Raw genomic sequence first — 71185 nt, 5'->3', positions numbered from 1 at the left:
TTGCAGTCTCATCAGCAGTGTATGAGTGTTCCTTTCTCCCTGCATCCACACCAGCATTTGTTTTGAGGAAGATTTTTTGATAAAAGCCATTTTCACTGGAGTTAAGTAATATCTCATTTTGGTTTTGATTTGCATTTCCCTGATGTTTAGAGATGTTGAGCATCTTTTCATATGTTTGTTGGCCATCAGTCTATCTTCTTTTGAAATGTTTCTGTTCATGTCCTTTGCCCACTTTTTAATGTGGTTGTTTGATTTTTGTCTTGCTGATTTTCCTAAGTTCTATATAGATTCTAGTTATCAGCCCTTTATCAGATGTTTAGCATGCAAATATGTTCTCCCATTCTGTAGGTTGCCTGTTCACTCTAATGATAGTTTCCTTGGCTGTACAGAAGCTTTTAAATTTGATCAGGTCCCATTTACTTATTTTTCTTGTTGCTGTGATTACATTTGGGGTCTTCTTCATAAATTCTTTGCCTAGGCAAAGAATAAAGAGTTTTTCCAAACTTTTCTTCTAGAATTGTAACGGTTTCATGCCTTAAGTTTAAGTCTGTTATCCATCATGAGTTGATTTTTGTGAGAGGTGAGAGGTACGGATCCTGTTTCAGTCTTCTACATGTGGCTATCCAATTTTCCCGGCACCATTTATCGAAGAGGGATTCTTTTTCCCAGTGTATATTTTTGTCTGCTTTGTCAAAGATCAGATGGCAATATGAGGATGGTTTTATATCTGGGTTCTCAGTCCTGTTCCATTGATCTATTTTTGTTCTTGTGCCAGTACTATGCTGTTTCAGTTACTATAGCCTTGTAGTTTAGATGAAGTCTGGCAAATTGATGCCTCTCAAATTGTTCTTTTTACTTAAGTTTGCTTTGGCTATGTGGGGTCTTCTCTGGTTCCATACGAAGCATAGAATTATTTTTTTCTAGATCTTCGAAAAATGATGTTGATATTTTAATAGGGATTGCAATGAATCTGTAGATCACTTTGGGTAGTACAGACATTTTAACAATGTTGATTCTGCCAACCCATGAGTATGGTATGGTTTTCCATCTGTTTTCGTCCTCTGCTATTTCCTTCCTCAGTGTTTCATTGTTCTCCCTGTAGAGGTCTTTTACCTCCTTAGTTAAATATATCCTAAGTATTTTATTTTCTTTGTTGCTGGAGTGAAAGGTATTGAGTCTTTGATTTGGTTCTCAATTTGACTATTGTTGGTGTATATGAATGCTACTGATTTGTGTACATTCATTTTGTAACCTGAGACTTTGCTGAATTTATCAATGCCAGTAGTCTCTTGGCAGAATCTTTGGGGCTTTCTAGATATAAGATCATCCCAACAGTACAACAAGTCAGCATCTGGCTCTCAGTGACCCAGACTGGTTCAATGTGCCCAACCATGAACCAATCACTGTGGGCAATGCAATAAGTTTTACTGATTAGTCTAGACCTGGATCTGGGCATAGGGATCAATCCCAGCAAAACCTAGGATCAGAGTGAGGGACTGTGGACCCCCAAAGAAACTTTGGAGCTCTGGTTTTCCAGAATAATCATTGATATGCAATGGGTAGCAAAAATAATAGATGCTCACTACAGAATGGGTCAAAGAACCTGGGGTAGGGGGCGAAGGGGGGTTTCCCTGTAGGAGGAAGAGAATGGTGTGCCTGTGCATAAGTCTGCAGGTGGTGGGTGGAAATAGGACATGAGGTCATCTGCTGGTGGGGGAGGGTTGGAGATGGTGGGGGAGAGATTAAATAGAGGATGCAGAAGGAAAGGAATGAAGGTTTGAGGTGTTCCAGAGAAGGATGGTGATGACATGATCCAGGGTACACAGAAGGACAGAGGGCAGCCTTGAGGGCCCACTGGAGGTCCTGACTCTCGGAGCTGTGCCATGCTCTGTTCTCCAGGCTGGTTGCTGCACTGAGCCAGGGCTGGGGTGTTGTCAGGTGTGTATTACAGGAGAAGGGATAGGAGGGGATCTGGGAGCTACTGGGAGAGCCACTGGGATGGGCCACTGAAGGCACTATGCAGAGCAGAGAGGGAAGAGAGACCAAAAGGAGCTGATGGCCGGGGAAAGGGTGAGGCCTTGGAACTAGAGGTCTCTGAGAAGTCCAAGAGCACCTGTGTGGGGCCATGAGACAACTGGAAAGGGCATGTCAGGCTGTAGTTGGAGAAGATCTCAGAGGGGAGGCAGTTCTAGGAGAAGATGAGTGGAAACCACTGGTGTCAGCAGAGGCCAGGGGTTCTGAAACTGCATCCTTGATGGATGGCAGCATCTCCTGGATTATTACAGGCTTCTGGTGTGGACAAAGGCAGTGACATTACTCCTAAAGACCTGTTGAAGAGTAGAGTGGAGTTTAATCCTGCGAGTTTGCACAGTGGGAATGAGGAACCATAATGGATGGGAGAGAACTGGGCTTGCTGCTGAGGCCACCGCTCAGGGCCTTATGGGTCATACAAGGATTGGAGCTTCATCCTAAAAGTAAAGGGAAGCCACTGAAACAATGTAAGCCAGGATGTGGCATGATCAGAGCTGCATTGCTAAATAGTCATTCTGCCATGCTGTGAAAATACAGGGGAGGAAGCTTCTACATTGTCCAGGTGATGCTTAATCAAGGTGTGGGCCAGGGCAAGGGGCCGAGTGTCCAGCACACAGCTGGAGCTGAAGCCAGAAGGTAGAATGAGCAGGTAGGGACCCCCACCCCCTGCGCAGAAAGCGTTTGCTCACTGTACCCAGCAGATACTTGTACAGCTTCCATTTAAACATTTCCACAAAGTCTGAACTCTGGGTTTTCCTTTTCCTTTGCACGTTTATTATTTTAATTATGAAATATTTCAAGCACACAAGAAAGGACTGAGAGTGAGAGAAGACTGAGAGCTGGCCTGTCAAGAAGAGAAGGGAGAGAGTGGGAAGAGGAGCCCGCAGAATGAGGGTGGTTCAAGAAAGAGTGGCCCATCAGCAAAGTCAGCTGCCTTTTGCCAGATTCCTGATTATTTGCCTTCCTCCCTCCTGCAGAGGCATAGTTATAAAAGCTATGGCATATCCAATTAGGAAGAAAATCAGCCAGAATCATGGCAATTTTGAATTTTGATGTCCCCACCAACTGGGACATCCCAAAAGCTGTGAGAGCCAGGGCAAGGGCTCAAACACTTTTTTCTGATTTCTGAGTCATCACGGCTGACCCCCACCCCCTGAGCAGGAAGCATTTGTTCACTGTACCCAGCAGACACTTGTACAGCTTCCATTTAATATGGGCCTTACTGTCAAGTCATAAATACCACCTGATCTAGGCTAATGAAAAGTTTCTCGGTAATTGTTTTTAGGCCTAAACCCAAAGTAACAATGGTCACAATAACCATCAACACTTTCCGACTGCTTACTAAGTGCCAAGGTCTGTGCTAAGCATTCTGTATGTGAAATCTCGTGTGTTCCTCAGAATAACCCAACGAGGCGGATGCTACTATTATTACTCATTTCTGGAAGCAAGAAAAAACTCAGAGAGGGACACATGAGCAATTCGCGCAACTGGGTGATCATATGGATTCGGTTTGACTCCAGTGCCCAGTGACGTAATCGGTGGATTCCTTTTTTATACAGAGGGGGGTTGCAGTCCTTGAAGAGGTAGGAGGGTCATTTCTGAGAGCTGTTTCAACGCTCTGCCCTACACAGTTGTTTGAGTATGACTCACGTGACAACCTGTCACTGAAGGTTTCCAGGGGACACATGTGGCCTGCCCAGGTCCTCCTGTGCTGTGTGGGACTCACTGCTCCCTGCCCACATCCATGCTCACAGCCTCCCTGGGCTCACAGATGAGAAAACAACAGATGAGAGGGTGGAGATGTCCCCACCAACTGGGACATCCCAAAAGCCGTGAGAGCCAGGGCAAGGGTTCAAACACTTTTTTCTGATTTCTAGGTCATCATGGCTGACCCCCACCCCCTGCACAGAAAGCGTTTGTTCACTGTACCCAGCAGACACTTGTACAGCTTCCATTTAAACACTTCCACAAAGTCAGAACTCTTGAGTTTTCCTTTTCCTTTGCATGTTTATTATTTTCATTGTGAAATATTTCAAGCACACAGAAAAGTACATTTGGTAATATAACAAATCTCCATGTGCACTGGAGGTGAACAAAGATTAGCATTTTTTCTGTATTTGCTTCAACTCTTCTTTTCAAATAAAGTAAAATATTACAGATGTATTGATGATCTCTGTGAATCCCTCTCCAATTCCCTCTCTCCCTCTTTCCCCAGAGGAGTCACTATTTTGAAGTAGTGGCATGTCCTATTCATTGTTTTGCAGTTTTACCACACATGTATGCATCTGTAGACAATATATAATATTGTTTTGCATGTTTTAAAACTATAGCTAAATAATATCATACTATAATATCCTTCTAACTCTAATTTATTTATTTGTTCAGTTTGTGTTGTAGATGTTTACCTGCCTGGTTCCGTGTAGACCTGGCCCATCCATGGTAACTGCTGTACATATTCCAGTGTGGGAGGACTCCGTGATTTATCCTACCACCCCCTGCTGTGGACATTTCCCAGTTTTTAAGTCTTACAAACTTTGCTGTAATCAGCAACCAGGCACATGTGCCAAATTGTTCCCTGAATGTATGATTACGGTTTCTATCATGCCAGTCAGATATGAGCGCACATTTACCCACAGCCAACCGTGGTGTCATCAGACTTCACTGTCCTGCTAATGGAATAGGTGGGGACTCGCTGCTGTTCCCAGCAGCACCGTCTCTTGTTTCCTCACTGGCTCTGTGAGGCACTTCTGTATGACGATGAAACACCATCTTACTTCTCCCCACTGATCCTCACTCTGTTCTCTTCACGCTGAAGCCTCCGCCTGTGGCCATCTAAGATTCCCCCAGAGCTTTTCCTCAAGTGTTTCCGTCAAATCAGATACCCAATAGTTAGCAACTGGGGTTTTTTTTACCCCAATTTAAATTTTATATGCAGAGGGGCTGTGTGTGGTTTTGAGAGGAGTATGTTCATATTGGAGGCAAACGACTTGCAAAACTGTCTATGAAAATAGCTCACAGAGCCTCAAAAATCATATTGGATTTGAATTATTTGAGCTGCTATAACAAACGATCATATACCAGGTGGCTTATAAACAACAGAAATGTATTTCTCATAGTTCTGGAGTCTGGACATGTGAGATCAGCTCTAGCATGGCTGGGTTCTCGTGAGGGCCTCTTCCAGGTTGCAGACTGCCAACTTTTCGCTGTGTCCTCACATAGCAGAATGGGCGAGGGAGCTCTCTGCAGTATCTTTTATAAGGGTGCTAATCCCATTCATGAGGGCTCTGCCCTCATGATCTAATCCCCTCCCAAAGGCCCCATCTCCTAACACATCACATTGGGGATTAGGTTTCGCACATGAATTTTGAGGGAAAAAGCATTCAGTCTATAGCAAAAATCTAGTTGGTAATAGTTGACAGCCTTTTCTTGTGTTCAGAAATTATTTGTCAGACCCCAATTCCATCTTTGTAACATGCACTGGCTCTATTTTTTTATTTAAGATCTTTGATTTGATTATCCAGTCATTTTAGTCCTCCAGAAACCTTGGAGCAATGACTAAAGAGCTTTTTCATCACTGAAATCACCATCAGCCTCATACATAAGTAGCATGAACTGAGTCACAGTCACCATTGGGTAGCACTTGTGTCATGCAAAATATTTAATGATCCACATCACAAGGGCACTGATCAATCAGAACAAATAGCAGCTGTCACCAGCCTGGGGCAGCCATACCACACAAACCTGCTAAACTTGGGACCGAGAACTCCCTAGTCATCACTACACTGCCAATCTTCTGGATTATGTGGGCCACCAGTATCAGAGCTGAAGGAGTAGGTAGAGGGTGAAGGCAGGAGACCACCTCAACACAGTATCTGACCAGAACCCCACGAGCAGGCTAACAAGGAGGAGGAAAGGATGCCGCTCTAAATCCGTGGTCTTTGCTCCTTTGGTTACACCAGTCTACCTCCCGTTCATTGCTTGCTACTCTGAAAATTGAGGATCTCCGAGATGTAGGACAAATTCTTTTGGGTGTGGGGATGCAGGTAGTGCAGGTGGAAGTGGTGGAGGTAGCAGAGGTGGAGGTGGCCTCTTGATAGAAGTGTGGCTTCTATCAAGCCGGGCGCGGTGGCTCGCGCCTGTAATCCTAACACTCTGGGAGGCCGAGGCGGGAGGATGGCTCAAGGTCAGGAGTTCAAGACCAGTCTGAGCAAGAGCGAGACCCTGTCTCTACTAAAAATAGAAAGAAATTAGCTGGACAACTAAAAATATATAGAAAAAATTAGCCGGGTATGGTGGTGCGTGCCTGTAGTCCCAGCTACTAGGGAGGCTGAGGCAGAAGGATTGCTTGAGCCCAGGAGTTTGAGGTTGCTGTGAGCTAGGCTGATGCCACGACACTCTAGCCCCGGCAACAGAGCGAGATTCTGTCTCAAAAAAAAGAAAAAAAAAAGGAAGTGTGGACATAACATGTGCTTTATTAAGAAGGATCCAATCCAAGGAAAAAATGGAAAATGTATTCACTTATATGGAAATCTATAAGGTAAAGTGGTAGTCTACCTGAAAAGCCATTGAGTTCAGTTAAAAGAAGAAACAGAAATGACTTCATCATGAGAACGAATGGGACACCACTCAGACAGAAAGAGATTTAGAAGATGCTGAAAGTCTGCTTTGCCAAAAGCAACTCTGTGTTGTGTTCTTGGCTTGTCTTGATGGTCAAGGAGTCAATGAATTCATAATGCCACCTCCCAGTTCTGCTCCCCACTCTGGGTGGGCTCAGTTCTTGGGGGGCTGGGGGCCGCTTGGCAGCTCCCCTCCTGGCCAGTTCACACCGGGACAGCCTTTCTCAATCCTCTGCTTGGCAGACAGGGAGTTCCCATGACCATGGGCTTCATGGCTTCCTCCCTCCCTAACCTGTCCAGGGTTGCACAAGAAACAGCAGGTTAGAGCAACCCAGGAGTTCTCAATGTGCAAGTTTGGATTTACACAGTTTTACAGGCCCCTCCTCCTCCCTCCAGGTCAGCTTCCCGGTGTGCCCCCAGGACCACATTAGCCACACTTCCAGTTCTGCTCCGGGCACTTCCATCAGTAGGATGGGGCAGAGGCCAGAGGTCTGAGCTGGAGAGGCTCCTGCAAGCCCTTCCTCAGTGACAGCCAGGCCCCACAGTTGGAGCCAGGGAGCTCCCCCCAGGTTGTGTCCCCAAGGCAGGTAAGTCTGTGAGGCAGAGCTGTGGGTGTTCCACTGACCCTGTTGTGTTCATATTGTTAAGTCTACATATTTGTAAATACAATTTGAACTTGATCATACTGGTTTACATTCTGTTGCCTAATTTACTCTGTATCATCTTAGTCAGCAATAAAAACGCCTCCTGTACCGTACCCAGTCGGTGCTCCTCAGCAGAGCCCTCTGCCGCCTGCCTCGTTGCTGCCCAGAGGACAGCCCAGCTGCCCGCACCTTTTCTCCGTCTCCCAACACCACCTGCCATCTCTGCCTCCCCAAGGGTGAGGGCTGGCTGTGGCGTGGCCTCCATCATGCCCACCACGTGGGAGCTGCCACAGCCAGACACCCAGTGTGCCCCATGGCTGCCCAGGCGACAGCGGGAGTGCAGGGAGGTTAGTGCCTCATGGGGTAAACGTCCACCAAGGTGGCTGAGAGACAGGGAGGAGTGGATAGATAAATTCCTTGCCCTTTCAACCATACACACATACTGTTTCAAGGGAAGAGGCACCATGACTTTTTTCCTGGAAACAACCCATGTGTCTGAAGAAAGAAGCGTTGCTTCTAAGACTGTGGCCAGCTCAGTAACACTCCCCTCTGGACTTCCTTCCCCTCCTTCCCCTCACTGCCTCGAAGAACTGCCCCCTCACTCTGCCCCCCTCTGAGATGGATAAAAATGTGGCCGTAAGACGTGCTTTATTAAGAAGGAACCACCCACCCTCCCTCTCCTAAAGTGTTAGCAAGTGAATTTGCCTCTGGCTGTTTTCTGGGGGGCCTGGAAAGACAGCTGCCTGAAATCATTTCACTCGCTTCCAGTGGAACAACGTCAAGGGGAGAAACTGAGCTGGAAGATCCCTGCCTAGGTCTGGACAGGAGGTGTGAAGGCTGAATTTGGGGAGAGGCATGCAGTGGAGAGAGGCGGCGGTGGGTGAGAGAGCTCCCGCCAGCAGGCACTGGCAGGGGAGGACACCGCCTGGGCAAGGAGCAGGCAGGAGGGGACACACTGGGGGTGGGGGAGACGTTGGAAGCAAGTGTGGACTTCAGGTAAGACCGACCTGGATTCTAGTCCAGGCTTTGCCACTGACTAGCTGTGCGACCTCGTGGGCAGATTACTTGCCATCTCTGGGCCTCATTTCTTCACCTCCAAGGTGGGTCCACGAGGATCCCTAACCCATTAAGAGAATGGAACGAAGTGAAATATTCCCATAGAGCAAGGCTTGATGAATGCACGTGTCACGTGGTCTTTGTTGCCTCGGCCCAGCCGCGGAGCCTCATCCACCGTGCACAGTGGCTGGGACTGAACCCTGACCTCCGAGGTACCTCCCAGGCGGCCCATCCAGGAGCACACAAAGGGCTCCCAGCCCTTGCTGGGGGATTGCTGGCTGATGGAGCAAAAGATGTAGGATGCCCCCGGGTCTGTGGAGAAAGCACCCAGAGCCCTGCCTGCCCACCCAGGGGCCCACGGTGTGGGGAGAGGAGGGACCAGCACCTGGCTTAGCCCGTGCAGCGTTTCCCACTGCGACTGGTGCAGTCCCTACAACAGAATCTCTTGGGAGCATGTTAGAAACGCAGATTCCTGGCCTCCCCCACCGGGGAAGCACACTGTGGGATGGGCCGGGGTGTCCACATCTGAACGTGCCCGAGGAGGGTCTGCTGCCCACTCGTGCCTGAGAACGACCGTCAGGATCCTGGGTACACAGGCCTGTGGGCAGCTGAGCGAAAGAATCTTGGTTCAGGAGGGTTCTCCTTTCACCAGAGAACTCTCCTAGCGGCACGTTTATCTCTCTACCTCCGCTGCCTCCCCAGCCACCCCCACAGGCGCCCTCTCTCCCCACCTGCCTCAGGGAACTGCTTTGTGGCTCTGCCTTTCTCCCTCCCTGACTGCCCCCCGCCTCTTTCTTCTCTCATTTTTCATCTCTCTTATGTCTCCCCTCTCTCTCTCATCTCCCTCATATCTCTCCCTGTCTCGCTCTCGGACTGTCTGTCCCTTCGGCTCCCCCTTTGTTCACCTGTTTCTCTGTCTTTCTTTGTGTCTCCCTGACTGTTCTGTCCTCCTCTGTCCTTCCCTACGTCTGTCTCTTTCTCTTTCCATCTCTCTCTGTCTGTGTCTCCTTCTCTCTGGCTGTCTTCCCTCTATAGGTGTCTCTCCTCTGCCTGGCTGTGGTTCTTTCTTCCTCTTTCTGTCACTGTGTCTCTGTGTCTCTTTCTGTTTATTTCTCTGTCTCTTAACATGTCTCTGTCTCTGTCCCTATGTCTCTGCATCTCTGTGTTTCTCTCTGTCTCTGTCTCTCTCTGTCCCCTGTCTTCTCCCTCCCTGGAGGCCTCTGGGCTGGTGGCAGTGAGCAGATGTCTGTCAGGCCTTGGCCAGAGGCCCCATGTCATCACGGAGGCTACTCCCTTAGTGTCGGCTTTTCAGCGACCACCTGGGAGTGCAAATTGTCCTGCCACAAACCTGTGGCTGTCATCACTGTGATCCAGGGCCTGGTCCAGCCCTGGGCCCAGCCTGCCTCGAGTGACCCTGAGACAGGTCAAGCCTGTGCAATATCCACTCCAGGTGCCAGAAGCCCAGCCTCAGGGAAACTGTGGCAGGAGGGGGGAGCCTTTTACCCAGTCAGCTTTTCCCAGGTTCAGGAGCAGCATGAGAATGTAGGGGTCCCCCATGAACACCAGGCCAGCCCGACATTTCTTCCTGGGAGGACATGGTCACAGCAGCTGAAATGCCCAGGACCCACCCCACATCCCCTCCATGCCAGGAGGAAGGGGAGAAGCCATGCTGGTTAGAGTGCCGTAAAGCCCCTGTCTGACCTCTCCCGGACCTGCAGGCTAGGCCCCAAAGTGGCTTTGTGCAGCTGACCTGAGGGCCAGCCCTGCCCCTGCAGTCTGCAGGGCATGTTGGCATCTGGTGAGAAGCCAGGCCCTGCCCTGTTGCCATCCTGTGCCCCCACCATTCCCCTCCCCTCTTCTCTGGATCAGACTCCAAAGCAACCTGAGAAAAAGCTCTGCACCTGCATGGGGGCTGGGGCAGCAGATGTCAAGGGACCCCCTACTGACTGTATGCCATGCAGCGGGCATGGTGCTGGATTCAGAACAGCCGTTTCAGGCAGGAATCAATATACCCATTTTTCCGATGAGGAAACTAGGGCCCAGGGAAGCGAAAGGACTTTTTCAACATCCCACAATACCAGTATGGCACTTGAAGTTCAAATGGCCTAGTTACACACATGCATACACACAAACAGAATTGCCTTAAAGGAAGGAGCACCTATCATGTGCCAGGAAATGGGCCGTTCTAGGCAAACACAAGCAAATGGCCGTAGAGAGCTCCCACATGCAAGCACCTGATGTACACGCCACCACCCTTTAGTACCTGAGGTCCCAGAGTGAAGTGCAGGGACGGAGGTTGTCTCTGTCCTTGCTCCCCGCATCCAACATGGCAGAGACACCCCTGAGAAATAGGTAAGCAGCGTGGTTGCACGTCTGTGTTGTGTCCCAGGTTCAGGGACAGGCCTGGCGCTGCTTGTGAACTGTCACTACTGTGTGCCTGGCTGTGTGCGGAGGGCACACTGTGCATTGTCTCACTCTGCCTTCGACCCTGGGCAGCGGGTGTGGTTGCTGCTGGCTTACAGAGGAGGAGGCTGAGGCTCTGACTTGCCTTGGCAATGCTGGGACTTCAACTCCCTAGTTCCTAGACGGTCTTTTTAGGATGAAAATACAAATACCCAGCACAGGCCCTGCAAGACACCTGGGAAGCAAAGGGGAAGACACAGCCTCAGGGAAGGCAAGAGAGACTCTGCTGGGCTGAACCAGCCAAGCAGGAGTTCAGACGCCAAGGAGGCCACAGCAGCCCCGATGTGCAGGCTCCAGAGGGAAGGCCGGAGTCTGTGGTTTCCATACCCCCCGCAGGCCGCCCGCCACTGCTGCAACCCAGAGGCAGCTCAGCCTGGAAGCTCTTCCCCAGCCCTGCCCTGCCCTGTCCTCACCCCCGACCCCCTGGTTGGAGGGGGGACAGGATGGCAGGATGCAGTGGGAGAAGGCCCGGCTCATGTTTCGGCCCTCTCTTCCTGGCAAGGATTACATGGTGAGCAAGGAGGACAGCTGAGCTGGCCAGTGGGGGGCCTGGCCATGCCAAGGGGAAAGCTGGGGAGGAAGGACGGCTGAGGTAACTCAGGCCCCAGCAGCCCCTCTCCCCATCCCCACATCCCCCCTTCCTGGCCACTCTGGGGCCCTGTATGCCAGTGGCTGATCCACGGGACCCAGCACCAGGACATGGGTGCCTGTGCTCCCTTTCCCCAAACTCTTGCTCTCCAGTGTAGGAAAAGGCAATGCCAGACAGGTTTCTCGGCAGACAGATAGACTGACTTCAGAGAATAGAAGACCTGCAGTCTGTGGAAAGCAGCAGGGCTCAAATGAGTGACCACTGTGCAATTCTAGAAGCTCTGATTAGCACTGATGCCCTTGCCCAGCCTCCACCACAGCCCCCACTCAACGAGCTCTGCAACAGTTAGAAAGCATCTGTCTAGTAAACTGCAGGTGAGGTAAACCTCACCTTAACCATGCTCTCCCCCCTGAAATGTCCCTAGAGCCCTTGGTGGTTTGAGCCACCTACCTAACCATCTAGGAATACCCCAGCCTTGGGACAGAGGATGTCAATCAGTGTTCCTCAGGGACTCGTCAGAATGGCAAGGGAACAGTGTGGTGGTATCAAGCGCTGAGAACTGGGTATAGATCCAGAAACTGCCAGCCGTGATATGTCAGCAGAAAACTGCATGTCCTGGGTGGTGCCGGAGGGGCCCGGTTCTGGGGCTCATGAAGCCCTGGCTGAAGCCTTAGCAGATAGGACTGAAGCCAACCTCTCCTCCCTGGGGCTCTGCCTCCACCTCCACCCCATCCCTAGGAGAAGATCCTAGACCAGAAAAGCAAGGCTGGACATTGAACCGGCTGTGTGAATGCCCACAGATCTGCCCAGGCGTACTTGGTAAATCCTGGCCAAACAGAGCCCAGGGCCAGGAATCTTCCAGTAGGACCCTGGATCTGGCACAGCCACCAACAGATGCTCCGATTCCGTGCCAAACAGATACAACCTGGCATCAGGCTCCAACAGCTGTGCATGGCCTACAACCTCCTTCTCGCTGGGTGCCGTAGGAGCCAATAGGCTTTGTGCTTCCCATCCACGTACACCTCTGGGCAGTGCGGGCCAGAGATTACCTGTCAAGCAGCATGAGCTTGCTTTTCAATTGTCCCAGACCTGTTTGCTTCAAACCCGCATTCTGACGCTCTGTGTTAGCAAGCATATTCAACCTAGCCCTGCTCTTTGCGTTGTATTCATGCTGAACAGGTGCCTCTGAGCCCAGTTCCTCATCACTAAAATGCAGGTAACTACCTCAAAATGTTTTTGGGATGATTAAGTGAAACTGGCAAAAGCACCTAGCATAGGGCCCATCATATCAGGTACCCAATCACATTTCTCCTTCCTTCTTTCCCTCTGTCTTAGTGTGTTTAGGCTGCTATGACAAAACATCACAAACTGGGTGGCTTATAGACAAAAGAAACTTAATTCTCGAAATTCTGGATACTGAAAAGTCCAAGATCAAGATGCCAGCAAATCCTGTGTCTGGTGAGAACACACTTCCTGGATCATAGGTGGTGATTTCTTGATATATTCTCACCTGGTGGAAGGGGCTGCTTTCATAAGAGCTAATCTCATTCATAAGAGCTCTGCCCTTAGGACCTAATCTCTTCCCAAAGGCCCCCCCCCCACCTAATACCATCACCTTGGGGGTTAGGATTCCAACATATGCATGGGGGGGCACAAACATTCAGACCATAGCACCCTCATTCCCTACTCCTCCCTTTCTTCCTTCTATCTTTCCTTCTTGCCTCTCTGTCTCCCTCTCTCTCTCTCTCTCTCTCTCTCTCTCTCTCTCTCTTTCTATAACATAGTCCCAGAAAGGAAAGAGCCACACATCTTAATTTCTCCTCATTCAGCTCCCTCTCTTTTTTTTCAGCTAGATTCTTTGTGTGACTTCTCTCAGGACCCTGTTCCATTCCACTGTTTCCTTCATAAATTGATCTGCACGTTATTTTCTAGGTTGACTACGAGACTCGTTCATCTGTGTCCCCACAACACCAGACACAGGCCTAGAACATGGTGTCTGGCTCCAGATGGAATGGAGGTATTGTAATTGGATAGGGATGGGGGCACAAATGTATGAATAATGAATGGGGTGGATGAGTGGAGTATGTTAGATGGAAGGATGGAAGGATGGGGTTGGCCAGTGGATTGAGAAGTGATATCTAGATCGAGATGGAGGGAATAGCTAAGTGAGATGGATGGATGAGAGTGTGAATGGATGAGTGGATAGATGGAGTGGATGTGTGGATATGAAAGCATGATGCTCAAGTGTGTGAGAGGATTGATTGGTGGATGGATAAACAGATGGACAGAGGCACATGCCATGGTTGGCTTTGGGCTGATGAAGGAACTCACTTTGATGCTTTCACCTCAAATCAATGTTTCATTCTATCTCCCATTACTCTAAAACCATAAAGGTTGGGATGGTGAGGAAAGGAATAGCTGACAGCAGCAGGGCCCAGGTGCTACCTCCATTCTAGCTTTGCACAAACCCTCACTGAGGGAGTCTTGCCATAGGCTCTGAGCACCATCAGGACGCTTGGAAGCACAGGGCCCAGGAAAGGGATGAGGGCACATTTGTCCCTCCCTGACCATCTCCCCAGTCTCACCCTTGGAAGATGCTGTGCAGAAGGAGAACTGACTGTACTAGTAGAGCTTTGATTGTCCTCATCCTCAGCACCACAGACTGGAAACCTGCTGATTTCACCTCCCAGTCTGCCTCTTCCACAGGGTGAGCTTGCACACTGGCTGCACCAAGGTTGCGCTGGGAGTCGCTTCTACGTGGCCCTCACTAAATCAAGAGCCCTTGAGAGCAGGAATTATATAGTCCTTACTGACCCATTCCAATGAAAGAGTTTCTGACACAGAGCTGACATAAAAAAAATGTTTGTGGGTTAAATAAAATGAATAATGAGTCTTAGGCAGAGCTGACTGTCATTGGGGAAAATAACGGTAGACCTTGGTCTAGGACACTGAATTTGAATCTCAGCTCTGCCACTTTCCAACTATGTGACCTTATAAAGTCCGTGTGCCTCCCTGAACTTCCATTTCCTTATCTACGAGCTCAAGGTAATAGCTGATACCACTCAACTATCCCCTATGGCTGTGAGGATCATATTGGGGACCAGCTTCTAATCTGGTCCTTTTAAGAACCCTGACCTCTACCCCCACCCTAGGAGCCTTGACAGCCAAGCCCTTTGCAAAACTGCTTACCCCTCCTGCCAGCCCCTTTACCCGGAGGGCAGAGCTGGGGACCCAGAGAAGGGGCCCTGCGGGCGGAAGCACATGAGCATGCCCCACTTTCAGGTTTCTGCAGCTGGGGCTGCACATAATCACCCTGACCTCAATCTTTCTCTGTGAATTATGGAAAAAGAGTTCTCTGAAAATGAGGCATGTAAAAAGTTCCACCAGGCTCCCTTTCCTCCCCTCATTTCATCCTTCTCAACTTAGTAAAGACCGTGGCTTATTAGCTGTTCCTGTCCAGCTCGCCTTGTCCTAAGACTGTGTGCCTGCACACGTGAGACTAAAAATACCACGGCTCCTATTAGAAGCTCTGCCCAGGGACAGGCAAGGCAGAAGTCTGCGCTGACGCTAAAAGCTGGCTCCCGCGTGCCCCTGGGATCCGCTGGGGCGGATGGGCACCAACATCCTCCTGACAGTCTTCCGGGGTCCACAGTAATGATCAAGAGGCTGCTGCTAGTTCATTTTTGGTTACGTTGAGACCCTCCAAAACCCTTTTCTGTGTCCCTCCTCACCAATTATTAGACAACCTCACACCACCAGAAGAAGGTCCTCTCCCCGGGGACTTGTGTCACTCAGAGCACTGCCTGGGCCCTATTAGTGGCTGGCCCACATCTCAGACTGCTCCCGGAAGAAATTCCTTTGCTCTAAAACATGCAGAATGGCAAGTGCATTATGCTTGGTAGGAGGACTGAGCTCATAGAGAAGCCACTGGGAGAACTGTGTGAACAGATTCCTTGATCCTTTGTTTCTCTGTCAATAAAATAGGCATAAAGGCATTGGCCCAGCCTCGGGCTACTGTGAAGTCTACATGAGTCCATGGAAGGGAAAATGCAGAATTCTGCATGGAGTGAGGTGACTGGCACCAAGCAGACCATGAAGCGTGGCCTGCAGAGGACTCCCTGTTACATCGGAGAGATGGGCGGATCGAGAAATACGCAAGGGGCATGTCCATAGCTCGGCAATAAACACTTGGCCAGGCCGAAGAGGTAATCTTTCCATGGGCTTTCATGTGCCACTGGATACCTCTCTTGGCATTGCTGAAGATATTTTGGAAGTGGTGGTGAAAGACAAATTGATTTTCATCATCTCCCTCCCCAGTAAAAGGCCAAGAATGCCACAGAGTGTAAAGACTCCAAAATTCAAAGTACCTGCAATTTGGAGTACAGTGCTTCCCACACTCGCATGTCCTCTGTATGCACCAAGATAGGATTTTAATGAGCTATGGAAAGAAAAATATGGAAAGTCAATTAAGGTGTCATGGACAGAAATACTGAGACAAGGAATGGCTGACGGGCCAATCCGGGAGAGATATACCAGAAAGGTTGAGAATGGAAATTGTTCTTAACAGAACAAGTCATGGCTCATGGCTTCTGATTGGGGCGGGGGCTATGGATGGTAGCTGCATGAGACTGAGCAGTACTGTCTCAGAACCAAGCTCTCCCCAAATTCATGCTCCCGATCATTCTATAAACACAGAGAACAGTGTCTTTAGAGCTACTTGTCCTTGTGTAACCTCCTTCTCCATTCCCTGAAGGTCTGTGAGAAAGACACAGAAGAGAAAATGCAACACAAGGCTCAGTTATACCTCCAGGCTAAAGGAGAAGTCTTGGCTTGCTGGGAGCATTGATTCTGTCCAATTTGATTCACACGTGTTGAGAACCTCCTGTGCGCAACACACATTGGCGCAATATGTGGGGAGGAGGGGGGATTCAGAATGAGTAAGACCATGACTTGGCCCTGAAAGAACTTAAAGCAGTCAGAGCTGTGGGGATGACTTTGCCATGAAATACATCAAATCTGAGGCAGATTGGAAGAGGATTCTTTTTTCTAACTAACATTTAAATATTCGTGCCAGTAAAATTGGAAAAAGGAATGAAGGATATGAACCCCCAAAATAAAAAAACACACATAGACGAAAACACACAGGTAAATTTATGTTAAAAAAATTATTCAATCTTAGTGGTAATAAAAACGAAAATTAGAAAGAGTTGCCATGCGTCAATTATCATAACGGCCAAGGTCTATGTAATGATAGTATTCGATGCTTGTGATGGTGCGTGGGGAGGTTGACATACACAGCTAGTGAGTGTAAAATAGACACAATCATTCTGGAAAGTAATTTGACATTATATATATCTCAAGCCTTAAAATAGTCATAACCTTTGACTCAGTAATTCCACTTCCAGGAATCTATTCTGAGGAAATAACCAGATATGTGGTCAAAAGTATTTACCATCGCATTATTTATAAAAGTGGACAATGCAAAATAAATTAAAAATCCAACGATAAGAAAATAGAAAAATGAATTGTGGCACATCAGAATAATGGAACTAGGCAGGCTTTTAAATTGGGTTTTGAAGAGTTTCTAGTAAACTATTCATCACACATGCTGAATGAAAAAAAAATTCGTGGTACCAAACTCTATACGGTGTGCATTTTCTAAATTTTCAGTGATGAGCATGAATTGGCAGAGCACCTTGTCTCACTGATGCCATAGGGAACTCAACTCCATGACCCAGCTCACCCGAGTCTGAGGACTGAGCTGGGATATGGCTCCGCAGCTGGAGGGGCCTCTGCGTCTCCCCTGCCTGCCCTCTCCCTCAGAGCCCAGTTCCCCCCTTATCTGGCCACTCTCCCCACACTCCCAGACTCTCCTTTCCCTACCTAGCACTTGTATTTGGTGCCATCACCACCTTTGTCTCGCATCTTCTCCAGAAGGCCAGTCTCAGGTAATCACGCCCACGGTAACCGTCAGACCCGTGTCCTTACCGTTGGGAACACTCCCTACTCGCCTGTCCCTGCTAAGTATCCATGTCGCTGCCCAGAGGGGCAGCAGAAGCTCCACCCACAGCAGACGGGCCTGCTGCTTTGGGGCTCCTCTCGGACCTCTTCTCCCTGCAGCACAGGGCCAGACAGATTGTCCCGCTGTCGCTTTCTCTCTCACCTCCAGCACTCCTTCCAGCCCCTCCCCTCCGCCCAGGCTCCTGCTCTGCCTGGAAAGCCCTGGCCCTTCTCCTATACCTCTCTCTCACCCATTCATCCCTAAGGACACTGTTTAGGTGTCACCTCCACCAGGGAGTCTTCTCGGGCCCTCCTCTCTAGGAGCACAGGTGCCCATTCCCTGTACCGATACTTTCATTTCATCCGATGGTGTTGGCCATAGTGGGGAAATCAAAAACCAGCTGCACCTGGGCTGGGCAGCATGTTCATGGCCAGCTGAGCAGAAGTGGAAAGCCCTCTTTACAGTGTAACCGTCCTCACCTCAGAACAGCATGGAGTGTGTTACAACACAAAATTCCTTCTCATGTCTGCAACAAAGGCAGTCTTCTGCCCACCTCTCCATCCCTGGCAGGGCTACCTCACTGCTCCTAAGATTGCTGAATGCTCCTAGCCACCAACTTGGACCACTGCCACCAGTTTTCTCCCCATGAATGCCACAGAGCCTGGAAAATCTGTCCACAAAGGCCCAGCTCAGGGTTTGAGCTCAAAGAATTTTTCAAAGCGCCTTGACAGAGGTCTTAGAGCCCTGGGTCAAGTTGTGCTTATAATGATTATTGACGGCATCTCCCCTGCAGGCTGACAGCTGCTCTTCCTCTGGGCCTGGGCACCAAGTGGCCTTAGGACACAGGCATGTCATGGTCATATGGGGGTGGGGGTGTTCAGCATGTGAACTTGGGAACATGCAGAGTGAGGTGGGGTGTCCAGGGTTGAGGTGTCCCCTGCTACATGTAAGACACCTGTGGGAGCTTGGGTGGGTCACCTCAGGTTTCTCAGCCTCAGTTTTCTCATCTGTAAAAAGGAGCTCATGCAAAGGCACATCCCGCTGAATGCACACAGAGTGTTCGCAAGGCAGTAGGGCTGGAAAGAAGCAGAGCTGTGCTGAACGACAACTCCTGCCAAAGAGGCTGCAGCTGCACAGATCTGATGTCAGTCCAAGGAGAGGGTTCTGGGGCTCACTGAGTTTCTCCGTGATGGCAGAACAGTGGCATGGAGCAGTGACACAGGAAGGAAGGCATATTCTTTCTCCACGGGGGTATCAGGGCTGACTCCAATTTTTTCCATTGCCCTCCCTCCCAACTGTGGAACCACATACATGAGACCCCCCCCCAAACCAAGACCCAGGCAAGGGTGTAACAGGAACACAGGAAGCTGCCTATGTATGTGCCTTATATATGCCATATGGCTATAAATAAGCCATAGCTAGGCACTTCATCACATTTAATCCTAGCACCCTCACCCATTTGACAGATGAATAAAACTGAGGCTCAGAGAGGTTAAGTAGATTATTCAATGTCACCTTAGTAAGAGGCATTGTCTGGAAAACATGTTTGCCTGACATAACTGCTCCAGAGGGGATTGACATGTTTTCCAAATTTGATGGGTGTGGGACAGAGTGGGGGTGATCTTCCAAGTCCTATTAACTATTGGGATTGTAAAAAGAGGGCACCACAGACTTGGCATTCCCAAGGAGCTCCAAGGACTGGGGTAGCCAGGAAGGCTTCAAGGTAGAAGTGAGGGCTGCTGTCAGGTCTTGAAGGATGGCTAGACTGTACTTGCCAGAATGGTCCAAAGAAGCTTTGCAGGCAGAAGTCATATCAGTGGCAAAGACTCAGAAGTAGAAGCCAGCTAAGCCAGGCTGGCCAAGAGACCATGAGAAGCCTACACCAACTGCAGAAAAAGTTTCTGGGAACAGTGTCTAGTATTCCATGTAAGGGTTTGCCCAACTCAGGGGAATCTGAGGGAATTAGGAGACTGGGACCTGGTCTGTGGCTCTTCCTCAAGTTACCCCGCTCTCCACGTGCCCCTTCCCCCCTGCATCAGTGGAGAGCAGCGTGTCCTTCTGCAGACTCCCTGTGAAAAGCCTTTCTCAAATTGGCTTGCCTACTATGAAGAGAGAAACTTGAGTCTTAGGATGCCAAGAGAGGTAAAAGAGCTCTGAGTGACAGTTCTTGTGGAACTACTATTTCTGAGGAAAAACAACAATGGGAATCAGAACACACCCCTCTACCCGGAGCAAGCCCCCCGCTGTCGAGCACTCTTCATCTCCAGGACAGCAGAGCCAGCTCAGGGCCAGCCGGTTCAGACAACTGACAATCCTGCCTTCAAGCAAAGGGGTGGATGCAGCAAGGGCAACAGTTGGACATGTCTGAGTGTTAAATTTGATGGAAGATAAAGGTGACAATACAGCTATTTTGACTGCTCCTTGTTTTTGGTGTCCTGAAATTTCCAACTCATTGTGATTAAAATAAAGTTTTGCCCAAGAGTGGAGGTAGCCCCTGGCTTGTCAGACATGAAGACAAGAATGTAGTTTCTTTTGGTCAAAATACAGAGATCCTTGAATCCCATGTTGTTCAAAATAGTGGCAGGGATAGAGGGGCTAGTGTGGTGGGGTTAGTATGGTGTATTTGGGGTGTGGAGGATATGACTTTGGCTGCAGCATGTGTGGGTTGGGCAAGGAAAGAGGAAGAGATGGGTCTATAGAATCGCAGGCTGGGGGTCTGTTCTTTGTCCTGTTAGTTGTGGCTGGAGGTGAGACTTGAGCAGCAGGGATAGAACCTTGGGCTGAAGATATCTCAGTAGCTTCAGTCTTCTCTCCTGCACCTCTTCCCCTTTCCTGATGCATCCAAATGCCCTCAGCTACATCACCTTCTCCATGGTGTCCCCTTCTCAGCCCAAGAATAGGTATTGGACAAGTGGGACCCAGCCAGGTCAACTGAGGCCGGCATGGGCATAGAGTGGGCAGTGAGAAGAGTATCTCATCTTTCTGCCCAGGCTCCTGGCAGGGAGCAGCTCTGCAGGCCCCAGAAGCTGGGCTGTTCGACTCACAGCCAGAGGGGAACCTCTGGGGATGGGTCCAGAGCAGTCAAGGTGACCCCTATTTCAGGAGTTTACTCAAAGGCAATATTCTCACCACAATTCTGTTCCCCAGAAAACACTGGTCAATGTCTGGAGACATTCTACATTGTCATAGTTGGGAAGTGGGTACTACTGGCATCTAGTGGGTAGAGGCCAGGGGTGCTACTAAACATCCCACAATGCACAGGACTATCCCACAACAAAAAATTATCTGGCCCCAAATGTCAATAGTCTGAGGATGAGAGGCTCTGCTTCAAAGGCTCTGTTTTCAGACACAGCAAAAAGACAGGAGGCCGACACAGTCTTCCCAGATTCCTGGCTAGCAGTCCCAGGTCAGCATCTTCTCCCGCGGCAGCTCTGTGAGGGAGCAACATGGTTGGCAAGTTCCCAGGAGTGACACTTTCCAGCAGGGGAGGAGGAGTGGGAGGACGGGGATCCAAGTGTAGTGAAATGGGACTTCAGTGCTTTCTCACCCACCCCCTCTGCCCCCCTCCGCCACCACCACCAGTCAGCCCCATCCAGTAAGGAGGGGTGCTGCACAGGGGCTTCTGTTGGTTTCTGCACTTCAGACAGCCTGACCCTTGAAGGAGTTAGGCAACACTGTCCCAGGTCAGTTGAGGGGACTCTGGGACCTGAGAACCGCCTCAGCAGTCTCCAAGACCCCAGGAGCTTCCTGTCATCCATAGTTTTCTCTTCCCCAGCCATATAGAGCACAAATTTTAGCCAGCCTCCCAGAGTATGTGTGTGTGTGAGTGAGTGTGCCTGTGCGTACTCACACGCATGCAGACAGGACAGGGCTCACTGTAGAAGGGGGAAACCTGCCTTGGGAGTCACCTACCTCCACCTGTCCATCCATGGGCTCAGCTCCCTAGAGACTCCAGTCCGGCATTATTGGAAGCCAGTGACCTGCCCTTTCAGCAGATGCCCAGTGGGTGATGGGGCGGTGGTGATGCAGTGAGACAACAGCCTTCACATAAGACCAAACTGTGAGCCATGGGCACTGGGCAAAGACCTTCAGAATATGAGGGTGTGACCCTCACCCCTGCCAGCTCCATCACTAACTTGTCACTCCACCGGTCCCTTTCCTTACCCTTAAATAAGGTAAGAATGACAGCTATCATTTGAAGACCACTTATTGTGCACCGGCCACCTTTAAATGCATGTCATTCTCACAACAGCCCTATGAGAATTTTTATCAACTCAGTGATATGGGTGAGAATATGGAGGGGAAATGGCTGGTCCAAGGTCGCAACAAATGGTGGAGCTGGTACTGGAACACAGTCTGTGTGGTGCAGGCTGCTCCAAGGAGAAGGCAGAGCTCTCAGGGCTCATGCTGTAAAGGTCAGTACATTGCAATGTGGGGAGGGGTCCCAGAGCAAAGGCCTTCCTGTGGGGGCATTTATTAATGGTGGAAAGTCAAATTAAGGGACTGCCCTCAGCAGGGTGGACCCATAGTGCCCAGGGCTATCAAGCAGATGCCATGTAAACATGCCGGAGACCTGTGGCCAAGCCCGGCTGCTGTTGGCTGGGCAGGCCAGGCCCTGCTAAAAATAGACGGTTCTCAGGTCCAGCTCCCTGACAGCAGCAGGCAGCTCCCTGTGCCCCAGCCTGCTCCTCTTCCCCTCCTCCCTTCCCCGCAGGGCAGGAGCCAGGCTTCTAGAAGGAGCAGAGATTTTAAGATTTTCATTTCAGGCTAAAGAGGAGTGTTAGCCTGATGCCCAGAGGGCATGTTTCAAGTTCTGGAGGGGCCATCACTGGGGAGAGGTCCTGACCCCAACACCCCACCCGGCTCACTCTTACAGAGAGGGCTGTCAACCTCCAAGACCCACCCCGGGAATAAGAGAGGCCAAGGCCAAAACTTAGCTAATTTCTGCCTGCCTTGCAATTCAATCTGGAGCCCCCTGCTGTCTTCCCTCTCCAGAACCAACACCCAACGTTGACAGCACTGTGCAATTTCTGTATTTGCCAGTGGCCTCGGAGGAGTTCCGGTTTGAGTCCTCCCGGGAACCCCGGAGATCATGGGGATGAGGCAGCGTTCAGCCAGTGGGAGCAGTCCTGGAACTCAGGACCGGAGCTTCAAGTGCACGGGGCGGGAGTGCAAGTGCGGGGAAAGAGGCTCTGGAAGAGGCTGCCGCCTCTGCCCACTGCGGCCTCGGTGCAGGTCAGGGCTCAGCCCCGGGGATTTCCTTTCAAAGGTGACTTAGAGCCGCTTCATTAGGGTAGCGCCCTCTCGGGCGGGCCCTAATGGCATGTTTGGCAAAGTCAGCGAAACGCTGCGCGCGGCGGCTCCGGCGGCGGGGGAGCGCCCTCTCCCGCGCCCTCGCCCTCTCCCGCGCCGGGCAGCCGCGCGCACGGGGCCATTTGCAACGCAAGCAGCCTAGCGAGCGGCCGCAGCGCCCCAGTCGGGAGGGAGGCGGCACCATGGAGCTGAAGAAGGACATCAACGCCGTGTCTATCGACATGCTGCTGATCGTGCACTCGGAGAAGCGGCGCGCCGCACAGGGCACGCACTCAGACCTGCAGGCGGACCCGGGCGCTCTGCTGCAGCGCTGCGGAGGTAACGCGCGCCCGGGCTGTGTCCTGGGGCCCCGGACACCTGGGCCTCCTCGCCCTCTCTCCCTAGGGCCCGCCCGCCGGGGGGCGCCCCACGCGACCCCGGTCGAGGTCAGCGAGCCTGACCCTCTTCCCCAGGCTGCCTTCGCCTCCGCGCCGTAGCACTGGCGTCCCGTGGCAACGCTCAGTCTCGTGGCAATGAGCAGCCTGGTCATTGCCCCAGATTAACTCCCCGTGCAGGCCCGTGGGTGCTTCCGTCACCCCCGGGGAGCCTGTTTCCTCCCAGCCACTCCCTGAAGGGCACAGATCAGGGTTGGAAGATGCCCTGAAGGAAGGGGGCCAGAGCCTCTGGCCTGACTCACAGGTAGTGGAGGCCTGCCCCCAGCCCCTACAACACACTGCAGGGCACGGAGACCCAGGGAAATCTGTGTGCTGAGTCGGACTTTGAGAAGAGGCGCTCCCTTATTGGCCTTGTACAATTTCCAGCCTCAGTTTCCCCTCTCTTTAGCCTCTCTCTCAGCTTCCTACAGATAGAAGGCATGAAAGGGGTAAAAGGAACACAGGCTTGGGGAGGGTGAGATTTAAAATCTGCTCTCCCCACTTGAACTTATGCATCAGTTTTACTTGTCCTGCAGAGTTTCTGGAGAACGGTAGATGGGTAAATACAGTGACTGTTTATAGAGGGACCGTGGAAAGCAGGACCCAGGTCTCTGTGTTCTCCAGACAAGACGATAGGACACAAAGTGAACAGAGTCTAGACGAATAATAGTGGAGGTTAAATAAACCCCTGAGAAGTCTGGGAACCTCAGATCCTGTGTCCAGACCCCTTTTGGAGGCTGGTGTGAGGGGGCACTAGGCTGATTGTGTGCCGGTTCTTAGGTTCAATGCTTCATAGCCTATGTAGGAAAATGACTTTTGCCTCCCACCCTCCCTCTAGCTCTTAAACTCCTTTGTGTTCCTGCTGCTACTCTGCCCCTGGCTCTTCTGTCCCCAGAGCCCCTGTGCACATTGAACATCCACCTTCCACCTGCCTTGCAAAAGCAATGGTGCCATGGATGGCCTTGCCACCAGCAGCCACAGAGGCTGCAGCTACCTCCAGAGCACCTGGGGACCTCTTGGGGAGGTAGGCAGGGGAAAGAAATAGATTCCAGAGGGCTACGTTGACAGGTGCTCCAGTCTCAGGAGGGATTTGAGGGCCAGGAACTGTTCAGGTTAATTGTTCTTTAGTTCTCAGCGCTGATCCTGGGAGAAGGGGAAATGGCCCACCTGCCGTATGTGTCATTAGAAAATCAGCAGAGGTCATCAGCTTCTTGATAGAAAGGAGATTCCCGCAGTGTGTGATGAGACCCAGTTCTAGCTCAGCCCGTGAGTCCTCACCTCCCCGTCCCCTCTGATCACATCTTTCCTAAAGGCTCTGACGCTAGAGAGGGCAAAGAATGCAGAGAAGCCCAGGAAATGCTGGGCAGTGGGACTGCCCCCAAGAGGTGTCCAACACCCAGCACAAACCCCCATAACTCCAGACCAGCACACTTCAACTCACCATCATGACTCAGGGGGAAAAAAGACCCCTGCTTGCTAGGCTCTTTCTGCTGGTATTTTTCTCTAAATATTTTCCCAATGGAAGTTTCTCACAGATGCCATGAAAGACAGCGGAGAGACCTGTGTCACTTATTCACAATCAGACAACTCTGCATCAGAGCAGAGAAGAGGGGAAGTGAATGGCCTCCTATGCCTGCTGGGCAGTGATGGTATCCAGGAGACCCCAGGCTAAGCCAGCTTGCAGGCCACTCCTCCAGACACAGCCTAAGGGAGGAAAATGCTGAACAAGATGAACTTGTTCCAAGGCGCCCCTTTGGTGCAAAGATCCAAAACAAACCCATACCGACTTTCAGGTGTCTCCTCCTGTCTCCTCTGCGCTTCTGGTCCTTCACTGTGGAGCAGATCTTCCTTGGCTCTACAAAGGAGGACCTGCACTCCATGTCACAAAACATCAAAGCTCAGTTATTGTCACAATGCGGAGGACAGAGTGAAGCTGTAACCAGGTGGCTCTTGCTGCTGGTGGAGTCAGAGGGACAAGAAGGCAAGGAGAATATGGACAGGCTGGGCCACCAGAGATTGGGCTGCAAGGCCAGCAGATGCTATCTCCCATTTCTTCGAGGGCCCTAGCATCCTCCCAGCCATTTCCTTAGAGCAGTGCTTCTCAAAAACATGCCTGGAAGCCCTCAGCTCCTATAAGAGAGGAGAGTGTATGTATTCCTGTGGCAGGGAAGGAGGTAGCCCAAATCCGCCTGCAGCTAGTCTGAAGGGGCTTCAAAGTCTTAGGTTTTATCCCGAAAGTCTATGTGACTTGTGTATTGCACTGCATGAGTGTGTCACTGAACATTCCAAGTGGTAAACCACAGGTACTGACTGTGGAGGACTCTGCAGAAAAGAAAGGAGCGGGGGTCTCTGTGTGGTTGAAAGGGCTGAGACTCGAGGCTCATATCCCAGGAACAGTGCCATAAACAGCACCACAGAGCTGATCTGTTCAGGAAACCCCTGCGGCCACTGAGGAGCACTAGATACTCTTTCTGCGCCAGGAACTCAATTTTATTGCAGCAGCTCCTGCTGCCAGAATGTATGCCATATCTGTGCCAGGAACTCGACCTTGCGGCTACCACTTACAGCCACCGCCAGAGTGAGAGCTTCCCTTCCCTTCCCTTCACTTCCCGTTGCATCACCAGGTCCCAAGTCAGAGTGGGACACAGGTGCATCTGATTGGCTACAGCCGGGCCCCACGTGTCCATGCTGGAGCTGCAAGGGACGCTGGGAGAGCAGGCAGCTGTGGCTTTCCATTCCCATGGGGATAGGCAGCCTTTGCCCACCCCCACCCAACATCTAGAAGTGGGGGACTCGCCATATACAGAAATAGGCAGGCAAAGTGGATAGCAAGTGTCTTCTAAAATAGTGCTTTCGTATCCATGCGGTGGAGATGTGGAAGTGGAAAATCTGCATCTGTATTACAGAGATTCTCCCCAGATGATCCTGATAACCAACCTCACCACCCTCGAAAACTGTTTTGGCATTTTTTTAATATTTTGAATGTTGAGGGTTACATTCTTTCCCCACGTGCATCTCATTCCTGGGCCGCCTCCCCCAGATCCCAAGAGAGCCAAGTGCCACCTGCCCTACTTTAGCCCAGATAAGTCTGCCATTGTCAATCACTCACTTGCCCTGGGCCTCCCACCTCAGAGAACCTCGTTATTTCACAGGATTCCAAGGCGTCGGAAATGGAGTCCGAAGATGGCAGAAATTAGAAGGAAACAACCTTCACGGTAAATTCTCTTTTCTTTTTCTTTTCTTGTCAGTCTCTGGAATTCAGTACATTGAATAATCACTGGAAGGACTGGGTTTCACTCATTTAAAGACTGGCCCTAGACAGATAGAAATGAGATTCCCCTAGATATCTAAGCACTGAGCAGAAAGTGGCTGCTCCTGACCCAACCAGGCCTCTAGGGCCACTGTGACAGTAGCAAGGTTTTCCTGGCATTGGGTCTGTTGCTCTTCTGGAGGCTGTAGCTGAAGAGTGATGCCATGAACTTCAGCACCCACTTGTTTTCTGGCTGAGCTATAGGGGAGGACTTGGCATCACTTGGGATGGTGAGGTTGAACGTGCTCCCACAGGAGGCAGGGCTGCTTGTGTCATGCAAGCCATCCATCTTTTGGAAATGTTTCCCAACAGAGGGGACAGTGGTCTTCCTTGGGATGGATTTACCTGAGGCCTGGGGAGACATCACTCAAGAGTTTTATAGCTCACTGCTGGCCCAGAATTCAATAAGAAATCAGCTTCCAAGCCTCTTCTCTCTGGTGCCAGGTGTCTGTCACCCCTGCAGGGCCAGGATCTCTCTGGGAGTGCTATGGATGAGCCAACTGTGATGGGTCCTTCAGAGATTCATTAGCCCAGCCTCCAGGGACAAACATCTGTGATAATGCACAGTAGGCATGTGAGAATTCTAATAAGAATAAGAATCAGACCTCCACCCCCAGGCCCCAGTAGGGAGCTCCGCAAACCCCAGCTATGAGAGCCCTGGGATCAGACAACTGGCTCTTCAAATGCCAGTCTGAAGGAACCACCCTCCATGACCCTCCACAAATGGGGAAACAGGGCTGCTGCCAATGAGTAAGACTGAACAGCTATTGTTGTACCATCCTTCTGACAGTAAAGAAGGAAGGATAAAGTTCTAAAAGTAAATTCATTCAGTCATTCCCTCAACAAATGTTTATAGCACTTACTTTGTGCCAGGCACGATTCTAAATGTTGGGGATAAAACAGTAGAATAAGGCAGCCAAGAACCCTGACTTCGAGGGCCTACGTTAAAATGACTGGAACCATAATATTCAACATCCTGGGGATAAAGAACTTTCTTGTGCCTCCTCCCCTGCTCATGGTAGGGGTCATCCTTGAGACACGCCTGCCCCTCACCCGGCCAGGAGGGCCACACCTCTGTGTCCTGGCTGATGGCCTGTGTGGGTGCAATGGCCTCCTTAACCCTGCTGGTGGGGCCATCAGGTGGTAGACATGCCAACTTTAGCTCTACTGAGGTAGATGCCAAAGCTAGCAAAACTATGCTGTGGGCTAGTGAGAACTGCCATGAGAGTCAGACCTCCAGAGGCCTGTCAGCCACAAAAGTGGCCATGCAGGGCATGCACACCGGGCCCATGTGTGAGCAGGAGCAAAGAGACGCTGCATCCTTGTTTATTGCAGCTCGTGCTTACCTTGCCTGGCTTGTCTGACACTCACCTTAGGGCTTCTCAGGAATGTTATTCCAACAGGAGAGGATTGAAATATACTGAATTCATCCTATTTTACCATCTTCCAGTCTTCTGATTTAGTTGAAAAAATACACACAACACAGAGTGACACAGTGGCGATTACAAGACTGTTACAAGGCTCTTGTAAAAGACATGAAGTGAGACTTAGGACAATGTATCAGCCAATAGAGGACAATTAAAGTAGTTCTTACGAAACCTCCATGAGAACTGAGAGCTTCACATAAATGCAGAGCTGGAGAGAGGCTCTAAGAGGCCCTGAGTCCAGGAAGGACAATGCTTCCACCACCCCACCAATATGTGTAAAGTAAAATTTCATTTGTTTTTCAAATGGCACATTTTCATGCATGCAGGATTTAAAATTGTAGCTTCTTTCTCTGTTTTCTGATGTTGAGATTCTGGATATAGGTATTGAAGCTGACCTTTTCTCATACCTGCCTTGTTAGTGCCCAAGGCACCCAGCTCTGGTAACCAGCAGACCGCCCAACCCTGGTAACTGGATGCCTTCATCTGAGAAGGAAGCAGCTGATGGCATGTGCTGGTGGAGTGTGCACAAACGAGGCTGAACATGGGGCTGATCCAAAAGGGCACATTTCCCCCCTCGCTGCCCTGTGCACTCCTTGGGCTAGGGCGTTGGCAGGGTGGGGGAGCCTGGAGTGTTCCAAACTTCTCGAAGCAACAGGTGTTTGGGCTGAGCCAACCACCCCCACTCCCCTCCCCTGCCCCATAGCTTGCCCAGCAACGGGCTTCCCCTGCTGTGATTGGCTGCTTTCCTTGGTCCTGGCCGAAGTCTGCCTAGCAGCACAGCAACTGACGCCCCACAGCTACATGGAAACCAATTGTGCAGCCCTGACTATAAATACCCCGCAGCAGCCATGCCAGCCAATCACCCTTCTGGAGGATTCCCTTCCCAGATCCTGTTTCCTCTCTCGGTCAGCTGAGATGCTGCCAGCTGTGCCCGCAGGAGGTGGCCTCCCTGTCCTCACCTGAGTCTGGTGTGGGGCTCCAGCCCAGCATGCTACATCACCCAGTGTTGGCGCATTTAGTGGACCTGGCCCTCGGCAGACTAACAGGGGCCTCGGGGGCCTGGCTGGGCCTGTTCATAGGAGAAGGCTGGAGCAGGCAGGCTTTTCCAGGGCAAGACTGTGACAGGTGGATCACAAGTCCCGACCAGCTTGGTACCCCACCCACCCATGCACCTTGACTGGCTTCTGCTTGGGCCCAGGCATGGGAAGCACTGAGTGGTCCGTCTGGTTGGGTACACAGGGAGAGTCACCTGAATGGAACCTGTTCAGGCCAGCACCCCGGAGGCATGCTTATTCCCAGACCAAGGCACTGGTCCCAGTAGCCACTTTCAGTGACAAGTCCACTGCAGGCCAGTGGGAAGCCAGACGGAGAAGATGGCAGGCAAAGGTGGTCATGGTGGGGAACCTCTGGTGCCACAGTCCTGCACCTTGCCCCTCCCTGCCCCTCTGAAGCAGAGGTCCAAGGGCAGCCTCAGTAAGACCAGGCCACAGCCTCAACTGTAGAGAAGGGACGGAGGAAAAAGGTCATGCTTCTTGTAGGAGGGGCAGGTAAGCCTGCGAGTTCCCCCTTCATGGCCGATGGCATGAATGAACCATCTCTCCACAGCAGCCTGACCCCACTAGGCTCTGAGGACAGCTCTCTGTTCCAGGGACAGAAATATCCCTAGTGTGTGGAGAGAACTTGCATATAGTGGGTGCCCTGTAAATGTTTATGAAGCCGAACGAGACTTCACATCATCCCAACTCCTAGGCTGGAGTAGAAGGCAGGCTGGTCCCAGTTTTCTCCAAGGGAGGCAGGAGTCAGAAGACTTGGGGTCAAATCCCAGGTCAGAACGCCCCAGCCTCTGCCACGGAGAGGTATGAAGATCAATGAGGCATCCACGTATGGCAAAGTGCTTTGGCAACTGCCTGGCAATACCAAAGTCAGGAATTATGGCTCCATAGACCATGGAAGTCTTCAGCAGCCTGCTCTAGAAGAAAACCAGCATGCGCTGGCACCTGCTCAGAGCGTGAGGGGTGTGTGCACAGGGGCTCCTAGGCATTTGTCTCCGTGTTCAGGTGTGTAACTGCCGGTTCACAGGTGTGCACGCCATGAGTGTGTGCACATGTTTAGGCCTGCGGATGTGCTCAGCCCCTGCCAGCACGCCTTTCTTGCACATACACACAGCTCCCTACTGTGCCCCAGGAAAATTCCACCATGGTCCCAGTGGTCACTGCAGGCTTCTCTGTCATCCTTAACTAGGAAACCTGGCGGAGAAGCAGCACCTTCAGCAACCCCAGGTCATCACTTCCTATGACAACCAAGGTAAGTGATCGCAGTTAGTCATGATCTCTCCTGCGGCTGTGTGCCCCAGTCTGCTACCCCAGCCAGAAAGAGCCTGGGGTGTGGAGCTCAAGCTGCAGGGAGCAGGGTCCTCTCTGCCCCGTGGATGCTGGAGCACCCTTTTCCTTTCCCTGCATCCTGCAGGAAGCAATGAGAGGCTGCAGGGCCAGAGTCTACCCCTACCATGGGATCAAGAAATAAAGTCCTTGGGCCACAGAGCTCACTGCTGGCATCATCATCACCATCACCATCGTCACTATAGCTAACATTTATTGATTGCTAAGCCATTTACATGTGTATTCTTAGGTAAATTAAGCAATCTTATTGGATAGGAACTTACTATCCTCATTTTACAGATGAGTAAACTGAGGTTTGGAAAGGCTGTCATGTGTCCAAGATCACATGGCCAGCAAGAGTCAGAGCTGGGCAGTCTGACCCCCCTCAGCCCCAGCAAGGCCTCAGCTGTTACCCTTCACATGGCTTTGCTCCCGCAGCTCCCTGGAAACTGGCCTCCCCCACTGGCTCATGACATCCAAGCCCTCTCTTGTTGTGAGTCACAGCAGTTCTTTGGCCTCTCCTCCTGAGACTGACTCTTCTCAGGCCTTCTTCCCAGTGCGAGTTTGCTGCAGCAAGGCAGAGTGAGCGGGCCCTTCCCTGGGAATCTTCGCTTTTCTTTTCACAGACAGTCTCTGGGGGGTCGGGAAGGGCAAGCGAGGGCACCACTGACTGCAGTTGACTGGATCTGAGAACTTGATGGGACAGGGACAGGAGGGCCCCACAGCCACAGCTGGAGGTGAGGCCAAGTTAGACTCCCGGCCCACCTTGGCTAACTGCTCTGCATAGAAGGGCTGCTGTCTGAGAGCTCTCACAGACTCAGCCCTAAGTTCACCATGGTTGTTCTTAGTGCTGATGCCCTAACCTGTGAGGAAATTGTCTGATCACGTGTGGAGGCAGTGGACACCCGCCACCCCGTGATGCAGGAGGACTCTGGAAGCACTGGGGGATCAGAGCCTCTCAGGGAATGGCTCTCTGAAACCCAGGCTGGCCCAGCATCTTCACAGAAAGGCGCTGGTAGGCAGTGAAGAAGGGCTCCCCAGCTCAGGTCGCCAGCTGAGGGAGCTGTCTCTCTGTGCAGTCCAGGTCAGTGTCCTTTTAGGCCAGAATTCCTGGGAATACGGCTCCAGAACAGGCCTTAGAGCTCACTCTGTGGGCCCACGAAGACCTGCTACCTGCTCTGAGCACCACAAGGACAAGCCCAGGCCCTTGCTGCTTGTCTGAAATGGACCTAACTGAACACCAAGATCTTGTTATGCGAGTAGATTAGCAACCACTTATCTCACTTAGTGAGCAAAACAGACAAAGGCCCCTGTCCTCATACAGCTGACACCCCAGTGAGGGAGGACAGACAATGCTAACAAGCAAAGCACAGTGAGTCAGATAAGACAGAGGGGGAAACGAAGCAGGAAGGCTGATGGGGGTGTGGGCGTGCATGTGGGGGTTGGAGGGGCACGCAGGGTTATGTATTAGTTTCCTACAGCGGCTATAGCAAATTTCCAAAAATCTTGTGGCTTAAAACAATACAAATTTATTTCTTTTGGGTCGGAAGCCCAAAATCAGTTCTGGCTCCCACATTTGGGTGTGCAACTGAGCTTGTTCCCAGGGGCGCGTGCTGTGAGGGTGTGCGCACGTGTGGGCCTGTGGTGCTCTGTCCGTGTCTGAGAGAGCTGGGCAGTTCCCATCACCATCCAGCATGCTCGCTTCTGGGACGTCACAGCTCACCACCTCTTGACTGGTGTGTCCTGGGCAGAACACAGCACGTCTCTGTTGAACAACTCACCAGGGTCTGATTAAGGGTGTTTTTAAAATTATGAATGCCTTAGCTAAGGTTTACCTGACTCTCAGCTACTGCGGGAAAAAATTCCAAGGCAAAAAATCTGTGTTGTAAATGTGGCAACCTATTGTAGAAAAAGTTAACAAACACCTTAAGCCAATGATGACAAATATCTTTCATGAATGCCACAGCCCCTGCACACATACACCCATGTGCCTGTGCACACTCACACAGTCACACACACACACACACACACACACACACACCCCTGATAGTCTTTGTTGATTGATCACTTCAGACAGCCACTTCCAATCAGTCAGAGTAAATGAACAACATGGAACCTGTTTGCCATCCTGCGTTAGGTGTTCTGAGCAAATTGGGCCTTTAGATAAATCCTGACTGAAACCTGAAGAAATCCGGAGAGAAGATGCCAGGTAGGAGAAATTTCCTGACCGAGCAAACGGCAGACCCAGGGCAGCACGCACGCAGACATGCTTGTGCTTGCCTGTGTGCGTCTCCATTTCTGATAGGGCAGGGAAAGGAAGGGGAGCCAGCAGGATGTAGAGAAAGGGCATGGGAGCCATTCTTAGGGTTAGCAGAAAACAATCACTAACACACTTTTACTGAGATGACCAAAGCTGCAGCTTCAGAAATGTTATTTGGTTGACAACTGGTAGCGCTGGGGAGGGGTGCATGAGAGAGGCCAGCCAGGTGACCTGGAGTCCCAGGAAGGGCCTCCTTTAGGTTTGGTTGTGATGGTTAATGGTCAAGATTGGTAGAATGGTATCTGCTTATATTTACGGTTTAGATCTGACTGTGAATTTTGCTACAAATGATGTTCCACTCTCTTGAATTAGAGATTGGTCGAATTAATGTTTTTTCTTAAATTAAGAGTTTTGTTTGATACAAGAATGTCATAGTCAGCAAACTCTGTCCACTTCATGCCCTTAGGAAGCATGGAGCTATATTGTGAATGCCACTCGCCTGGAGACAATGTGCCCAGCCCAGGCCCAGTTCCTGGAGCCAGCGAAGCCACCCAGATGTGCCCTCACACAGCTGCAAGTGAGAGCAGGAGTCACACTCCCCCACACATCAGGGCAGCTGAGAGCTTTGCTGGTTGCCTTGAGGGAACGCTAAGCAGCAGCACAGCTTCGCGGAGAGCCAGGAAGTGGGATTCAGGAAAATACTGGACTCCAGCTCCTGTCTGAGGGGAAAGAGGAATTGCAGAGAGGAGAAAAGGGATTAGGAATGGTGATGGATGGAGATTCCAGGCCAGGGCCATGTTCTGAGACTACTTCAACAACCCAGCCCTGGAAGGGCTTTAATGACATTTTGTTTTTCAGCTTGATCATTCTTTGACAAAGAGACATGGCTGAATTAGGAGTGGTTGGAAATACCTGGATGCTATGAGAAGTTTGGGGAAGAGGTTTGTTATTGAACCCTATTCCAACAAGTTGTTCACTTTTGCAGCTTCTCTAAGCTTATAGAGATTGTTTCAGTCCAGCATTTTCCAAATCGTGTTTGACAAAATACACTAATTTGAATAGAATTCTTTGCTGCAGACCTTCTCAGAGCATTGTGTATTATGACCTACAAGAGGGGAGAGAGGGGGCATGTTTCTCAATTCGTTCTTCACAAGGCATCTTGTAGCCAAGTGCTACTTGGCACCCACTTTGAAAAATACCTTGGAGTGTTTTTCAGGTGGAGAAAGTGAAAAGGCAAAGGAGAGCAGGCCCATGCTTGCGCACCATGGGAAGACACAGGAGCCATTTGCTGCCGCATGGCAATAGCACCCGATCCTATGACCAGATCTGAATTAGGCCTTGAACGCTGAAATACTTACTATCTTAATTATAGACTCGCAAGGCGGATTTTCTCTGACAATGAATGTGCTAGGAACACTTCAAAATGAATGTTAACACCTTCAAAGCAATGCCCTGGGAGGCCACATTTATCTTTTAAAATTGTTTAAGAATTACCTTCTTTGGCACCCAGAACAAGTTTATGAGCTACCCAAGAAAGTCGGCATTATTATTCTATGAAAAATAATTGCAACGCATTTAGCAGGAAAAGGCTTAATGAATGGAGCTCTTACAAAATCAATAAGGAAAAAATAATAAATCAATAGGAAAATAGCCAATTCATGAAATAAGAATTTAAATATAAATAAATATATGCAAAGAACACTACACTAAAAATTAAAGAAATACAAAACAACAAGTCATCATTATTTATTGATAAAAATTTAAAAGATTGATAAAATCAAACATCAGTGAGTGTATCACTGGTTTACATTACAATCCACCACAAAACTCAGTGACTTTAAACAACAAGCATTTACAAACTCACAAGTCTGCAGGTTGGCTGGACGTTCTTCTCATCTGAGCCATGACCAGCAGATCTGGGATCTTGGCTGGGCTGGCTTCTGTGCTTGCTGTCAGCTGGTGGGTTGGCTGGACACCAGCTGATCTAGAATGGCCTCACATGAGAGGCTCTGCTCTGCTCCGCGGGGTCTCTCACCCACAGCCTGACGGATGCACATGGCAGACGTGGCTGGGATCCCAAAAACAAGAGTGGAAGCTGCAAAGTCTCTTGAGGCCTAGGCTCAAAACTTGTACAGCATCATTCTGCCACATGCTAATTGGCCAAACCAAGTCCCAAGGCCAGCCCAAATTCAAGGGGTGGAACAAAAGAGCTATCATTGGGAAGAAGTACAAAGTATCATGGCCAATTTTTTGATCAACTACGGAAACAATGAGCAAAATGGGCAATCTCTTGTGATGTGGGTAGGATCATAAACGGATTAAATCATTAATGGGAAAAGATTGCCAGTATATAACAAAAGCCATAAATATCTCCATATTCTTTTATCCATATTTAAGAATTTATTCAAAGGAACTAAGTTGCAAAGTGCATAAACATGCATGTATCAGAACGTAGATCGCATCATTGTTTCTAAAAGCAAAACATTTGGGAAAACCTAAATATCCAACAAAAGGGAATTATTTATCCAAATTATACATCATCTATAAAATAGAAGTACTATGCAGCCATTTAAAATGATGACATATGGCTACATTCACTTTTAAGTAAAGACTTAAATGAAGAAAACAAAAAGCATGTTACTATAATCCTGCTTTGAAATTTTAAATGTAGAAATGAAGTCTTAAAAGAATTTTCACTTTCTACTTTATATCCTTCTGTACCATCCAAGTTTTTGTTTTGTTTTAATTCTGCTTAGGGTTTTTTGTGGTTGCTATTTTTGTTTTTATTTTTATTTTATTAAAATAAACATACAGTAAAATTGAATTTTCATGGTGTATAGTTTTAACACATGCATAGACTCATGTAACCACCACCTTATCAGGATATAGAGCAGTTTTATTACTCCCCCAAAATTCTTTTGTGTGTACTCTAAACCTCCCATCACTCCTCAGAGGTCCTTTGTATTGTTTAGAACTATTCCTTGATATGGATGTACCACAGGTGGTTTATTCATTCACTCGTTGAAAGACATTTAGGTTTTTTCCTATTTGGGGTGACTATGAATAGAGCTACCATATAAACATTTGTGTATGGGTTTTTGCATGAACATAAGTTTTCATTTCTCTGGGATAAATGCCCAAGGGTACAATTTTTAGGTTGTATGGTAAGTACATGTTTTGTTTTATAAGAAACTGCCAAACTATTTTGCAGAGTGGCTGTTCTTTTTTACAATCCCAACAGCAATGTATAAGATCCAGTTTCTCTGAATCCTTGTTAGCATATGGTATTATCACCATTTTTAAATTACAGTCATCCATTTGTATATGGGAGGGATCGGTTCCAGGACCACTCGTGTATAACCGAATCTGCGCATACTCAGGTCCATCCACCCTGCCCTGCGTAAACGAAAAGTTGGCCCTCTATGTATGCAGGTTTTGCATCCCACAAACACTGTACTTTCTATCTGCCTTTGGTTGAAAAGAAGCCATATATAATGGACCCGTGCAGATCACACCCATGTTATTCAAGGGTCAACTGTATATTATTGGTTTTCTAATAGATGTTTCGTTGTGGTTTTAATTTGTATTTTCCTAGTGGCCGATGATGCTGAACATCTTTTCATGTGCTTATTTTCCATCTGTAATCTCTTTTATGGTAAAATATCTGTTCTTTGGCCCTTTTTCAAATTGGATTGCCTTTGCGCTTTTGTAAAAAATCATTTTTCCGTATTTGTATGGGCCTATTCTTGACTCTCTATTCTGTTCCACTGATCTATGTATCTATCCTTTTGCCAATATCACACTGTTGTTATTATAGTGGCTTTATTAATACATCTTAAAATCAGATAGTGAGAGTCCTCTATTTTTTTTCAAAACTGGTTTGATTATTTCAGTTCCTTTACATCCAAATTTTAGAATCACCTTGTCTATCTCTACAAAATTCCTCCAAGGCATTTGATTGAATTTGCATTAAATCTATAGATCAATTTGGAAAGAATTACCAATTTGACAATATTGAATCTTCCAATTCATAAATATGTCTCCCAATTTATTTAAGTCCTCTCTAATTTGTTTAATCATATTCTGTAGTTTTAAGCATACAATTCTGCACATGTAGTTTGTTTGGGTTTGTTGTTGTTGTTGTTTTATTTTGTTTTGTTTTTTTAGAGACAGGATCTCACTTTGTTGCCCAGGTTGGAGTAGAGTGCAGTGGCCTGATCGTAGCTCGCTATAACCTTCAACTCCTCAGCTCAAGAAATTGTCCCACCTTAGCCTCCCAAGTAGCTGGGACTGTAGGTGTACATTACCATGCCTGGCTAATTTTTTTTATTTTTTATTTTTTTTTGTAGAGACAGGGTCTCACTATGTTGCCAAGGCTGGTCTCAAACTCCTGGCCTAAGTGATCCTCCCCCTTGACCTCCCAAAGTGCTGAGATTACAGCCATGAGCCACTACTGGACTTTTTGTTTGTTTTCATTTTATATCTAAGTATTTCAAATTTTGGAGCTGTGGGAAATGATTATTTTTAAATTCAATTTTCAATTGCTAATTGCCAATATAGAGAAGTACAATTGATTTTTGTGTGATAATCTTGTATGCTGTGACCATGTTAAACTCACTTATTAGTTCTAGGGACTTTTTCTGGTAGATTACTTGGGATTTCCTATGTAGACAGACTTATTTCTTCCCTTCCAATCTGTATGACCTTTATTTCTTTTTCTTGTCTTATTGCACTGGATAGGACTTCTAGTACAATGTTATTAGGAGCAGTGAAAGTGGACATCCATGACTTGGTCCCAATGGTATGTAGTTATCATACCATTTTCCACCATTAAATATGCTGTTAGCTATATGATTTTTGTAGATACACTTTTTCAGATTGAGAAAGTTCTATTCCTAGTTTGTTGAGATGTTTTATCATGAATGGATATTAAATTTTGTCAAATGCTTCTTCTGCAATATATATGATCCTGTGGTTTTTCTTCTTTGGCCTGTTAATATGGTGAATTATGTTCATTGATTTTCAAATATTGAACCAGCTCTGCATTACCAAAATAAACCACCCATGATTGTGGTATATTATTCTTTCATTATATTGTTGGATTTAATTTTATAATATTTTATTGAAGATATTTATGTTTATATTCATAAAGGATATTGGTCTGTAGCGTTCTTTTCTTATCTTGTTGGTACCAGATTAATTCTAGCCTCACAAAATGAGTTGTTAAATGTTCACTCCTCTTCTGTTTTCTTAATGATCTTATGGAGAATTGGTGTTATTTTTTTTTAATGTTTGTTAGAATTTACCACTGAAACCATCTGAGCATGGCTTTTTCTTTTTTTTTTTTTTGGAAGGGTTTTAAACTATAATACAAGTTTAATTTTAAAAATAAATATGGGAATATTTAGATTATCTACTTCTTGCATGAGTTTTTATGGTAGTTTGTGACTTTTAAGGAATTGGTCCATTTCATCTAAATTATAGAATTTATGTGCATAGAGTTTTTTGTACCCCTTTATTATTATTTCAGTAGATGTGAGGGTCTCTAGTGATGGCCTTCATTTCATTCCTGATATCGGTGTCTTGACTCCTGGTTTGTGTCTTGCCTCTTTTTTCTTGGTCATTTTAGCTAGAGATTTATCAATTTTACTGATCTTTTAAAAAAAACAGCTTCTGGTTTCATTCATTACTCTCTGTTGTTATTGATTTATTCTATTACCTTTATCATTTCCTTTCTTCTGCTTGCCTTGGATTTCATTTGCTATATTATTTTTCTACTTTTGTAAAGGAGAAGTTTAGATTATTGATTTAAGACCTTCTTCTTTTCCGATATAAGAATTTAATGCTACCAGCCTGAGCAACATGGTGAGACCCATCTCTAAAAAAAAACAAGAAAAATTAGCCAAGTGCAGTGACATGTGCCTGTAGTCCCAGCTATTTGGAAGGCTGAGGCAGGAGAATCACTTGAGCCCAAGAGTTTGAGTTTGAGGCTGCAGTGAGCTATGATTGTGCCACTGCATTTCAACGTGGGTGACAGAATGAGACCCTGTTTCTAAGCACTGCTTTGGCTTCATCTCACACATTTTGATATGTTGTGTTTTCATTTTTGATGAGTAAAAAATATTTTCTAATTTTCCTTGAGACTTCCTCTTTGGTCAATGGATTATTCGGAAGTATGTTACTTAATTTTTAAGTGTTTAGATATCTTCCAGTTACTTTCTGGGTTTTTTTACTTCTTGTTTAATTCCATTAAAGTCAGAGAACAGCTTTGTACAATTTCAGTTCTCTTCAACTTTTTAAGGTTTGTTTTATGACCAAGGATATAGCCCGTCTTGGTGAACATTCTTGAATATTCACTTGAATGTAGATTCTGCTGGTATTGGATGGAGTATTCTATAAATATCAAGACAATCCTGTTAGTTGATGGTGGTGTTCAATTCTTCTATATATTTGCTGATTTTCTTCCTATTAATTCTCTCAATTACAGAGAGAATAGAGCTGAAATCTCCAACTATAGCTGTAGATTTTTCCATTCCTCCTTTCAGTTCTATTAGTTCTTGTTTTATGTATTTTAAAACTTTGCTGTTAGATGTATACATGTTTAAAATTGTTATGACTTCTTGGTGAATCAAGTCTTTTACCATTATGTATTTAATAATATTCTTCTATCCCTGACATTTTCCTTACGAAGTCTACTTTGTCTGATATTAATATAGCAACTCCAGCTTTCTGGGGTTTTTTAACCAACCTATATCACAGTAGTTAAATTTGGATCCTTGGAAACAGAATATAGTTTAATCTTATTTGTTTATCCTTTCTTACAATCTCTATTTTTTAATTAGTGTGTTTAGACCACTTATACTTAATGTAATTATTGATACATTTGGATTTAGGTATCCTACTTTATTATTTGCTTTCTGTTTGTTTCTTCGTTTCCTCTCTCCTACCTTCTTTGCTATTTTTGTATTTTTCAGAATTACATTTAAATTTATTCAGTTTTTTACTATATCATTTTATATAGATCCATTTGTATTATATGTACTTGATTTCTCACAATCTAATTATAATTAATATTTACTTCTCAAGTAGAATAAGGAAATTTTACCTCCATATAGGTACGTTTACTCTCCCACTTTATGTTATAGTTATCATATATTTTACATCTACATATATTGAAAACCTATCAGACAATGTTATAATCATTGCTTTCAATCATCATTCGTATTTTAAAGAACTTAAGAGGAGACTAGACTAATATATTTACCTAGATATTTATCATTTCTATTCCTCTTCCAACTTTTCCTTTGATACCATTTCTGTTCCATCTGAAAAACTTCCATTAACATTTCTTTTGGAGCAAGTCTGTCAATAACATATTCTCTTGGCTTTACTTTATCTAAGAATGTCCTTATTTGTACCTCTAGTATTGAATGATATTTTTACTGGATGTATAATTCTGTGTTGATAGTTTATTTCTTTCAACATTTTGAAGATACTGTTCCACATCCTTGTAACCTGGTTTCTGATGAGAAATCTGCAACAATTCTATATGTAATGCATCACTTTTCACTGACTACTCTCAGGATATTTTTCTTTGACTTCAAGAATTTGATTATAATGTATCTGGACTTGGATTTTCTTGTGTTTATCCTGTTTGGGATTTGCTGAGTTTCTTGAATCTGCAAGTTTATATCTTCACCAAATTTCAAAAGTTTTCATCATCCCTCAAACACTTTTTCTGCACCATAGTATTTCTCCTCTCCTTTTGACACTTCAGTGACATGAATGTTAAACTATAGATCCCTTAGGTACTGTTCATGCTTTCTGTTGTTCAAATTGGATAAAGTCTTTTTTTTTTTAAGAGAGATGAGGTCTTTCTCTGTCACCCAGGATGGAGTGGAATGGCAAAATCACAGCTAATTGTAAGTTGAAATTCATGCTGATCACTCCTCAAGCAATCCTGCTGCCTCAGCCTCTCAAGTAGCTAGGACTATAGGCCATGTGCCACCACACCTGGCTAATTTTTAAAAACTTTTTTGTAGAGACAGGGTATCCTATGTTGCCCAGGCTGGTCTCAAACTCCTAGCCTCAAGTGATCCTCCCACCTTGGCCTCCCAAAGTGCTGAGATTAAAGGCATGAGCCACCACACCCAGCCTGAATAATGTCTATTGATCTGTCTTTAAGTTCTCTGACTCTTTACTCTGTATCTCCATTCTTCTGTTGAGCATATATATCAGAGAATTTTTAAAACTATATTTTTCAGTCTAAAATTTCAATTTTTTCTTTTTTATATCTTCTATTTTTTTGCTGATACTTTATATCTTTTCATTTATTTCAAAATTGTTTGCCCTCACTTTTGGGAGCGTAGTTATCATGGCTGTTTTAAAGTCTTTGTCTGATAATTCCAAAATCTGTGTCATCATGGAGTTGGGTATCTATTGATTGTCTTTTCCTTTTCAAATTGAGATTTTCCTAGGTCTTCCTGAGCTGAATAATTGTGAAATGTAGCCTTTGCAATGCTATACAGATCTGCCCTGCATGTGCACCAGTGGCCATTCTGGGACCTGGGTATTGGCCTACCCCAGAGTTGAGTTCTCAAAGATTGTGGTATGATGTTTAGGATAAGATCCATGCATGCACAGCTCAGCTGGGACTGCATGAGTTCATCCACAAACTTATGAAATTGCTATCTCAAGCTCCCTCCTCTTCAGGACCCATTTCCTGGTCCTTGGCCAAAAAGCTAGAGATTTAGTTTCCTCACCCTGCCATGCATTTCTCAAAACTGTGTCTGCATCTGGGGCCAATCAGCAGAAAACAGAGAAAAAAAACAATGTGTATACTCTCAATATTATAGGTTCTCTGGTAGGAAAAAAGAATTATCCTCCCCCTAAAGTCTTAGGTGCCTGCCTGGCCACCAACATCATTGCTGCCACTGTTACCAACAGAATTGTTTGGGTGCTGAGTTGGGAAATAACAGAAAAAGAAGGAAAAAACAACAAAAGATTTCTTCCTCTCTTTCTGTCTCTTCTGTCTCCCCTTTTTCACTCCTTAGGCCAGAAAGAGAGTGTTTATCTTGAATGTTGTTTCTCTGCATCTATTGTGCACTTCTGGGTTTGAAAATGCCTTTTAGTCCTGTCTAGGTAATACCAGAAGGGGAAGAAGAATGGCAAATTTACTGCCAATTTGGTAATGTTTTAAATTCTGGTCTTCATTGCCAATCAGCCTTCTATGATTTACTTTGCAGAATCTCAACTAGTTGTCCCATGCATTCTGTCCAGGGTTTATAGTTGCATTCAGTGGGAGAGACAAGGTGGTCAAGCGTGCTTACTCCATCTTGCCTGAATCTAGAAACTATCTGCTTGGTTTGTTGTTTTGTTTTTAAAGAAAAAAATAAGAATTATTTGTATATAAAAATGACAGTTCTCAAACCAATTGTATTTTGTTGTTCAACTATTGGTCATGAGACATTCACCCTTTTCTGGTAACATCTAGCTGAGAATATTACCTCTTTTTCCTTTGCAGGGACACAGCTAACTGTAGAGGTCCACCCTCGAGATGCCATGCCCCAGCTGCTCAAGAAGTTCTCCTTGGCTAAACGTATGTATGTACAGTGCTGCTTGTGGTGGAGAGCTGGCAGGGAGGATTGAGGGCAGCTGGGTGGGCCAGACTCTAGCCCAGGCATCTTCTGAGGGAAAGAGAAGCATGACGTGGACCTACAAACGGGGAAAAGACAGAGACATAACAGCTTCATCCTGGAAGACTTTCTTCTCCACACCCAGCTACCACTGTTTTTGTGCCTCTCTGGAATTAGGCATGGGTAACACCAGGCATTTAGCTGAAGATGCATTTCATGACAAGAGTGTTTTTGCTCTTGTTTTTAGATGTCATTTGCTGACTGCCTAAAAAGTGGCATGCACAGTTCTAAGTACTTTACATTTATTAACTTTTTAACCCTCTGACATATACTAATATTATCCCCACTTTTCAGATCAACAAAGTAAGTCTCAGAGAGGTAAAATAACTGCCCAAGTCACCAAGCTAGGATGTAAGTCAGGACTCAGGTCCAACTCTGAAGCCTGTGATCTTAACCACCATATTTGGCTGCCCTCAGTGTGGTACGTGGAATCCCAGGCCCAGGACCATGATGTCTGCTGCACTCCTTTCTCAGCCCTCTCCCTGCATCTGTCCATCTCATGGCTAAACAGAGGGCTCAGAAGGAATGCAGGCCAAGGAGCAGAGGCTGTAGAACAGCAGAGGCTCAAGTCTTCTTCAAGTCCCCTCAGTGAACCAAAGTCCTCCAAGCATTTCCAGTCCTGTAGTCTTCAGCAGTCAGGATCTCAGGAGGGAAGTCCAGCAAAGAGATGGTAGGCTCGGAGGTCGACTGGCTGGGTTCACATGTTTCAGCTGTGTGATCTTGGGCAAGTGGCTTAACCCTTCTTTGGGGCTCAATTTTCTCATATATAAAGGAAGAAAATATGTAAACCTCCCTCACAGGATTTTTGTGAGGTTAAATAAGATAGTAACTATAAAGCCCAGGCCAGGCATAGTAAATACATAATAAATGCTAGTTACCATTTTGAACCCTCATCATTCTATCAAAAATATATTAATAGGTGGAAGCCAGACATAGTAGAAAAGTTCCTTTCTTTTTGCCCATGGAGTCTAATAACTATTGGCTACCATTCTGCCTTAACAGTCCTGAATTTATAGGATTTGGTTACCCTTTAATCCTCCCAAGGAATAATTTAATAATTGCCTGGCCAGGTGCAGTGGCTCATGCCTACAATGCTAGCACTTTGGGAGGCTGAGGTGGGAGGATTGCTCAAGGCCAGGAGTTCAAGACCAGCCTGAGCAAGAGCGAGACCCCATCTCTACAAAAAATAAAAAATTAGCCAAATGTGGTAGTGTGCACCTGTAGTCCCAGCTACTGAGGAGGCTGAAGCAGGAGGACCACTTGAGCCCAGGAATTTGAGGTTGCAGTGAGCTATGATGATGCCACTACACTCTAGCCCTGGGTGACAGAATGAGACCCTGTCTCAAAAATTAATAATAATAGTAATAATTACCTGACCTTTCTGGGTTTCAAACACCATACAAATTGCTTTTCCCTCCCCTTATTTTTGTTTTTATCCATGATCAGTTTTTGTTCTGAGGTTATCTGGCAGTGAATTCATTAGTGCTTTCAGCATCACTGTGTTCCAAGATGGCAGGAGAATCCAGCGGAGGGCATATTCCAGGAGGACCCACTGAATATAATCCAAAGTGTTGGGGTCAGAGCAACTTCTAACTCTGTTTGTAGACTACAGTTTCCTTTCTTGTTATCCACTTCCTGGTTCCCGGTCTCCCCTCTGCCATACCAGGAAGTTCACGGCAATTCCAGCAGCAGTTCAGTGGTGGGTAAGATGGGAGCAAGGAGGCTATAAAAAGGAGAGTGAAGAGGAAGGGTCAGAAGCATGGACCACCACACAGAGAATCATCAGTGCTTATATTTCTGTTTCTTCTGAAGTGTCTCTACCTCTGACCTTTGGGATATTGTAGGTTTACAAGGTGATAAAAATGGAAACACAAGACCCCGGCAGCCTGAAGGGAAAGATGCCCATGGTAAGTTCCAGAGCCTTCTCCAAGGCCATTCTCAAGAGACCAGATTGATTTAGCCTTATGGGCCAATCTCTAGTCAATCAGCAATGACTTCCTGGGGCACTGTGCTGAGAGTCTGGGGCCACCTCTGGGTTCAGGGGGAGAAGAGTGTCATGACTGATTAACAGTATGTGCCATGGGTGGAAAAGGAAAAAGCTCATCAAATGTCATCCCAAAGCTGAAGCATAAGCTCCACCAATAAAAAGGCAGTCCATTAAGGGGAATATGTTAAAAACAGAATTCCAAATTATGTTAACTTTAAATGGAATGCCAAATGTCTTTAAGGTAGGAGTTGTGAGTAAGCAGAGTGAGGCAGAGGAAACACTGAGTGGGGTGACGGATGACTTGGGTTGGAATCCAGCTTTTGCCCCTCATTTGCCTTCCCTCAGCCTCAGTTTCCCCCTCAGTATAGACCAGATGGCATCTCAGGCTCAATGCAGTTCAGCACTTCTTCCCACTGTCTTGCTTTAAAATTATTTAGTTAATGACATTGGTATTTTAAACATATTTGTGCAAAATAATATTTGGATCTTATATAATCTGCTCGGAAGATAAATTTAATGAGGCATAAATCATTATGGGTATTTTTAATGTTCAGATATTGTAAAATGGAACCAAAAAAGGAGAAAACTAGTAATACAGTTTCAGTCCCATATTGGAAATGCTGTCCTTCTTTTAAATGGGGGCAGGGAGACCTCATTTGTAGAGCTTTGCTGAGTGGAAACCTGTTAAATGTCTGAGTCCACTTCGGCCTGGGTGGCTACTGGCCCTGGTCAGCGTTGGTCTTGAGTCTTTTTTCCTCCCTGTGTCTTTGTCCCAGCGACCTGACACAAGGCCCCGTCTCTGGGCGGGAAGCTTCCTGTGAGAGAAGCTGGCCATAGATGAGTGACTCTGAGGCCCAGCCTCCCTCAGTGCCTGTCACCAGGACACTGCCACACAGCAGGGGTGCTCCAGTCTCCAGCTGACCATGGCAAGGGAGGAAGCCTCTGTGGGTGACAAACATAGCCTTCCCTGTGGGACCCAGCTGGCCCGGCCCTACGGTGCCCTCCTCCCGCACCTGGGCTGCTCTGTGGCTCTGCACCCAGCACCACAGCCGTGGCACACACTTCCCTCCTTGAGCTGGTCAGGGGTTGGCAGCCCGCCTGCACACTGCCCACGGAGCACCCATTCCTAGGGAAAATAACAGGATCCGCAGAAAACTAAATGGTGGGGAGAAGCAGATTCCATCATCAGTATGTCCGGGATTCCCGGTTCCCTGAGGTCCAGCCAGTTTCTTTACTGCTGACTTCCCAAGGTCTGCAAAGAGGCTATGTTCCCTGCAGACCTCCCAGAGGATGATGGCGGTTGCTATAATTCCCAAACTAATTTGGCCAGGGAACCCTTCCAGGAGATACAGGTCTTGGGCCCAGTGTTTCAGGCTTTAGAATTGTTTTAAAGGTTGGACAGTTGCAGCTCCTCAAAGAGGCATCGCAGCCTGGGCCAGGCAGCCCTCCCCAGGGGTTCTCAGCTGCTGACCGAGCCTCCCTGTGTTTCCAGCCTACCCCTGGGATCGGTCCAGCCTGAAATCCATGCCCCTGGACCTGCGGCAATTTGAGAAACTGGACACCTATGCCTCACAGGTAGGAGAGCTGGCCCCTCTGGCCATGGGCTCCCCAAGGTGGCTTAGAGTTCCCTACCCCAAGACAGCAGAGCCTCTTGTCTCTCCTTCTGAGCATATCCTGAGTCACCAGGACAGATGGCCCAGGAGTGCCTTTTCACAGCATGTGGATGGGAAGCAGAAGGCCCCAGGCAGTAGGCCCCTGCCCAGGACTAGAGGCTACTCCATCCCCCACCCCACCCAGGCTCCTGGTGTTCCCACCCCAGGCTACACACCTGGAGCTCCCCCTGGCAGGCGCCCTGGCCAGCCTGCCCTGCCCTCCCCCTGCCCCATTTTGGGCACTGCTGCTGCTGAGCCTTGCAGCCCCTAGCCCATGGAGGAAGGAAAGAGAGGGAGGAGAGGACCATGGATTCAGATGGCCCGAGCCACTGTGACCACACTCACCTCTGGAAGGTGTGAGCTGCCAGCCCCCTATGCCTCTGGGCCTGGGCATGCCAGGGGTGGGGTGAGCGGGCAGCTGAAGAGCTGAGTAGTAGGGTGACATGGGGGTCCTGGGGGCCAGGCAGGAGCTCAGCTCAGAGTCTGATGAGAGGGCCAAGGTGCTGGACCCTTTTCTGAAGTCAGAATGAGCCCTCCTAGGAAAGTAAGCAGTCTTAGAAAAACAACCCTATGGCTGGCATATAGTAGGTGCTCAGGAACCTTGCTGAGATGATGAGTGAATAGATAGGTGCATGGCTCAAGAAAGTCAGGCTAGAGGCAGGGACATCAGTCAGTCAGGGGCATCCAGCTGTCCTGGCAGAAGATATGGCCTGGATTAAGCAGGGACAGAGGACAGGAAGGAGTGGAAAGACCAATCCAGGCTGGAGGCAGAGGGGAAGGACCCCATCACCAGTGTGCATCGAGGGGGTGGGAGGCTCCCAGATGGCTGGGTTGAGTCATGAGGGGAGGCCAGGGAGTGCATCACCACAAGGAGCAGGTTTTAGGGGATGACAAGTGTGTTTAGGGTACGAGGAGCTCTAGTATCTGTGACATATCCAGGGGAAATGCCCACCCGGCTTTTGTATATTCGAGCCTGGAGAGGTCTGGGCAGGAAACACTGAATGGGAGACACCGGATTCCGTGAAGAGCTGAGACCACAGGATGGGAATAGTATTGGGGAAGGCGATGGGAGCCCATTGGGCCTGGAGCCACCATAGAGGCTGGGGCAAGGTGAGGACGGGTCCTGGAAGGCTGGGAGTTGGGGGTGCTCCCAGGGGCAGGCGTGGGCACCAGCAAGAGCTGCGCCGTCTGGTCGAGTGAGATCCGGACAGACTCCTTTCTGCTACTTCAGCATTGCATCACCTCTTGCCTCTGAAGGGCCAGCTCAGAGGAGGCTGGAAGGTCAGACAGACTCCTGTGGGCAAGCAGGAGGGAGGAGTAGGGAGTGCAGAGGAGCCCCACAGGGCCTACAGGAAGGGTGGCCGGAGTGAGCAGGGCTGGAGTGAGGAGGAGACAGAACAAAGGAGGGGAGGAGGGCAGGACACAACAGAGGCAGGAGCCCCGGACCAAAGCCCATGCACACGGGATGAAGCAGGAGGGAGGACGAGGGCTCATTAGTGGGGCTGCCGAGAGTGAGGGAGTGCGGTGGGGTCCAGAGTCTGCACAGAGTGAGGCACTTTGTAAAGGCCACCAGAAGGGATGGGACAGGCTGCCAGCCAGACTCAGTGAGCAGTGCCAGGAGCCCAGCAAAGGCCAGAGACCCAGCCACACAGCAGGGGTAGACAGGCTCAGGAGATGCCAGGAGGTGACGACTGAAGAGCCAGAAGTCCCGGCACTGAAATGTAGGGTTAAGTCAGGACCCCAGGCTGCAGTGCAGACCTGCAATGTGGGGCACCATTCTAGGCCCTGGGAGAAGGACAAGGACAAAGACAGTGGAATTGGAGCTGAACATAGAAGATGAAGCAGGAAGCAGCTAGGAGAGTAGGTAATGAAGGGCCCAGAGGTCTCCTGAGGTCAGAGCGCCAGTGTGCTAGGCACAGTCAGTGGGTGGGGCCCTGGGGTCCCTATGCCACTGAAGGATCATTCCAGGCATCCCGGAGTACTCTGGAGGTGGGGTGGAGGGCAGCGTGGCACCAGTGTGGGGCCGTGCCCCAGCTTTTCTACAGAGATCAAACAGGGTCAGGGCCACCTCTCCAGCAGCCCCAGCCTGTCTCCTCCTGAGGGCCCCTGTGAGAAGAGCTAGTTTGTTCTCTTTGTTACTATCATGGTAAAACACGCATAACTTAAATTTGCCATTTTAGTCATTTTTAAGGGTACAATTCACTGGCATGAATTATATCCCCAATGTTATACAACCATCACCACCATCTAGTTCCAAAATACACTCATCATCTAAACAGAAACTCTGCAGCCACTAAGCAATGACTTCCAATTCCCCTCCCCCAGTCCCTGGCAACCTCTGCTTACTGTCTGAATTTGCCTAACTATTTCATTTAAGTGAAATCATACAGTATTTGTCTAACTATTTCATTTAAGTGAAATCATACAGTATTTGTCCTTTTGCATCTGGCTTATTTCACTCAGCATCATGTTTTCAAGGTCCATCCATGTTGTAGTATGTATAGGACTTAATTTCTTCTTTATAAGGTTGAACAATATTCCATTGTATATATACACCACATTTTGTTTATCCATTCATCCGTGGAGGGACGCTGCAGTTGTTTCCACCTTTTGGCTATTGTGAATCGTGCCGCAATGAACATTGGTGAACAAGTATCTGTTTGAGTGCCTGCTTTCAGTTTTTGGGGGTATATACCATGGACTGGAATTGCTGGATCATATGGTAATTCTACATTTAACTTTTTGAGAAACTGCCCAAGTTTCATCTACAGCACCTGCACCATTTTACATTCCCACCAGCAATGTATAAGAGCTCCAATTCCTCCACATTCTTGCCAACGCTTGTTATCTTCTGATTTTATTTTTAATAGCCATTCTAGGAGGTATGAAATGGTATCTCATTATGATTTTTATTTGCATTCCTCTCATGCATGACTAATGATGTTGAATATTTTTTCATGCACTTACTGGCCATTTGTGTATCTTCTTTGAAGAAATGTCTATTCAAGTCCTTTTCCCATTTTTGAATTGGGTTATTTGTCTTTTTGTGGTTGAGTTGTAGGTGTTATTTATATATTTTGTCATTTAACCCTTATCAGACACATGATTTCTCCCATTTTGTAAGATGTCGTTTCACTTTCTTAATAATATCTTTTATGCACAAAAATTTTTTATTTCAATGAACTCCAGTTCATCTATTTTTTCTTTTGTTGCTTGTGCATTTGTTGCCATATCTAAGAATCCATCACCAAATCCAAGGTCATGAATATTTACCTTAGTGTTTTAAGAGTTTTATGGCTTAAGCTCTTATATTTGGATCATTGATCCATTTTGAGTTGCTTTTTGTATATGGTGTAAAATAGAGATCCAACTTCATTCTTTTGCATGTGGAAATCCGATTGTTTCTGCACCATTTGTTAGAGACTATTCTTTCCCCACTGAATGGACTTGGTACCCTTGTCAAAAATCAGTTCACCATAGATATATGAGTCTATTTCTGAACTCAATTCTATTGTTCTATATGATCCGTATGCCAGTACCAAACTGTTTTAATTACTATAGCTTTATAGTAAGTTTTGAAATTGGAAAGTGAGCCCTTCCACTGTGTTCTCCTTTTTTCAAAATTGTTATGGCTATCAGGAACCCCTTGCAAATCCATAGGAATTTGAGGACTAGCTTTTCCATTTCGGCAAAAAAAAAAAACTATTGGTGTTCTGATAAGCATTGTGTTAAATCTGTAGATTGGCTTTGGTAGTATTGACCATGACTAGAGGCTGCTACAGCTGCCCAGATGTCCACCTGGCTGGCCCCAGGATCTACAGAGAAAAGCCGTGGCAGCTCTAGAGCCTGTGATTCCACTCATCAGCACCACCTTCCCTGCCCCCACCCCTCTCCTCCTCCCTATTTGCCCTCAGCCAGCTTTCGTCCTTCTGGGCCTCTCCTCCAGCTTCTCTGCCTGGAGGAAGAACAGCTCTGGCTGCAGGTGCAGGGTGCTTGGCCCCACTCAGCCCCCTCCAGGCCCTGATACAGCACACCCTTCCTGCTCCCCAGGTGACAGCCAAGAGTGGCCTGGATGAGCTGGTGAATGACCTGCTCCAGGAGGCCCACAGTGACTTGGAAAGAGTCCGTGCCATCTGGATCTGGATCTGCCATCACATAGGTAGGCCCACCTGTGGCATCACTGGGTCTATAACTGCTTGCTGCCACTTTCTGGGGGCCTCTGCTCCCATCGCACCATCAGTGTGTGTGGAATGAGATGGAAGGTAGGGGAGGGGGATGCAGATGGCTGGACTGAGTAAAAAAAGACCAGCCAAGGAGGGCAAAATTCACTGTGTGCTAACAGTGTCCATGAAGGTTGGTCGGGGGTGGGGGGAAATCCCAGGAGGCTCTCTGACCACAGCCAATGGCCAGAGCTAGGGCTACCCAGAAGAAGCCTTCCCTAAGTCCCAGCTTCAAAGTAAACCTACTGCACAAAGATGAGAGTCCAGGACAGAAGGGTGTCTCCAAGAAGGATGGCCATTGGTTGAGGAGAAGTTGCAGCTATTTGAAAAGTTGTTTCTACACCAGAAGTTTCATTAAGTACCAGCGCCAGAAGAGGCAGGTACCCCTCTTCTTGCTCCCACACTGGTGACCTCTGCCACAGGTCCCAGCCTAGTCTCCAGGGTTCTCAGAGCCACTGGAGAGGACATGGGCCTGCACAGCTGCCCACAGCTCTCCACAGGACAGCCTTAGGAAGCTCACCAGGTCAAGCCAAGCCACGAGGTGATGGAGGGCCATGTTGTGGGGTGGACTCCTATCCTCTGACATAAAGACCAGCAGGGCCTTTCCTGACCTGCTGCCACTGGGCGTTTCCTTTGTCATTCTGGAGCAACAGTTAGGCATGCAGCTTAGAGGATGAGCTCACCTGGCACAGGTAGGCGGTCTCAACAGAAGGCCTAAGGCCACCTGCTCCCACCCCAACCCCATCGGCTCCACCTGTACCTTAAAGGGACAAGATCAGAAACAGAACACTTGGTAGGACTTTGTTTACTGCTCCCACCCCCACACCAACACACACAGTCCCTTTGGACACTTAATGGCTACAGTGACTCCAGCCTCGGGGCCTCACCACAGGCCTCTTGCTCTCTTCCTAGTCCCCACATCCCCTTGTCAGAGAAGTGACAGGCTGTGAGAGAGCCGCCTTCTCTACTTTGGGGTGAGCTTTAACCACAGCTCACTGTGCCCTGTGGGCCAGCGTGAGGCCTTGGCTTGGGGCCGCCTGCACGGTTTCACAGGAATTGCATGCAGAGCTGTGTGATGGGGACAAGTGGAGAGAGCCCCACACTCTGGCACTGCCTTTTTCCCTTCCCCTCCCAGACTCTCCTCAGAGGCCTGAAGGGCCAGGTAGCTCACTCTGCCTAGGCTTTCTCTTCCTCTTGCCACCTGCACAAAGAGGTGACAGTTCCCAAGTCTCACTCGGGCCAGGGCCCTGCTTCCATTCAGCCCGCCATGGTTTCCTGGGGCAGGGATGGGGCCTCCTCTCACCTCCATGCTGGCCTCACCCCCTCCCAGGCCCTGATTCCTCATGGCTCCCTCCTCTGCCCTGCAGAATATGACATGGCTGCTGCCCAGGAGAAGGACCACCAGGCCTTCAAACCCACTGACATCCTGCGGACTCAGAAGACCAACTGTGACGGCTATGCTGGCCTCTTTGAGAGAATGTGCAGGTAGGAGAGGCTGGAGCTGACCCCCAGACCCCATCCCTCTCCCCCATCTGAAGTGCTGTGTACCTTTGCCCGCATGCCAGGCCTGAAACCTGAGTTTGCAAACTCTGCTCTGGAATCCAAGTGAGTCTTGAAAAGGTCAATTTCTCCCTTTTTAACACCAGCATAATTGACTTTGTACCATCTGCCGGGCTTCGCGATACATTAACATAATGGCAGATGAATGCACAGAGATAATTTGGTTATAAAAAGCCCTTTTTCCACCTTCTCCCATCTCTGTGCAGCTGAAGGTTAAAAGAATGACAGGCCTGGGAATGGGAGGACAGTGGCTGTGGATGCCAAGGGGCTGTGAAAGGCCGTTCTCAGGGAAAACTAAAGATCTCCCAGCTGAAAAGATTTGTCAGTTGGAAAGCTGAATAAATAGGAAGCAGCTTCTCTTGGAGCCTGTGGGCTCCATTTTCAGCACTCTGGGAAGTGAGCATGTGGCCAGTTTGCTGGGGTGGGGGACAGCTCTGGCCTGAACAGGAGAATGGGCCATTGCTCGTTCCCAGTGACTCAGGACAGGCTCGGGGCTGGAGGAGGCCTGCTGACCCCCCCCCAGCATCCTGTGCCAGCTCTCTGAGGTCTGCTGACCCTCCAGGAAACCATCAGCTAGCCCTTGGCTAAAGCCCCTCCCCAGAGGGTGATGAATGGCTGCCTACTTCTCTGCAGGCCTCTGGGAGTAGGTCTTCTCAGCCTGTCAGCCCACCAGGACTGCAGTTGGCAATTCATCAAACCAAATATAAGGAGCACTGAGTCCACAGGCAGGCAGCTGCCAGGCACCAGGAACAAGCAGCCTATTCCTGGCCTGAGCCCCATTGAACTGCCCCCACCCCCATTCCCACTGCCAGCCACAGACATGTACCTGGCCCCCTGTTGCTCCAACCCTCCTGTTCCACTCCCTGCTCTTCCTTTTCCTCACTTCCAAGGCCCACCCCTGAGACCACAGCCCCGGGGAAACCAGGGCAGGTCAGGGTGCAGAGGACGCCACCCTGGCCACTCCCCACCCACTCCTCAGAGCAGCCCTCTGCACCCCTCCATTCCTACTGCCACTCCCCATCCCACACCCAGGAGCCCCCACCTGCCTGGGGGCCTCCACAGGAACCTGGATCCTCACCAGCCTCCCTGCCCAGGTTCCTCTCGTCCTGGGTTCCTGAACACGACTAAAGGTTCACATTGTCCCACAAAGTCTTCCAAACTCTGATCTCAACCACCTTTCCAGCCCTGCGTGTTGTGACACCTCGTATTTCCATCTCCTTATGTGCACCTGCCCTGTCCCTAATGCCCCTCCCAGGCCCCACTCCAGGAGGGCCCCACCACCTCCCCTCCCCATGTGTCCTTGGCATACCTGTACACCCACTCATGCATTGCCTTATGCTTTTATTTAATAACATTTTTAGATTTAAAAAATACTGTTCCTTGTAGACGATTTATAAAATTCACTACAGTGAAAGGAAGAAATTATTATTCTGAATCCCACCACTTACACTGACACTGTTAACATGGTGTCATTTTCCTTTCCTGACTTAGGGCTATGCATATAGGCATGCCCTGTGTGCATTTCTTCTTATCCATCTTATAGGTTTCCTAGGTCTGTATGTGTCTTTAGCCCTCTCTCTTTCTGCTTCCCTAGTACATACCCATCTCAGAATCCTACACCCATGAGGCCCTCAATAGACATTTATATAATAGAATGACAGGAAATGGTAGAATATTCCTAGCAGACTTCTGTGAAATGGGCCTTATTCTCCTTTTAAATAATGAAATAACGACCAGTCAGTTTTCAGCTTTATTTTTGCCTAGCTTCTTTCAGAATGTGATTTTATTCATCTGATTTCACAAATTTGAAAACACTCGGGTGTTTTTTTAAGTTACAGGCTGCATTCTTCTTTGTCCAGTATGAGCTTTCTAGCGTACTATAGAAGCAGTGCCAGATTCAAAGCCAGGAAGACCGGGGTTTACTCATTAGTGGCGGATCCTCCTTTATCCAGTGCAAGCATTCTAGCATGCCGTAGAGGGAGTGCCAAGGTTAAAGCCAGAAAGACCTGGGTTCCAGTCCTTAATTTACCGCTTATTAGTTTTCTTCATTTTCTTGAGGTGCTTAACCTCCTGCAGCCTGTTTTCTCATCTGTGTATTGAGGACTATGTTACCTACTTGGCAGGACTGTAAGACCAAACGAGAATGTGCAGTTTGGGGTTTGCTAATCTGATTCGAGGTGTGTATTTTTTAACCTTCCCTGAGTATCGAAGTGCTTTTGCTCTGTGGAGCTTTCCTGCAGACCGTGCTGGCCCACATAGACTCAGAAAACTGACACTTGGCTTGAGTGAAACTGTCAGCTTTGTGCCTGGTCCGGATACTTAACAATGGCCATATCCTGGCCTACAGCGGATCATTAAAACACATCCCAACATTTTGCATCATTTAAGGTTAGTTTCAACCTGGCAATTACCACGTACAAAATTCCTCACGCTGCCTGGGACATGGAACAATAGCTACTGTTCCCTGAATTCCTTTAGCTTTTGCTTTAAAGATCAGTAGTCTATCCATGCATCACCTTCTTATTTCTCTTTACCTTTAAAACTGCCAGAAGTTTGGTAAATTCATTAGCTGATTCCTTAATAACTGAAGACGTGTAATCCACACTTGCTGATTTATGCCTGAGCGGTTGTCAGGGTGGCCTCTCAGCAAGAGCTGTAGCCCCACGGCCATCATTGCTTCCTCCCCGTCCATTCCGCCCACCTCCCTACAGTGGCCTTGTTAAAGATTGATTTCACAAAGTAATTTGGTGGGGGAGTCAGATATTTTCACATCACTCACTTCCTTCTTGTCTTTCCCACGTTACTCACGTGGGTTGTTTCTGTTGCTGCCTTTGTGTGTAGCTGCTGGTCCAGTTCTTTCTGACTTCCTACCACCAAGCATGAATGTCTCCCTTTTTGCCTCGATTGCCCACATCCCTAATTGATTCTGCCTCATTTCCTTGCAGGAGCCAGGCTTAATTCCCCAGACTCCTGCCACTGAGCCAGTCCCCACAAATCCTCTTCCCCTGCTATCACGGCTCCAGCACCCCCAGCTAGCGGATCGTTCGGGGACTTTGGAAAAAGCCATGAGCTTATTACCAGTTTGAAGTTCTGATGCTAAGGGGGCTGGTTGTCACCAATCAGATGTCGGTTGGTGTCACATTCATCCTCCAGCTGTCACAGAGCACGGGCAGGGCATGTACTGGTCAGACGGCTGCTTCTGGTTAGCACAATGTCCCCCATGATCCTTCAACATTACTTGGTTCCAAAGGCCCCAAAAGATGGGGAGTGGCCTTCTAAGCCTTCTGGGAGATGCAAATTAGTTTGATAACCTCAAATTATCGTCAAATCTGACTTTGTCATATAAGGCCTCTGAAAAGGACATCTAAACTCCCCCTACCCTTATAGATAGGGTAGCGCCCACAAATGAGTTATGTCACTATAGCAAACCATCTTTTCATTTCACTCTGTATACTACCCATAAGTTTATGGATTAAAACAAAATTTTGATTTGCAAAAGGGCTGATGCAATGCAAAGGCTCCTGAACTGTGCATCGGGACAACTGCGTCCCAGTGCTGCTTCAGCCGCTGACTCTCTGCGTGTCCCCAGGCAAGGCAGCTCCCTCCCTGAATTGCTGACTCCTTACCTGTTGGAGAGGAGGTCTCCTGAGGCTCTACACTGGGCCTTGAGTTGAGAATTATTAATATTATCATGATTATAAGTTACTGACCCAGGCTTTAAGGTAGTATAAGAAAAGGGAAAGGGGAGCACATAGCGGACATACAAAGACGCTGTCATACTACAAGAAATCAAGTGTGTAAATTGTGAAAGATAAGTCATGGTTTGTTTGTCCTGCTGCAGTTTAGAAACCACAATATTGTCAACAAAATACCAAATGAAAAGCATGCTTTATTATCTCTCCTACAGTTATGGTCCTTCACTCCTGTTGTTCCCCACTTGGCTGAGACAGCCTGGCAGAGGTGATCAGAGTTGGGCAAGTGATGGTCAGAGCCCACTGTTGCAGGGCACCCCTGCCCACCCACACATTTCAGTTACTCTGTTGCTGGCCCTGGCCGAGGTGCTGGGTGTAGCAGAATCACATGGTTCCTATGGTGGGGACTGAGCCATCTTCGTATAAAATGACAGTCACAGTCTTGACCTGCCACATACTGGTTAATATCTGAGCAGATACATCCCACCAAACTAGGACACACAAATCTTTTTTAAATAATAAGGGTAATGCATTCATAGAAGTCTCAGCAGCTTTAGGGGCCACCAAGGATAACCCAGGTAATGACACTGCCTTCGGCTTAGCTGCACCTCTGTTTGGTCCTGTTCCATCAGGCCACATTTGGTGGCCATGTGGTCCTTTGCAGCCCTCAGGGCCTCATACCCTCAGGGCTTCTCTGGTTGGGTCCTTAAGGCCTGACACTTGCTGGGGAGGCGGTCAGGCCTTTTCTAAATCCTCCAGGGTGCTCCAAGGACTCTTGCTCAGAGCATCAGTATCCAGGTTTTCGGGGTGGCTTGGGATACATGTCAGCCACGTGCTGTGCAGGCGGCACTGGGATTGTCAAGACTGTAAAGTAAAGCCGAGGGTCTGCAGCCTGGGATTGTTAGATAGATCTCCTCTCCTCAGGTGATGTTTGGGCTCTAGGCTGGCTGGTCTGAGCTCTTCTGGAGGTAGAAATGTTTCTGGTCCTCTGTCCCTCCTTCACTGCTCTCGCAGCTCCTGCCCACAAAGTTAATTCCTCCTCCCTCGGGCTCCGCAGGCTTCGCTTATACACTGGCATTTTAGTGACAGTTCACATATCTGCCCACCTCCCACCTGTGAGCCCATTTGGGGCAGCCACTGAGCCTTTTTCTGGAGTTTCATTTTATTATATTACTGTGTCGTATTGTACCAGGTCATGTTGTATTATCCCCTGGTGCCTGCCACCATGCCTTGCACACAGCGTATGCAGTCAGTGACCTTTCAATGACATGGAAGAGTTGTGGGTCATCCTGACTGGCAGCCAGTGGCTGGACACAAAACTCCTATGAGTTCCACAGTCATTGTCTTATACAGATGGATTATTTTGCATGAGATTTATAGATTATTAACAATAATGCTTTACATTATGACTTCGTTTGTCCAATTCATCTTGCACATTGCTGCCAGGTAATAAATTAGACTCATGTCATCGTCAAACATGGCATTAGCTTACAGCTGAAATCATTTCTTCATCATTTGTCTGCCCCGGGCATCCTCCATGGCCCTCCCAGGTTCTTCTTGGCCTATCAGAGGAGAATCAACCCCCGGAGATCATTCCATGCCAACCTTTCTGCCCATGATGACACTGGCAAGGCCATCCTGGAGGTCCTTTAGAGCTGGGAGGTGACCTGACTTCCTGGCTCAGCCTAGCAGCCACCACCCCCACTCAGAGAAGTACAGGTGGACATTCCTGCCACTTGCGTCTTCCTCCTCCAGCCCTTTCCAGGGTCTGGGGAGGCTCTCACTGCTGCTCCCCCGCGTGGTCCTCAGGTCTCACCTCCACTCCGTCCCCCTGCAGGGAGGATATCCCCCTAGGCACGCTGCCTGGGATGTGGCTTCTCCCAGGAGGACATTCAGGCAGAGTTTGAGCCAGGCACCACTGCCCACACCACTGCCCATCCACTTTACCCCAGCGCCTGGAGGCTGCGTGGATGCTAAATGCTTCTTCCTCCCTTGACTCCAGGTGGCTCTGAGCAGAGGACAGGCATCAGTGGGCAACACATCCAGAGGTCCACAGCGCCACTCAGTCAGTTCACCTTAATGAAAAACGAGCCATTCTCCAAACCCCATTGTTCCCAGGACTCCCCTTATCCCTCCACAGCATACTAGCAAGTGATATGCACCGACAGGAATGGGAAGTAATTCACTGAAGAATATGATTTTAAATAGTATTTATGGATTTTTTCCAATTCTAAAACACATAATCATTATTAAAAATTTAGAAAATGTAGTCAAGTTTAAAGAAGAAAATTAAAAATCACCCATAATCCCACTGCCCAGAAATCAGTGCCTTTTGCACTGACTCTCACCCTGCCCGTCCCTACCCTCACCTCCCAACGTGTGCGCACGTGTACGCATGCACCGACCCTACCGATTGGAGAATTTGATATGCTCTCATCAGTTAACACTGTGTCAGGAGCACTGCTTACCTCACTAAGTATTTTTCACATGTCTTCTCACCCAGGCTCTAAGTGGATGGGGCTCGCCTCCTACCGACGGCCCGCCCACCCCTACTTCCAGCCCACCCCTCTGGCCTCCCCTCTCTGCTGGAAGTTTGCTCTCAGACTCTAAAGACCTTCAGGTCTCCCAGTCCTGGGAACAGCCCTACTCAGCCCGCATGCCCACAGCATGCCACCGCCCTCTGCTCCCTGACTGCAGAGGAATGAGGCAGGGGTGCTCCAGGGGCGTGGCTGCACCTCTTCCCCTCCCGTGGCTCCTTGGCCCCATCTCCTTCTGCTCAGAGAGTCATTCATGGCCTTTACCAGCAGAAAACCCTGACACCAGGGTCTAGTTTCTCTTGCTGTCTGGCCCCACCCCCCTGGCACTCCCCAAATCCTTCCCACAGAGCCAGGCCACAGCTGGTCAGTTCTCCTGGGATTCCCCAGAGAGCCTGGGAGGCCTGAATGTCTTTTGTGAAGCTGCAGGCAGAAGGGTAGGGGCTGTGAAACTTCCCAGCACCTAGGGAACCTCTGCACGCGTGGCCTGGACCCTCCGCAGGTGAGGGACCGTGAAGGCAGACGTGGAACATGGAATCGTTACATGCATGTGAAGTAGAAGTAACGCCAATGGCAGGGCGATTAAAATCTGTGAACCTTCAAGACACCTCATCTTATTTCAATGACTCTCTCAACAAATGATACGTCAATATGCATCAGTAATATGTAATCCAATATTCTGCTAATTTTTAATTATATGTTCATTTTTATAGGGACAATTCCCCCCATTCTTATGGTAAATGCATGGCCGTTTCACCCCATTACCCGAGTGGCTTCATGGCCCTCTTGTTTAGAGCAGCCGAGGCTGCAGTCCTGGTCTGGGGAAGGCCCCAGCCCCCACAGGCCCGCTCACTGAAACAGGCCTGGCAGACGTCCCAGACTGCAGACTCCGCTCATCCAAGCGGAGCGCAGGGTCGGCACCATGTGGGGCGCTGGGCAGCTGGAGCGGTACTCAGAGGAGCCCCACCACAGGGTCGTCGCACATGTCCCAGGTATTTACTACACCAGTTTTCCACAAGTGCAAGTAAAGTGTCTTGAGGAAGGGGCACCTTTTTCTAATTCACACAGAGTCCCCAGCAGGGCTAGCACGGGGTGTCCCTAGGTCAGACTAGCAGTGGAACTGTCCGCACACTCCATCCCCTCGGCGATCTCGCGCAGGGCAGGCATGCTGAGGAGGTAGGCCAGTTGGCCACGGCAGGACATTCAGGGGTCTTGCTTTGGCCTTGGGATGGTGCCCACAGCCCAGGCCTGAGCCTCAGGGTTTCCACTCCAAATACCTAGTGTATGTGGTCCCTAGAGGTGACCAGCACCCATCCCCCTGTCCAGGTTCCCAGAAAGTGGTGCCAGCTCAGCTGTGAGCAGCAAGGGAGCACAGTGTCGAAGGACTCCAAAGCTCGGGTTGAGTGGTCAGCATTTCCACTCCCCGCAGGACAGCTACGCGAGACTCCAAAGTCAGGGCCGGAGCAGCCAGTCAGCGAATAACCCCAGTGCACTGTGGTGGCTCGTGCGCTGTGTTCGCAGGGTACAGACCTGTCAGTCAGAGGGCACGGGCCCGTCCTCCCTGGGTCAGGGCTGGAGACATCAGCTTGCCTGCCCCTTGGGTCCCCGTACAGACATCATCGTTGGGAGGATCTGGCGGGGGCGTAGGGCCCCGCCTTCCTCTGCACCCTCACAGTCAGCGCTCCACACCTCACCCATGTCATGAGACCCATCTCTGCAGTCACGTGTCCAGAGGAGTCCTGGCTCTCCCAGCAGCTGTGCTCACCCTTTCCGTGTAGGTTTTGTCCCGAGAACGTTGTCATTTCCCTGGCTCCCATGTTCTCAGGGCCGTCCTCACACTTGCCCTCATTTTTCCCTCCTGAAGAGCTGCTCGTGGAGCGTGTCAAATGGGCTCTGGGGAGGAACATTTCAGAAGTGATCCGAACAGTCTCAGGGGAGGAGCAGACAGCAGAGACTGCAGCCAGCCCTGTGTCCCCTGCCCCCGCTGCTGGATAGATGCCCTCAAGGCTGTGTATATGTGAGTGTGTGAGAGGCAGGGAAAAGGAGAAACATGGAAGGACTGACGGACAGCAGACACATCTGAGGCCTGGAGCTGCAGACAGACAGACTGGGGGCCAGCAGGAGCCCCCCTCAGACCCTCATCCTTCCCCCAGGATCGCCGGAGTGCAGTGCATGACTGTGCCTGGCTACTCCAAGGGCTTTGGCTACCAGACAGGGCAGAGCTTCTCCGGGGAGTTCGACCACGCCTGGAATGCTGTGTATCTGGAGGGGAGATGGCACCTGGTGGACAGCACCTGGGGCAGTGGCCTGGTGGACACCACCACCTCCAAATTCACCTTCCTGTAAGTACAAGCCTCAGTGTCTTGTCTGCTGGGTGTCTGGTCAGTGGGAATGGAGGAGGCAGCAGGTGGGGAAGGCCAGGGAGGATCTAAATGCAGTGCGCCTGCATCCGCTCTCTGGCTCCTGACAGCTCCCTCCACCAAAGTGCTATAAGCCTCCAGCACTTGCCCACAGGCCTCATGTGAAGAAAGGCAGGGCGAAGATGCTTCTTTAATTGTTGGCAGGTTCCCTGCGGGTCTATGGCCTACTGACTGTTTCACTGTGTTGGGAAACTGTTTTTCACTTTACCCAGACACCAGGCTCTTCATCATCTCTGGGCCAAATGAGACCATATCACATCTCCAAGGAAGGGGCTGTGGATCTATGGGAAGGGGTGCCGTGGGTGGTGCAGGGTCACTGGGAGCCACGTGGGGCAGGTAGCTGGGGTGCAGGGGATGGGAGAGGAGCTCTGGCCAGCCCTGGCCTTAACTAAGGCCACGCACAACATTATTCATGGAACATGATGTCCACCAGCAGCTCAGATCCCTTTCTGTTCAGAAAAGTGAGTGTGCACGCTCTGATTTTTGCAGCTTAAATTTTGGCATTCCCACACATGGGACAAATACAAGCCACGTGCCCACACACCCTACACACGGGGCTCGCGTGCTGACAGACGCCTCCTTCCCCTCCATTTCTCTGGACACTGCTCTCCCCAGACGTGGTGAAGCCTCCCTCATCGTGGGATGAGCTTCCCCATTCTTGTCTTGAACTCCTTCGCTGACCTCCAGAGAGCCAGCCCTCGAGTCGGCCCCAGGGAGCTACAGAGGCCCCCGCCGCCGCTGCCAGGCAGAGATAGATGGGGGATGGAGGCAGTGCCTTCCCACACCTCCACTGCCCGGCACCTGGCCTGCGGGTTGTGCCTTTGCTCCCTTCAAATTCCTGTTTGTCTTCGAGAGCAGGGGGAGCCCATTCCTCCAGGCACCCTAGGTGCTGATGAACAGGCCACGGTTTCAGGCCTCAGACCCTGCTTTTGCTCCAGTTTCTAGAAGCATCCACTGAGGAGGAGTTTCCAGTGTCCATGTTAGGATTTCCATCTGAGGTGTCGATAGGACTCCTATGAGTGTGTTAGCCAAAAGAAAGCCCCCAAAGATCCCCTGTCGGCCCCCACTTCCTCCTGCACAGAGCCAGTGCAGGCTGACCCCACATAGCTACTGACCAGCTTGTCCTCTGCTCCAGCTACAACGAATTCTACTTCCTCACCCATCCTGCGCTGTTCATTGAGGACCATTTCCCAGACAACAAGAACTGGCAACTGCTGAAACCGCCTCAATCTCTAAGGCAGTTCGAGAACAATATGTATCACAAGAGTGAATTCTACAACAAGGGGATGCTGAGTGCCCACCCAGAGACTTCCGTAATCAGGACAGGTGAGCCCACAGCAGGTGGCCAGGCTGGTGCGCTGGTGGCAGGGGCAAAACAGTCTGTGCTGTGCCTCCAGGAGCCCACCTGAGGCTGCCATGCCAAGCCCCCCACGTGGCTATGGGTGTGTAGGGGTGCGGCAGCTGCTGAACAACCAGGCCTTCAGGCCATCGGGGCAGGGCATGGCCAGGGACCACATGGGCAGGGACAGAGGCTCACTCACACTGGCATAAACCAAGAAGGGGACGTGTCGAAGGCTGCAGGTTTCCCAGCACTGAGGGCCAGACGCGCAGCCTGGCCTGTCACAGAGCCAGTGCTGGAGGCTCCCGAGCTGGTGAGTGTCTGTCAGCTCACGCAGCAGGGAAGAGAAATGCCTCCGCCCTGGCTGCACACGGCCTCCTGGCTGAGCCGCCCGGCAGAAGCCGGCTGGCCCGCTGTGTTCTCCCCCAAACTCCCGGTAGAGAGAACGTGTGGGCCCAGCGGTCGGTATCTATGTGCCGGTGGTCAGAGAGTGAGGTCAGGGAGCAGCAGAGGTCTCCTCAGAGAGGTAGGGATGGTTCCACCCAGGACAGAAGGTTGGGCAGCTTCCTTAAGGAGGTAGCCACCAAGCTTGGTCTTGGGAGGTGAAGAACAGGTATAGCGGGTAGATGTGTTCTAGGCAGTGAGAGGAAGGAGGGGGCACAATAAGCCCCCCACTTCCAAACTCAAGCACCCCAAATGAGCACTGGGCTCCAGAGGGCTTGGCCTGGCCTGCCCAATACCCCCTCTCTCCTGGAGGCAAGACCCAGCCTTTTCCAGCCGGCTTCCCTGAGGGTGGGCAGTGCAGGACACTAGCTTAGCTGCCTCCTGTGGCTGGCCCGGGCTGGCATTTGCCCCTCCACCCCACGGGGGCCATGGCATCTGTGAAGCTAGCCGGGGGAGCGAGCAGAACTGTGTCATGAGAAAGCAGGGCTTTCTCTAGAGGACTGTCTCTTATGCCTCTCCAAGGCCCCAGGGCCAGGCACACAGCCTGGACCCACTGCAGGGCTCAGTCGGTTGGGCAGCCCACCCTCCCACACCTCAGCCATGGACTGCCTGTCAGCACGGTCTCTGCAACCAGGAGGCCTCCATAGGTCCAGGACAGGAGGCCTGAGCTCACACGGGCCATTAGGGTGACCTGTGGGTGGGCCCAGAGTGTGGGGGCAGCAGGGGAGCACAGGTGCCCCCAAGTTAGTTCCAACTGATCCGTCCCTTCCACACACAACGGTTTCCTTAATCAGGTTGCTGAGCTGTTGCACACTCTTCAAAACTGCAAATACCTGGCAGCTCCTGCTGCTGAAATAACAGCGTGCGGGTGCTCACTTCGAGACTCTGTCTCTGCACGTGCACCAGAGGGAGAGCCTGTGCAGTCTGGAGTAGGCCACTGTACCACGGGAAAGAATCGACCAGGCCACCGCACCATCAAACTAACATCGTTGGGTTGAGTTTGTCTTTTCAAGAGACATAAAAATATAAATATCACACTTTTTAATTTATAGTGTTCTAAAACTTGATCCCATATTTGTGGTACACATGTGAGGAATATTTCTTTGAGGTAGCTAGTTGTGCTAAGAGTGGGGATGAGAAGGAAACAGGAGAGGGACACTGAGGTGGGCACAAAGGAGGTGAAGGAACAGGGTGCCCAGATGGGGGGCTGGGAAACCAGCAGGATCCAAGACAGAGCTAAGCGGGGCCTGGGAAGGAGGCAGCAGGGAGCATGGGAAGAGGCCACGGGCTCCCACAGAGGGCCCGGAGGGGTCACCAGCCCTTTATTTCAAGTCTTCTTAGTTATTCAGCACACCTTTGGCAAGAACCCTCTGGGCCAGGCACCATGACCAGGCACCAGGACATGGCAGGAAATGAGACAGGCTGGCCCCTTCCCCAAAGAGCCCATAGCCCCACAGGAAGGGTAGACATTACACAAAAGTGCTCACCCGATTAATTACGACAGTGGTAAGTTCTCTGAAGGAGTGTCAAGGCCAGGAAAAAGGCTTCCAGGGAACTCAACCTCACCTGAGGGGTCCAAGTAGACTTCTTTGCCGTCAGGACTTTATGGTGAGGCCTTATCCAGGGTTGGGGGAGGCAGTGGGGAGGGAGGACCTGAGGTTGAAGGGGTGTGGCCCTGGAGGATCTGAGAGGATGCCCCGACACTGGCAAGGCAGTAGACAGAACTCTCCATGCGTCTCCAGTTTGAGGGGCTTGGAGTGAGCCCAGGAGCAAGCAGGTGGACGTTTGCACAGGAGCCCTCGGGCTGCTGCACGGGGTGCTAGGTGACGCTCCACAATCAAAGGTGAATCACAGGGGGATCTGGACCTCATGGTGTAGGAATGACTCACAACCAGCTCTGATGTAAGATGGAACAGGACAGGACTGTGAGCAGTGGAGGCTGAGGCAGCCTCTGCCTGCTGAGCTGGTCTAGAAGAAGCGAGAGGAGGGGAGGGTTTCCACCTGGAGGGGACAGCAAGTCTGTTGATCTTGGTCACTTTGCTTTGGAGGTTACCATGGAACAGATATGGCTGAAGGCAGGCACCTCTGCCTCCCCAGCAAGAGCATCTGAGCCCAGGCCAGGGAGAGGTTACTAGTGAGCATGGGTCACACAGCCTGTCTCCTTCCTTTGCACTCATCTGTGAACAAGATCGTGGGGTGTTGCAGAGGCTGGCGGCAGGTGACCACCTTCTGAGAGAAGAAAGGTCAGACTCTCAGAGAATCCACTGCTCCTCCTCGTGGTCCTGGGAGCCAGGGAGAAATAGGTAGGCAAGTCCTCATGGGCTGCAGAGACCATGGAAGTGACCACCTGTCCCTGAAAATCAATGACCAGGACAAAGAAAGACAAAACTGCAGGCTAGGGGGAGAGACAGAGGGAGGGGGGATGCAAAAGACCCTCCTGTGCACGCACTGACCCTTCAGGGGCCCATTCCAGAAACACTGCTAAGACACACCTCGGTGAGAAGCAGGGCGTAGGGGAGGTGGGTAGCGGGGAAGCACCCCATCCCAGCCCCCTGAGCACAGTCTCCTGGAGTGAGGCCGTCCCACCTAGATTGGAAGGTCGTGTGTTGACATGACAGCTATTGGTACTGTAACAAACAGATGCTGGAGGGAGCTGTGTGAAAGCAAGACCTGGGGCTTGGGGGAGATGGTGCCCTTCCTGTCCCTTGGTCCTCTCTGGAATCAGGCAGTCTTCAACTGATAGGAATCAAAGGGTTGGGATGGGCACATACAGCTGGTGGCACATTTTTCTTGACACCCCCAGCTTTCAGCTCGCTCAAAGAGATCCACCTAAAGAGGTAGAGGAACCCTTCCAGGGGTGTGCTGCAGCCAGCTAGTACTGTGTGTGTCGTATCCGTTGCTTAAAATCAACCATGGTGGAAGTATTTACACCACAGAAATGGGCAAATGCTGCAAGTCAGGGCTATTTTTCTCCCAGAGAGACAGTTGTTAAATATTTACCAGCACATCAGCACATATTGGACCCATCTCTCCTGACCCCGACTTTCTCTCCACAGTGAACGGGAAGGCCACAGTCACCATCGAGAGCTGTGCCCCAACACTGTTCATGTTCATGCTCAACGGCAAGCAGGAGCACGGGCTGCTGAGCCTCAGGAAGAACGGGATGAAGCTGGAGGTGTACCCTCCCACCATGGGCACCCACAAGCTGCAGATCTTCGCCAAAGGCAACTCCGACATCTACAGCTCAGTGCTGGAGTACACGCTCAAGTGCAACTACGTGGACATGGGTGTCCAGCTGCCAGCTGAGCTGCACCAGCCCGTGGGCCCCAGCTGGTTCTCAGAGCAGATGGGCATCACAAAGCCCTCCCACCCTGACCCCCTCATCCACACCAGCGATGGGCGCTGCTCTATCAGCTTCGGTGTGGAGGAGGGCATCAGCGTCCTGGCTTCCCTGCATGGAGACGACGGCCCCATCACCGAGGAGACGCAGCGGCGCTACATCTTCCAGCTGCACCGGGAGAAGCGGATAGAGCTGAAAGTCCAGCTGCCACATGCTGGCAAGTTTGCCCTCAAGATCTTTGTCAAGAAGAGGCAGGAACCAGGAAACTACATCTTTGTCTTCAATTATCTCCTGTGCTGTGCCAACACCAAGGTGAACTGGCCCGTGTTCCCTGAGAGCTTTGGCAACTGGGGGCAGGACAATGAGCTGCTGGAGCCCCTGTCGGGTGTGCTTCCCGCCAACCGGAATGTCCCATTCAAATTGAAGCTCCATGGTATTGCCAAAGTCCTGGTGAAGGGGCAGGACACGTGGCCCCTCACCCTGAACCATGAGGGCTACTGGGAGGGCAGCTGCAGCACGGCCGGCTGCCAGGAAGTCTACGTCATGGTGCTGGAGAACGCCAACCACAACTTCTACTCCTACATCCTGAAATACAAAGTGAATGCCCAGTGAGGGCCTGGGCCCCGGCGTACCCTCCAGAGGGCCAAGGCCAGGCCCGGGGAGGGCCCAAAGGCAGTGCAGAGAGCCCTGGGCACCCCTGAGTCTGCATGAAATCACTTCTAGGGCTCTGCCTCAGTGTCCCTGCTCTGCCGCAGGAGCTGTGATATTTACGTTCTGAAGGCTTCACTCAGTTGTCGCCCTGGCCAAGGGGACAGAGGCAAAGGCTCTTTAGAAGAAAAAGGTGCTATGTAAATCCAAGGTATTGTAAACTGTACACCAGCGCCCAGATGCCCCCTTCTCGTGTTAATGCTTTTGTTCTTGTTGTTATAGGGTTGATGTGGGAAAGCAGGGATGTTGCCCAGGCTAAAAGCTTTTCACGTGATGCTTAGAGAATGCTCCTCCACGCCCAGGAGGGTCATGATTTGCAAGGCTGAGTCATCCTTGAATCGCAGAGGCCCTTTCAAGCAGCATGACAGTGTTTCCTGACAGCTCCGGGCCCCCAGGGAATGTCGGATTATCATCTCTTCCCAGACCTGACCGTCTTCTGCATTCCTGCTGCCTCTTCATTAGCTGCTTGTTGTTCTTCAAGAGCCCTAGAAGAAAGGTGTGGAGAGCGCCTCCACAGTCCCTGTGCATAGCTGGGAATGTGACAACCAGAAGGTGTGAGGAGACTCCAAAGAAAGAGCAGCCAGTGAGCAGCCAGTGCCCACTGTGGGTGTCCTGGTGGGATGCCAGGGGACGGAGGAACACCCCTGTCAGTCCTGCAGCCTGAGTCTCAGGGTATAAGACCTCGGGCTCTGTGCTCCTAGAGGAAGGTGAAGGGCAGCCAGTTCAGTCTCAGGGGGAGGCTGCCCCCAGGCCCTCTCAGCCCGACCCCTGCCACTCGCCTTACAGGAAACCTGTAGATAACCCTAAGTAAAGGCCCTGCAGAGGTGAGGTGAGTGCATAGTGAGTAGAGCGACTGCAGCGGTGCCAGCAAGACTTGCAGGGTAATGGGGCTCTGCCTGCCCCCACAGTCTCCACCAGCAAAGCCATGGCTGGGGAGGCCTCCAGCAACGTGGGAACAGTTTTTGTGCTCATCTCTGCGAAAAAGCCCTATCCCATCTCCCTTCCTCCCTTTCTCTGAGAAGAGAGACCCTGCCATACAGAGCACGCCTTCTGCGGGGACAGTTCAGGGCTCCTTGCTTGCTTAGGCCAGGCCTGAGAAGCCTCGGCAGAGCAGCTGGCCCTCAGCAGCGCCTGGAGCTGGCGTTGCCATGGCAACGGTGGAAGGGCTGACTCCAGCAAGGGCAGCCGGGAGGAAAAGACAGAGAGAGGACCCTTGTGGCTGCTGCAACACCATCCCAGCACCCGGACACACTCTGGGGTGATCCCTGCCAACCTCCCTGCTTCTCCAGCTCTAGGGTCCCTGCCTGTCTCCGTGCCCCACCCCTGAGAGTCGGCTTCTCTCCCCTCTGCCACTCCACTTGCCCCGGGGCTCACCTACAGCCAGGGCCAGCCAGGATCCTAATGTCTTCCCCTCTGCACTCACATCTGTGTTTCCAGCAAATGCTCAGGGGACACTTAGTAAGTGCCAGGAGCCATGCTAGATGCTGGGGCTACAGAGGTGAACCACGGCGGCCCAGCCCCTGCCTTCCAAAGCTCAGGGTGGGAGGACCGCCAGGCAGCAGCAGCCTCCCCTACCCAGGCCTGTCTGAAGTTCCAGGCTCCCAACACTTCAGTCGGTCAACTCCCTGGAGTCCCTGCCCACAAAGTCCCTACCACTCAGCATGGACCTAGCCCAGAGCCAGCTCGTAAGGGTGCCCATCCTGCACCAGGCTGGGGGCCGTGAGCACAAGGGGCGTGCCTCCTGGGGGGCTGAGCTGCCCTAGCCTGTTCCATTGCCCTCTGATAGGCTCTGCCACCTAGCTGGCACCCTGTCACTCACACCTGAAAAATGCACAAAAGCCCCAGAGACATAACTGATATGCACCGCCACAGGGAAACAAGGGGAGTTTTTACACCCTGAAAACAGCATTTTCACACACCTTTGATTTTCCAGGCTGAAAGAAATGTGCTGTGTTTCATCAAAATAATAAGTGCCTTCTATGACACATGTCACTCACTGGACCCAGCGCTGGCTCCACGGCTAGTCCTGCTGGAGATCTTCTACTAAAAGATGTGCCTTTTGAGATACAATATAATTAATCAGTACATTCTGGAGCATGCAGAGGATGCCACCCAGCAAAACAGGAGCTGTCCCCCGCACCAGAGAGGGAGGCCCCGCCTCTCAAAGCGCCCGCGGGGCACCCCGCCCCTCCCCCTTCAGTTAACCAGGCGCCCCCTTTGTAAAGACAGCTGTAGGCGCAGTCAGAAAATCACCTGCATTTCTTTCCCACTGAAGTAAAAATACATGAAACGAAATCCAATCTTCATGAATTTTTACACGCATGCTGCTCAGGGTAGAAATTCGGGATTGTATTTTGAAGGCTTTTATTCAAATCCCCATCTTTGTTTCCCGGCCCACGAGTCCCAGCGGCCGGTGGAATGACTCGGGCGCACCCTGGTGGCCGAAGTGCGGCGCTGCGGGTGCTGCTCACCTCCGCGAAGCTGCGAATTTACGCAGAACTTGAAAAATACTGTTGAGATGTTTATGTTAAAACCACTGGTGCTTTCTCGTGACTTCTCAGCGCTTCCTCGTGTAGTGGAGCGCGTCTTTGCCACACACAAGCTGTGAGGGGAGCCTGGGGGCCTGCTGGCGTGGTGAGAAGACGGAATGTGATAGGAATTAGGAGTGTTTTGCCGGGAAATCCCTTCTTGAAACAGAAACACTGGACATAGGACTGGGTGGGACAGCTTTGACCGCACTCATTGCTATACCAGTGAAGCGCTGAAACTGCTCAAACTCAGAGTACGCTTGCTAGCAAGTCCCAGGATGGCAGCCCCTAGGCCACAGGGCAGACAGGTGCCCTGGCACAGGACAGTGGGGGAGGGGCGGGGCAGAGGGGCTACAATCACGACTGCAATTAACTTCTTTTCAGCTTGTTTTAAAAGTGCCACCAGCACAGCTGGACTTCGTTTGCAATCTGATTATGATCATTGTGAGGTCCCCATATGTTACATTGTCCCACCAGGACAAACTCCTCACAGCCTGCTGAGATTAAAAGGAAATAAATAGATTAATTGAAGCATGAAGGATTTAGGCTAGACATAAAGAACTATTTCCTGTTGTTAAGCAGGAGGCACAAGCTGCCAAGAAAGTTGGTGAAATCCTCTTCTCAAAGGACTTGAAAAGTAGAAGAGTTTTCCCAGTGCTCTGGTGTTTTAGATGCCACTGGCATGGATTAGGTTCGCTCCATCCCAATTAATTCTTAAAACACACTGGTTCGCCCGCAGCAAACAAAGGGTTAACGGGTATTGCCAGATTGTTTGCTATTGACAACATTTTCAAAGGTGGTGTGCGTCTGAGGCCCACATCGGTTTATCTGAGGTCTATAATTTCTTTTCATTTGGAATAAGCAGTTGGAAACCTGAAGGGGTGATTACTTCTCATAATGTGTGCATTGAGTTGTGTGGGCCGGTGGCTGTTGAGTATGCTTTCCCCACATTGTTGCTGGTGTTGTTTTTCAATAAAATTTATATTCATTTTTATCCAACAATGTAATTATCGATTCATTCTTATCACTGCTCTCACAAGGTGTGGGGCGGAGGAAAGAGGAGAAAGTACTTTCATGTTCAAAGAGAGCCCTGGAAAAAAATCAATGTCCCAGCCATTTGAATGTGATGGCGAGATGCAAATGAATGTCAGGCAAATAGCTATTTCACATTAAAGAAAACATAATTAGGTTAGCTCCAGCCCTCTATGGCTCACATGCCTTTGAAGAACATGAAGGCAGTGTTTCTTTCATTGAATCTTGTTTAACTTGAAATTTTTTAAGTCAACCCTAATTTCTTTTTATAGTAGGAGGAAAAAAATGTACCAAATATGCCTATCGGCCTAGTTTTTTTTTGTTTTGAATATATATAAATATGGATTTCTTGATATTCATATACATGCAGAAACTTTCTAGCAGGTTACTTACAAGAAGATTATTCATAAATTAGACATGTAGAGAAATACAGAAAATGAAAATCTAGACACCTCCGAGAAGCTGCTGTAACCATGGAGACCATTCTCGTAGCTGTAGTGTGAAGGACAAAAAGAACTTGTGTTCCCAAATCTGGCCTCGTCATGTCTCTCACTGCTAGATCCACAAAAATGAGACCCAGCATGCTTCTCCTTAGGAAGGAGGCGCAACAGCGTATTACAGGGAAGACAGAAGAAACAGTCTGCTGCACAAAAGAAGGAGTAACTCTTGAGTTATTAGAACAGTCTGAAAATGCCAACCCGAGGCTGAAAGGGATGACCTCCAACGTCCCTTCCAGTCCGGAGAGTTTGTGATGCCGTGTCTCTGTGAACAGATGCTGGCAGGCGGTGGGCCTGCGGTTGTCAGCGACAGAACATGTGAAGGACCCTGCTGGGGAACATCTGAAGGGCCCTGCTGTGTTAAGAGCCTGCCCCTGGAGCCCCCAGCAGACTGCGCTGCTGGCTCCTCGCTTGCCGGAGGGCAAGGGACTGGAGAAAAGCCCAGCACAGGGACCTGAGGGGAAGCAACAGCCTCTGACAGGATGTTGGTTCTCTCTGATTTTGCAGGCAGGAATAGAGAATACTAAAAGTCAACTGGGACGTCCTCTTTTCGTTGTCCCACAGGCAGCTCTGAGTAAAAAGATGTTAAAATGAAGCCATTTTTCTCCCCCAAATTTCTTCCAACTCCTCCTGGGCTCCCAATTCAGCAAATGCATCCTCATCCACCCAGATACCTAAGTCAGACTCATCATGGTCACTAGTGACTCCTTCACCCCCCTGAGTAATGAAATGAAATCTGGTCTCTTCTGGACGTGTCTCATGTCTGACCTGCTCTCCTAGCTCCAGCTCCTCTCGGTTCCCATGGTCTGCTGAAATGTGGGCCCTCGTCCTCTCAGCTCCACTGTTGGGATTGCTTCCTGTGATGAGATGAAGCCCACCTGCCCTGTTACTGTCCATGCTGGCCTCTGGTAAGAGCACTAGAATGATTGGGTTGTGTTCAGACAAGGCTTCCATGAATCCTTCCGGAAGAAGCTCACCCTCTCTGGAGAAGGCACAATTGGTATCAGGCACTGGTAGAAAAGGTAGGTCTTCACAC

General features: G+C 49.5%; 1 protein-coding gene across 2 annotated transcripts; it reads left to right on the top strand.

Annotated features, from left to right (window-relative positions):
* Positions 1-22843: 22843 nt before the first annotated feature.
* Positions 22844-66431, top strand: KY (kyphoscoliosis peptidase). Of its 2 annotated transcripts, XM_012664449.1 has the most exons (11): positions 22896-23031; positions 26279-26341; positions 30105-30167; positions 42025-42099; positions 44041-44103; positions 45676-45758; positions 49886-49994; positions 51423-51540; positions 59995-60183; positions 61397-61587; positions 65101-66252. In XM_012664449.1, the coding sequence occupies exons 1-11, from the start codon at positions 22896-22898 to the stop codon at positions 65994-65996; spliced, it is 1986 nt and encodes a 661-aa protein (XP_012519903.1). In that variant the 3' UTR covers positions 65997-66252. The 2 variants fall into 2 exon arrangements, with proteins under 2 accessions (XP_012519911.1, XP_012519903.1); XM_012664457.1 differs by lacking the exon at positions 30105-30167 and having other exon boundaries at positions 22844-23031; positions 65101-66431.
* Positions 66432-71185: the final 4754 nt, after the last annotated feature.

Source organism: Propithecus coquereli, unplaced genomic scaffold (assembly GCF_000956105.1).
Source record: "Propithecus coquereli isolate 6110/MARCELLA unplaced genomic scaffold, Pcoq_1.0 Scaffold12, whole genome shotgun sequence".
Lineage (NCBI taxonomy): Eukaryota > Metazoa > Chordata > Mammalia > Primates > Indriidae > Propithecus > Propithecus coquereli.
This window is presented reverse-complemented; position numbering and strand designations above follow the sequence as displayed.

Coding starts and splice junctions, on each gene's coding strand:
- KY (XM_012664449.1), top strand. CDS start 22,896: ATGGAGCTGAAGAAGGACATCAACGCCGTGTCTATCGACATGCTGCTG. Junction 49,995..51,422: donor CTGGATCTGCCATCACATAG/GTAGGCCCACCT, acceptor TCTGCCCTGCAG/AATATGACATGGCTGCTGCC. Junction 61,588..65,100: donor GACTTCCGTAATCAGGACAG/GTGAGCCCACAG, acceptor TTCTCTCCACAG/TGAACGGGAAGGCCACAGTC.